The 72,089-nt window shown below is 38.3% G+C and overlaps 1 protein-coding gene across 6 annotated transcripts; it reads right to left on the reverse strand.

Annotated features, from left to right (window-relative positions):
* Positions 1-16,764: 16,764 nt before the first annotated feature.
* On the reverse strand, positions 16,765-54,745 carry POSTN (periostin). Of its 6 annotated transcripts, XM_059827021.1 has the most exons (24): positions 54,318-54,745; positions 52,708-52,806; positions 45,836-45,900; positions 44,390-44,547; positions 43,577-43,741; positions 42,619-42,765; positions 39,898-40,039; positions 38,507-38,719; positions 38,213-38,347; positions 37,631-37,779; positions 36,961-37,097; positions 36,069-36,199; positions 32,718-32,848; positions 32,446-32,548; positions 32,005-32,072; positions 31,380-31,425; positions 29,157-29,204; positions 25,743-25,838; positions 25,052-25,141; positions 23,395-23,472; positions 22,942-23,022; positions 20,670-20,756; positions 18,552-18,593; positions 16,765-18,001 (listed from the first exon to the last, which is right to left on the reverse strand). In XM_059827021.1, exons 1-24 carry the CDS (start codon positions 54,437-54,439, stop codon positions 17,961-17,963), a joined length of 2,574 nt encoding a protein of 857 aa, XP_059683004.1. In that variant the 5' UTR covers positions 54,440-54,745; the 3' UTR covers positions 16,765-17,960. The 6 variants fall into 6 exon arrangements, with proteins under 6 accessions (XP_059683004.1, XP_009812412.2, XP_059683018.1 ...); XM_009814110.2 differs by lacking the exon at positions 29,157-29,204; XM_059827035.1 differs by lacking the exons at positions 20,670-20,756; positions 22,942-23,022.
* Positions 54,746-72,089: the final 17,344 nt, after the last annotated feature.

A 72,089-nucleotide genomic window follows, 5' to 3' on the forward strand; every position in this document is an offset into this window, starting at 1 on the left:
GCTTCCTGACCTCTCTCTCCAGACCAACAGAGAGATTTCTTTTTTTTTTTATTGCTCTTTGCACGTGGCATATACTCTTTTACTCAATAGGAAGACCACATATGTTGGGAATAGTTCAGCATTTCGTTTAAATAAGAAGGCAAGCAGTATCTTTTATAGGTTTCCTTTTTAACAACATAGGATAATACATGAACCAGGCATGGTCATAATTTTTGCACATATAATGTATATATAAAGTAGTTGTATCAGTTGAGGCCATGAGGATTTATTATTGTTATTACACTGAAGATAATACTCTTTACCAGAAACAACAGAAACAATGTGTTTTTATTATTATTAATTATGTGTATAGGATTTGTTGGCTACCTTTCTTCATACAATTTCAAATTATAAACACTCCCTCAAATATTTTTACATTTTTACAGCTAGTTAAAAATTGAGACTGCCTAAATGTTTTGGCAATGAAGTCTAAATACTAAAGATTAATTCTGACACTGGATACCTTAAAAGACTTTAATGAACATAGCCGAATACAGTGCACTCTGTGCATCAGGCTTACATTCATTACAATGTCTCTTCCTTTTTTGGGTGAAGAACACTCACTCAGGCCAAGTGAGACAAAGCAAATTCCCAATTTAGAAACATGAAATATCCCCTGGATAACTCAAGTGCTTTTGTTACTTACTGAAAAGGAGATTGAATTCACTACAGAGAGGTTCACTCTTGCACAGATTTATGCACAGCAGAGAGCCTTATTACCAAAGGTTAGTGTGCCAAAAGGTTTCTTGTGGTCCAGGCTGTCTGTATCAGCAGGCAGAGTACACACAGGCTGGTCACACCAGCAGCTGCACTTCGACTGGCTTGTAGAAATAGAAAGTGTTGGAGAATGCTTACATGAACACATTCATGCTCATCTGCAAATCACTCAAAACTGCCATTTCAGCTAGCACCACGTCAGGTGCATTTTCAGTTGAGACCAACTTGTGCCTTAAGTCTAACATAACTACTAACAAAAAATATCATGATACAAGCAATATAACAATATTGAGATTGAGCTGGATCAGGGGGAACAGAAATCTTTCCCACGTGAAGCTTGGGGAAGGAGATATGACTTTAGCAATGGGGACATACAACACACAATACAACCTGCCATGAGGGATGGGATCAGGGCCATGGTTTCTGCCTCCCTCTCTTTTGCTGCAGTATTAAAAATCTATCCTGGCAAAAAAGCCCAGGGCAAAATATTATCCCAGAGTTTTCTGTCAGTATGTTGGAACTATCCCTGCATCTGAAGATTGTACTGGATGATCTGGGATGTTTGGTCTCTTTACTACATGTCTGGCTGACTATGTTGTGGTGTGCCTGAAAGCATCCCTGTAATCAAGTGAACACCATGTCTTCATCTCCTCTGGTGCAGACTTGTAGGATTCACCTATCCTTAGATTAGGCTCTGGTCACTTAACTTCCTCAGCTGTGTTTCACCCCTAAGACCCTTCCTTTCCTGCTTTTGTGGGTAGAGATGGATTTTAACTGTGTGGGTGGGATCTGTGATCTTCTCAAAGGCTTGGTCCCCTGCTTGTCCACACTGGCTTACCTGATACAGCACATCACATGTTCTTGTGCACATGTACTAGGGTTTCCTTCTATTGCAAAACCTGTGCTTGTGAGATGATGATATATATTCAGGTTTTGTCTCAGTTTCAGTAACAGTGTCACAAATGTGCCCTCACATCTGGAAAGAGAAAGCTTTCCCAGGTTCTCCAGTTCAGGTATGAGTATGGTGTTCTCCAAATCAAAGCATTGCTTAATTTTAACAGCAGAAAGAAGGTCTAGTATAAGAGAAAAGTGTTAAAAAATAGATGGACAAACATCTGTTGTGTTGAAAGCTGTAGTGGATAGCAATGTTTAACCAGGCAGGTCTCCACAGGAAGCTCTGTGTGGTCTTATGTGATTGCCTGAACAGCCTTGTGCTGCTTTCTTAACAAGACTGAGCATCTGTGTTTTCTCAGCCCGTAGGCTTTCTGACAATGCTGTTAGCTAGTAGCTATACACAAGTGAATGAATCTGCTTCAGGGACGCCATGCCGTATGAGGACAGTGGTTCACAGAATCACGGAATCATTAAGGTTGGAAAAGACCTATAAGATCATCAAGTCCAACCATCAACTCAACAGCACCATGCCCACTAAACCATATCCCGCAATGCCACGTCCACTCGTTCCTTGAACACCTCCAGTGATGGTGACTCCACCACCTCCCTGGGCAGCCTGTTCCAATGCTTCACCACTCTCTCAGTAAAGAAATTTTTCCTAATATCCAGCCTGAACCTCCCCTGCTGCAACTTGAGGCCATTTCCTCTTGTCCTATCACTTGACACTTGGGAGAGGAGACCAGCACCCACCTCACTACAACCTTCTTTCACATAGTTGTAGAGAATGATAAGGTCTCCCCTCAGCCTCCTCTTCTCCAGACTGAACAACCCCAGTTCCCTCAGCCTCTCCTCATAAGACTTGTGCTCCAGACCCCTCACCAGCTTCGTTGCCTTTCCCTGGACACACTCCAGCACCTCAATGTCCTTCTTGTAGTGAGGGGCACAAAAGTGACGACAGTATTTGAGGTGTGGCCTCACCAGTGCCGAGTACAAGGGCACGATCACTTCCCTACTCTTGCTGGCCACACTATTTCTGATACAGGCCAGGATGCCATTGACCTTCTTGGCCACCTGGGCACACTGCTGGCTCATATTCAGCCAGCTGTTGATCAACACCCCCAGGTCTTTTTCTGCCAGGCAGCTTTCCAGCCACTGTTTCCCTTGTATCCATGTTGTTCAGAGACAGCTTTCTTTGCTGTAGATTGGCTCATCCACACAGTGCACAAATCCAAGCTTTCTCTCAACCTTGCTATTCTTTGGTCTGTGCCTTTCAGTCTGGAGTGTCAAAAACAGTGTGAAGTCTGTCTTGCAACCCAGCAGAACAATGTGTCATGAAACTGAAGGCAGGTGCTGAATATCGTGGGGTATGGTATGAAATCATGTAAGAGGGACTGAGAATGGAAAGCCCGCTGTACATAGGGCAGAGGGAGCACATCTTGCATGCCAGCTCAGTTGTGCCTGTGGACTGAGGACCCAGAGTGAACTATCAGCTGATGATAGCCATTTTTTGTCTCAGAGGGAGCTCCAAAGAAACTCTAGGAGTAGACTAACACTTCTATGCAATGGACAATAAGGGAACTCAGAGACACCTGATGAGGTAAGTTTTTGATTGCATAGAAATACAAAACAATCAGCCCATAATCTGCTTACCAGTGGCTCTCCGGTTGTCCTGTAATGATCCCAACATGCTTGCTCAAGGATGCTTTATGCTGAAATATTTTTGGCTTGCCTTTTTTTTTTTCAGTAACATCATTCATTCAACTTATATAACCCCACCATAAAAATTCCCATAGTGAGGTTGCATCCAATATTCGTAAATTATTACAGTTCCATTTCTATCTCCTGACTGAAATCTGATATGTTCACCTTAACCTCTTACAAGTATTTTTGAAAATATAGAAGTGACATACTGCCGAGCTGCTAAGGATATCTGATGTGATGAAGAGGATGATTGGGTTAGGAGGAGAAAAAATCCTAAGAGTGAATTTGCTGGCCCTGTTTCAGGGAGCTCTGGAACGCTGTTATCCAAAACAGAGGCTCTTTCTTTGTTAGAACCAACATCAGTAAATCAGATTCCCTAGTTACACTGCTGCTTCATTAAGTCATTCTCTTGGAAAAAAAACCCTGAACATGAATAATTTACATCAAGCTGTATTTTAACTAACCGCATCTTAGACCATAACCCAAATGTTCTATTTTTCACACTGGTATTTGAAGGCCAGTCACTTCTGCAGCTTCGTATAGGTGATGGTTATAATTGCAGATCTTCCTTTTTCCTGGATACTGTAAAGACCAAGAGCCATAATCTGTCTATTTACTGTAGAGCAGATGACAGACTTAGGCATCTACCTCAGTTTCTAAGTCAAAGAGGAGAGTGATACAGATCCAAATCACCCACCCTTCAGGACCTCCCACCCACAGCTCCCTTTGTTGTAGTTAGCAAGTGCTGGGAGCAAGACTACCTGATATATCAACCCACTGACACCATGTGGTTAAAAGTTTTATTCAGATTTAGAGTCATAGCTCCTCCTCTTTAGGTAACATAATAAATTAAGATTGGAGAAACAGTACAAAAAGGAAGGAAAAAGACTATGATGTAATCCTGCCTCCACTAAATTTGGTGACAAAACTCCCACTGGTGTCTGCAGGGGTAGGATGTCTCATCCTGGATAATATCCACCTACTGCCTCTAATTAAACAGCTGATAAAATCTGTCTCAGCCATACTTTTTGCATCTGCCAAATTAAGCTTATGAAGTAAACTATCCTTCTGGTACTGTGTGGGTCCATCAATGAATGCTTCCACTTCAGCCCTGATGAAAGACTTGTGTTACTTGCAGCTATAGCCACTGTTTAAAGAAAAACGTCTTGCTTTCCTGTAGGTTGTTGAAAGTGACAAAGAGAATAAAAAAACAATAATGGTATCATAGCAGGAAACCCAAATAATTAAATTACAGAAGTAAAGGTTTACCACATTGAATAGTGCAGACAAATGAACATAGGGGAATCTCTGCCATGTGCTAGGGAGGAGGTTAGTTAACCTGATCGTGATGTTCTTCTGTGACCTGAGAGTACTTCTAAGGTGTTGGGCTTGTGTATGTCATGCCATCACCCTCATGTTCAGGTAAGCCTGGGTCATACAGGGATTTCCTCCCCACACTGTAGTTTCCCTGAGGGAGTCGTGGTCACCAAGGGGGAGAGCGGAGCCAGGTCAGCTTCTGATAGTGCCTCTTCATAATGAATGAATAAAAGAGCATCCAGGAATAGAAGAACATTTGTTACTCCTTACATGGTAATTTTCCACTGCAAAAATATTTTTAATAGCATTCACACAGAAAACACAAGAAGTTAGATCATAACAATCACAATCTGATTAGATGGCAGTGTGTCAGCAATACAAGAAGGTGAGTCATAAATGTCACCAACTAAGCTCTGTCATGATCCTTGTTGACCTGGAATTTTAGATAGGGAGAAAACCAAAGATCCAAAAGAGCTATTTAGCACCAGGTCTAGGATCTTAGCGCTGAAGGTGTCATAGTGGTCAGTGTAGTGCATTTTAACAATTAAAGCAGAATCTACCATTGAACTATCCTTGAGCAGAAGGAGGACTGACCTTAATGGCTTGGTTGGGCTCTTTAGCATTTCTAAGCCACAGGCACATAGGTAGCATCTGACTCTGGTTGCTTATTTAAAATCTAGAGGTTTTTTTCACATAGCACTTCAGAGTGGCTTGTTGCTGTCCTAAGCTCATTTGAATCATACTATAGAACTGGGCTGCAAATTTTGACATTTGCAGTTGAGTACACAGTTACAAAACGCACAAAACTATCCACATGGTAAATTCACGGTGACTGTGTACATGGTCTGCATGGATACATGAGGCTGACACAATCTAAAGATTCCCAGTGAACAAACTGCAGATGCATATACTTTGCACATATGGCTTATGATCAGCTAATACAGCCTGATTTCCTCTTGTTATTTCAGTCAGCTGTGTTCTTACCCACAGGCAAATCTGGCTGTGAAACCAGAAGCCTAGGGGCTTTCTGGACCTTGAATCTCAGGGTCTAGATGCCAAGAGCCAAATGCCTTGAAATGGTTTTCCGCTGCCTGACTCTTCAGGGCAGCCCTGGTGTCCTGGCTGCCAGGGGGTGAAGACTTCAGACCAGTAAGATTTTCAATGATGAAACTGAAAAGAATGCTGAATTTTATAGTCATCTGCTGCCACACTTCTACTGACATAACTCTACTTGGTTCATGATGTGTGCCAACAATTACATGAAATAGTTTCTCATTGCACTGGTGTTTGAAAAATTTGGTTTCGGGACAAGGAGGGAAATACATAGGGGCATTTCCAGCTCATAAGAAATTTTTCACAAATGCAACTGAATCTTTAAGTATTTTTTAGAACTCTAGTTGACGCTGCTGGAGTAGGGGGTTTGGACCAGATGACCTCCAGAGGTCCCTTCCAACCTTAAACATTCTGTGATTCTGTGATTTCATGAACCACATATCCTAAACTATTATGGAATCATTAAGAAGCCAAAAAAACCAGTGGCAGACCTATGAGGCCATCCACAAATTAAATCAAAGTCAATAGTTTGTTCAACACCAAAACAGATCTCCAATCGTACAGATGTTTGAGGAAAGTATGAGCAAGTTCATTACTGTCACATTAACAGGGATGTTCATCGTTGCTATAGCTAAAACAGCTGTCTTTTCTGCTGAAGGAGTACTTGATGGAATATGTCTGCCTAGTCTGATGGCAGCTAAGCCAGAAAGGGGAGCAAAATATGGGAAAGTGGCTCTGAGGAGGGTGTGAGAGAATGACTGTGGGAAGGTACCAGTCGCCTGGGCTAAGCATTACAGACTGTAACAGTCAGGAACAATCCAGCCTTGGCAAGGAGATCGATAACATGATCTAATAAGAGTTTTTCCATCTGTAATGTCTCTGATCTGCAGCTGGAGAAATAATAAACACACATTTGATGTACAGCTGTTTTGTTCCAGATTTGCTTCTGTTTGGATTGTGGCGTGACATCTCCCTGGCTCATGTTTTCAGAGTCCCTTCTGAGGACTGGAGGTGGAGGAGAGTACACATGCGAGTATTGTCCCAATAGAGTTAGGGCATATTTGGGACACACGTGAAGATCTACTATCTTGGAAATGCTCCTGGGGCTTCTGGAGACTTGTACAGGAGGTGTGTGCCTTGCAGTGGTCACATGCACTTTTGCCAAGGTCTTGGCACTACAGAATAAGCCTTTCCAAAGACAACCTCATCCATACCCAATTTCATATGAAAATGCAAAAGAAAAAAAAAATACAGCAATATACATCTTATTTTAAAAAGCTCTTTGCCAGGATTCCTCTTTAAAAATTGTACTTACTGTATTTCCTGTCTCTGACAAGCTGGAATCCAGAAATGAGTTATCCTTCTGCCCTCCCTGGAAAGAACAGTCTTTTCCAATTAAATCATAGCTGCTTTTTTCTAGAGATGGAACAAGGGGGCTCAGCAGTCTCACTCACCACCCCATCTATATCTTCCACAGCTGTATGGGCACTTTGTAATCAAGGTCTTCATAAAAGACAGAAACAAGCCCTAAGTCCTCCGGACAAATGGACCTAGGTGTCTGTAGACAGATGGATCTGTACTTGCCATTGAGAACTGCAGGGTCTGAATTTGCTATAGATTATGGTGACAGACTGACAGTGACAAGGAGGCACCTGAGCTATGGGGGATTGCAGGGACACTGACGACCTTAAAAGATTTCTTGGACTTCATTTGCAGTACAGTCAACAGCCTGAAGAGCCTGGGGTAAACTTCTGCAAATCATACCTCAAGTCACTCCTGTCTATGCCCCTGAAAATGACCCTGTCTCTTGCCAGTAGTTTTTGCATTGATGTATTTTTCTTAATTAATAAACATGCTGTTTTAATTCTGTTTATCATCACATTCACATCACATGGCTTCACTGAGGCCCTGACTCAGGCCACATGTTCCATTGTGGGAAATACAGCTGTTGAAAAAACTGTTAAATATTTTGCTAGGAAAAAAATTAAAGATAATTTGACTAGCAATTAGAGTGATAAATGTCTGTGATTCAACACAGACATGATTAAAATAACCCTAGAAAGTATCAGCAGGAGTTATAATGAAATGAGTGATTGTAAAGCAGGCATGCAGTAAGCAGCACTCTTCATAGCTTAAACATCCAACACACCATGACCAGCAGCATCTTTCATTTCATAGTGATATACCCCAGGGGTCAGTACTGGGCCCAATATTGTTTAACATCTACTTTAATGACTTGGGCAATGGGACAGAGTGTACCCGCAGCAAGTTTGCAGAGACTACAAAATGAGGAGGAGTGATTGATATACCAGGTGGCTGTTCTGCCATTCAGAAGAGAATTGGCTGACAGGGATCTCATACAGTTCAACAAAGGAAAAAGCCAAGTCGTGCCCCTGGGGAGGAATAATCCCAGGCACCAGTACTGGCTGTGGGTTAAGAGGCTGGAAGGCAGCTCTGCAGAGGAGGACATTGGGTCCTGTTGGACAACGCATCAACCGTGGGTCAGCAGTGGGTCCTCACGGAAAAGCAGGCCAACAGACTCCTGGGCTGCATTAGAAAAAGCACTGTCAGCATGTCAAGGGAGCTGATCCTTCCCCTCTGCTCAGCACTGGTTAGGCCACACCTGGAGTACTGCGTCCTGTTTTGGGCTCCCCAGTACAAGAGAGAAATGGAGTTACTGGAGTGATTACAGCAAATGGTGACTAAGATGATGAAGGGGCTGGAGCATCCGACATATGCGGAGAGGCTGAGAGTGCTGGGACTGTTCAGCCTGGAGAAGAGGAAGCTCAGAGGGATCTCAGCAAAGTTCATAAATACACAAAAGGAAGGTGTAACAAAGACGGAGCCAGGCTCTTCTCAGAAGTTAGCAATGACAGGACAAGAGGCAATGGGCAAAAACTGAAATACAAGAAATGTAATTTAAACAAAAGAAAAAAATTTTATTGTGAAGGTGGTTAATCACTGGCAGAGGTTCTCCAGAGAGATTGTGGAGCCTCCATTCTTCAAGATACTCAACATCTGACTGGACACAGGCCCAAGCAACTTGCTCTAGCTGCACTTGCTTAGGCAGGGGTGTTGAACCAGATGATCTCCAGAGATGCCTCCCAGCTTCAACCATTCTGTGATTCTATGATGTCCAGGGGAAGTGTAAAGTTTATATTTTTTTTTTTACAAATAACCTAAACAATGTGGTTTGTATATAAAAGTGATAACCTCTCACACAGGTAAATCGCACGTATTTGTTACCAGAGAGTTAATTATTGGAAATTAAAAAGAAAGACAACAGGGAAGTTGACAAAAGGATGTCTGAAACTAGTAGTTTTTTCTTTTTTTGTTTTTTTTTTTCCCCCATATATTTGAGCATGCCAGACCTATACAAATATTGCAGCACCTAATTTACACTGGCTCAGATGTAGTTAAACATGAGGTACAGTATATAAAGAGGGAATTCCAACTATCCTAGTCCATAGCTACGTCTATACTATAAATAATATATGGGAACGAGACAAAGTACTGGACACAGTACTCTGCTGATAGAACACTCCATAGCATGGTTTTGGCCCATGCCAGCTTGCACTTTTTGAGCCAATTCCATGCATTAATCTGTGAATAACAGATGCCAGGAAATATTCCAACAGACAGCATAGACAAAGCTGCACAGGTTTTGCTTTCTGTCTTCCTCCAATCCAGCCCCAGCAGGCTTTGCACTCTCAGTTAACTCCTGTACACTTTACCACAGTGCATACAATGCAAAAATTCTGCGTCATGTTAAAACAGACATCCTCAAAAGCACCATGTTTTTCACACATTTTAAAGCAGGGAGGGGAAAAAAAGGCATTCCTCCCCAGACCCTGCCAAGAAAATTAAACCACAGGGGTACCAGCTGGTAAAAGAAGCTGAGGACAAAGTGCTGTGTAGTGTGGATGCAGACTGCATATGCCACTGGATCTAAATACATGAGCAAAGTCTAGTTCTATGTTTATTTAGCAGTATAGATATGGAAATTAAAATCAAAAGTCAAGAAATCTGAGCAGGCAAGAGATGCATCAGATCAGAAAGTGAAGCAAGAATGCAAAACCCAACACATGAGGACGGGTGAACTTTTATGATCTAAAGTGTAAGTGCTGATGCCATTCCTCTGAGTTGCATGTTCCATTGTAGAGGTTACTTCTGTTTAACAAGGAAGAAATCCTTAAAAGAAAGCTTGAGCTCTGTGGTATTGAAAAGATGCCAGTTAAACCAGCAAGAAAAGAAGCATTTTAATCCAGTATGACATTAGGAATAAATTACTATGGCTGTAAAGGAGACTGAAAAGTCTCTGAATAAAAAGTACTGCTACCTTTCAATCGATAATGTGCTGAGCTCCTAATCATATAGTGTCATCCTGATCTTTTACTAAATACTTCCACCATGAGGAATTACTCTCCTCCCCATGTAGAATCTGTAGCTAATATTTCCTCTTCTGTGCTAGCAGTTAAACAAAAAACTCATATACCACTGAATTTTTAATTAGTGCTGGTTAAAAAAAAGGTAAAATACTGATGCGAAAGTTTTTGCATATGTCAAAAATAGGTTATTGCTATACTGAAAAAACAACCCTTAGCAAATGTTGGCAAGCTTTTATACTTTCATACTTGCATTTTCTTGCAGTGCTATAAAAACATACATTTGGAGAAAGGTGACACAAAGGAGAAGGTGAGCTTTTGAAATCTTCATGCTTGTGGTTTATGCAGAAGAGAAGCGGAGGCAAATCCTCCTTTAATAATTGAACATGAAGCCCTGTGCCATCATGAACTTCAAAAAGACTTTCTACATCACACATGGCCCAATTACAAAGAGGAGGCCCTGCACATCTCATGCTATCACCAGTAATTTCTTCAGCTCAACACTCAAAGGAATCAGGTTTTCTTTTATTTGAGCTGTGCCTAGACTTTTGTACCCCTACTCAGACTCTCTGTCTGGGATTGGCATTTAGCAATTCTGAGCTTCAGACAGTAAAAGAATGGATCAGAACACACATTTACGTCTCAGGACTGCCGCTTCCACCAATTATCTTACTAAAATACTTTGTGGACAAAAAGTGGAATTCATTAATTCAGTGATTCTACTCTAGGTCTTTTGACAGATGAATGACATGAAAAGGGATACTAGGTTTACATTGAAGATAGTCACTTGCATTTCCATTTGTCAAAATGGAAATGATAAAAAAAATTCGTCCTGACATTATTTAAGATTTCACACCATTGTCTTTATAAAGGAATCAAACTATCCATTTGATTTTACCTGGTAGCTTTTTATAGCTATTTCTACAAAAGAAAGAATCTTGCATGTAAGAAACTTGATTTGCAGACTTAAAACTCATTGAACATTTTTCATCCAACAGAGACCTGCTACAATGTAGGGGTAGTCCATGTCTGAGCCCGTCACCTTAGCACCCCTTTTTATGCAATGGATGTTCAGATAGTCTAGGTTACAATCCCTCTTCCCTGGAGCAGATGCTTACTTTCGCTCACATAAACCTAAATTGCTAAATTCTATTGACTGTGCTGGGGCTGCCATTGACACTGGAGGGAAATGCCGGCAATTACTTCAGATGTAGAAATATACATTGTAGGCACTCCATGTTAGGTGAGAGGAACCTAATCTCCATTCGTAGTCAACAAAGGTGATGGATTTTATTTGTAAAATATATTACCACTCCTTTGCCAAGAAGCAGAGATGCACCTTGGCCTTCCTGAAACAGCAACTCTGCTCAGCTCCTCCACTTGGCTATGGAGAGCGATGAGCACCTATGGTTGTGGGGAAGGAAGTACAAACAAGATCTTATCCAGTTTCTATCTTTTTTAAGGCTGAAAGGCTATTTCAGTTTCCATATGGGTAAAACACTGAAAACAGGGAATTAAGGAGAGCAATAGAGGCAGAAGGCGGCCAGCTGGCCCAGAATAGGTCCCAAAACTGGTATTATACACACCATTTACACTAGGCAATAAAAAAGATGAAGGTCTATTTCTTGACTGTGGGGGAAAGTGGCAATTTGTGGCTCTCCATGGGGCTCAGTTCCCCACCCTGCTGAAATCAAGATGGCTTAGCCTATGCTTCCTTGGGAACAGTCTTTTCTCTTCACTGTCCCTTGAACTATGTCCAGGCACTGCCTGGTTGTCATAGGCAAAACCCAGTCCAAGGAGCATACTGTCAACTAAATAACATGGATCACCAAATATCAGTGTTCAGCTTGTTTCCCCTCTCTGTTTAGTTTGCTAGTATAGACACAACTGTACATATTAGCCTGGCACTGTCCCCTTCCCATGCAGTAGTATTGCCTATGTTGAGCCTTCTGACGCTACCATAGTATCACCTTGCCTCTCCAGTTTATATATATGAACATATTTCTCACTTTGAGTGACATGTGGAGGCACCTAATATTTATCTGGCATCCATTGGCAAAGAACTTGAGGAAATGTAGGCCTGCCTGATGACAATATGTCCAGTTAAAGGATATAATCTGCTGCCAAGGACACTAGGACAGGCAGTCTGAACATTGTCCATGGAGCACCCACATGGATCAGAGGCAGAAGATCAAGGGGCATGTTACCTCTACCAAGTGTCCTATTATTATAGCTGTTCTCATAAAATCACAAAAAGTACCACCATCAGAGTAACAAGTTGTCAATTTTTTTATGGCATTTTGATTTCAAGTGTTAGCTAGTGATGAGGAAACCAGAGAAGTGTGATCTGGAAAATGGTGAAATGAACTGGAACCCAGAAGAGAGGATTTCGTTTTTTCTGTGACTGTCTCCATCTGTAAAACTGATACAACAAAGCTGACTTTCTTTGTAAGATGCTTGGGGATCTGTTGACTAAAAAAAGTAACTAATTTTCTTGTCTTTTCCAAGCATGAGAACAGCTATTTTAATTTCTATTTAATACTCCTCTTACTAAAAATTAATCTCAAAACACATGTACTAAAATGGAAAGAATGCCTTTGATTTTTTATTATTTTTATTATTTATTATTATTATTTATTAGATCATTAGACAAATGGATTTTTGTATGTTTTAACCAATTTTATTGCTAGTAATAAACAGTGTTTGGCAATTAGTAGCAATGTTAAAGGAATAACTTTTTGTCAGTTTGACCAACACTTGTTAACCACTCTGAGAGAGTCTGCAAGAAGAACGTAACTGTAACTACACAGTTTTGTTATAAGAAATCTTTTATTTTGTCCCTTCTTATAGTTAATGAATAACCTGAAAACATTCTGTGTCACGTTTTCCCAAACTGCTGCATTTTTTTGGTGTGTAGTTAATTTCAAAAAACAAATGGCATTTATGTGAAACACAAAGTCCATAAGATAATGTAAACCATATTTCTTTATAAAATGTCAGTTTAATCTTTCTAAAAGTAACATTTTTGAAAATTGTTCCTGGTAAAAAAAAGAAAAAAACGAAGGCCAACACTGAATGTGCATAGCTGAAATAGGCATTTAAAATGCATTAATGAATAGAGCTACTCAATTTTTCATGTAGAAGAATATCACAGATAGCATTTTTCCTGTTGACTTTAAAAAAAAAATTCAACATCATTGACATTTTTCAATTTTGTAAATTTTTGGATATATTTCTTGGGGCTGATTTAAAGTAATGGAGAGTTTTGTTCTGTTTGGTTTTTTACAAATATCACATGTGCCTTTACTACTGGAGCTCCTACAGTTGTGTCAAGAATCTGTTGTGTGAGTGGTCCATGGTCAGAGGACCGAGGTGCCACCACAAGTAATTCTAAGTATCTTCGAAGAAACAAGAAAAAGGTAAGAAAGCAAGGTAAAACCAAAAGCCTGGTGTCTATAGAGATGACAGAAATATTTACTCTCCTCAGACAGTACCAAGATTAACAGAACATTATTTAAGCTTAAAAATGTGAACCCTGAAAGGAAAAGGTAGTAAAAGCAGCTTAAGGCTGACACCCATGTGATGCAGAAACCAGGCTATACAGTACAGTGCTCTTGTTTGAACTAGAGAGGGAGAAATAGGTCTGGGTGAAACTTTTTGCTGAATTATGTAAAGAAAGAATCAAACATTATTAAGAATATATTTTTCTGCTTTTTTAGGCCTTGTTTCATTGGTCTTGTCATCATGGGTGAGGGTACACTGATGGGAATGTGTATAAGAGTATGGGAAAATTTCTACGTGGATGTCAGTCATCTATTAAATTCTGGACCTCTTAGGAAATTTCAGATCAATTTGGCGAAGGGGTATTGAACACAGAAGACAGAAATCTATATGAAACACCATATGATTTGTGGTGCTGCTTTTAAGGGTATTTTATTTTATACCTTTGATCCATTTACTTTTCACCTTTAAGGGAAAGAATAAACAAAGCTTTGTTTTGAAGAAATATATTTTAGTTATTTTGTCTTGTTCTTCATTACAGGCAAATTTGGGAAGCAGGCTTTATATGTATTAAACTAAGCAGAGTTAACATGACTGCAAAGCTCAGAGGACCAATTTAGGAATGTTTTGACCACATAGATCCATGCCAAAGTAGTGTTCAGGCATCCTTGCTGGTCACTTCACATGGGAGATGAAAGAAAGAAGAAGAGAGGACAGAAGTGACCATTTTATATTCAAAAAAAGCATTTTCAGTGATCTAGAAGAAGGCCTATTTTCTGCCATTGCTAGGTCAGGTATTTGCTCACCTCTCAAGTGTCCTCCAACAGTAATTATGGTCATAAGATGCTTCTTAAGTTTTCAGTCTTCTCCTCTGACATATTTGTTGTATAAGCATTGGTCTGCACCTCAGCTTTAGCTTTACCTGAAAAGCTTTCTTTGTTGAAACCTTCACTCCTCAATCTCAACCCTGGCAACAACTTTTTTACTCCTTCAGGCTTCCTTTCCATTTACCAGTTTTGTGGTTGAATTCTTTCAGAGACACTGAAAAAGAGTTTATTGCTGTGACAATTTCGAGGTCCTTCTCCATCAACCCAGGGGTTGCTACTATGAGGATATCCGTTTTGTGGACTGTCACAATTTGAAGCCACTCTGTTCTAGTGGCCTATGGGTGATCCCTGTATTATCATAGCTTTGGGGTACGGACATTATGATTGCCTTTCTCTCATGGGTATCAATGCAGATATACCTCAATGCCCTCTATTCGTCCTCTCCCGCTCTATTATTGCTTATATGGCATAGGTTAAATGAATGGAGATGAGAGCACAATTTTTATGAGTCTGACAAATACAGACAATGAAGGTCTTGATAATGAAGAACAAAGATGAAGAATTAAGTATATGGTGATATTTAAATGTGAAGTATTGCTAATTCCAGGGCAGTTTTGTCATGCACCTTAATGTCTCTGCTTTGTAGCTTCCACTTTTTTTCATCTTATCAAATATATGAAAAACATTCACCATGGTCTCCTCTGTTCAATACTTGCCAAATTATGAATATTCATGAATATTCACCCTCCTACATCACAAAGAAAAACATGTAGATACAAATCCTAGTTTCCAGAAAATCACAAGGTAACAATTAAATGTGTAATTCTAAAATTTCATTTTAAAGCAAGCATGAATATTTAGTGATCTTATAGATCACTTATGTGCACCTACTGCTGGCAAAACTGACAGATATGAGAGCACTGTCAGTTACAAATTCTTTGGTATCAGTTTTTCATACAGGATACCAAAGTAAGCAGAGAAAACACTTTGAGGATTCCATCACCAACTCAACTGGGCATTCCTGCTTATAAATCCCCAAGAGATTATAAGGAAACACCAAAGAAAAGAATGAGTTCTCTATTATTAGTAAGCATTCTGACTTGGTAGTGTGCTAATCCCTTGTTTAACTACATTACGTTACATTAGTTTAAATTACTATAAGGTGAGGGGAAATAGATAAACAGGGTGGGAGGAGTCGTAATCACAAAAGTTCTCCAATCTGCTCTTTTGGTAAAAGACTGCCCATTCTGAATGACTAACTATATGAAAAGCAATTAAAAAGAACAGGTTGATTTTCTTTCTACATTGGGTTGTGCAAGTATTCTTCTTCAGATAAATTGAAAAAAACACTCCATCAAAAGAGATGTCAGTGTACAGTACAGCTGGGCGGATACCTTCTGTGGTCAAGGAAGGACTCAGAAGGACAGAATGTATCAGGGGAAAACGTGTTCATGGAGGAGTGCCCTTTATTTATTGCTGTATTTCACACGGATTATGTTAATGAATGGTGAAGTACAGAAAGGTATTTTAGTGACTACCAGAGGCTTTAGAATGTTATCAAAGCAGAAAATATACCAAAATAGTATGTTACAAATTTATTCCCACTTGAAAAGTTAAAAATGTTAAAAAAGTTAAAAAACGTTAAAAAAGTAAAAACCACAGGATAGGTTTTAATCAGTTTTCTTGCCTCCTTCTGCTTCCTCCCCAGTTCCTGTACATACTTTATCTGCCGGTTGCATTCCGTTTTCTTCCCCATCTCCTACTCTTTTTTGGGAGAGGAAAGCACGGACACATTCCTCCCTTAACATAATTATTGTCCTTTAAAATCTTACTTGACTGACAGCTCATGGTGACACAGCAGTGAAGATAGCAGATTAAAGTTAATGATTTACTGACAGTCAAAGACCCCAGGGAAAGATGGCAGCTTCAGTTCACCCTCTAGGCAGTCCTAAGAGCTCTCATTCTCACCTAAAAGCTGTCTAGCTCTTACCAGGGTTAAAAGCTGTCCTTCCACCGAAGCACTATGATAGTGGATACTGAGGTCACTTTATTGAGAGTCTGACAGCCCAGTAAGGGGCTGATCCATGCTCAGATCGCTTTACCATCTGGGAGTGGTGATGGTGGTACATGATTATGGAATTAGGGAGGGTTTTTAATTGTGTTTAAGGAGAGTGGTGCAGTTTAAGTGCATTACCATGTGCTAAGTGAAAAAGGGAAGCATCAGCTTGCTTCTATGAAGGCATATTTTTTGACTAAAAACTACACTAAAAGCTTAAGAACATTTAGAATTTGCTTTACTATTCAAAAAAATATTTACAAATGAAAGCAAGCACAGTTCAGCCAAATTCTTTATTGAGTATTTGTTTCAAAACAGAAGTATAAAAGCACATTAGATAACTCCTCTGAAACTTTGGTCTGCGGAATTAAGGCACTTCGAACACGCTTTTTCTACTCCATGAGTAATTGTTTTCCAACTTTTCTTAATAAAGGCAATCAACTTTTATGAGTCCAAAACTAGAGTTATAAAACTGACATAATTTACAGACAACTCCACATTAGTACCAGACATTAGCAAAGCATGTTTTAATATTAAAGCTTTCAGACCTAGCTTCATTTTTGTAAAACCTTTTTCCATGCTGAGTTAACTGTTTGCATGCATTTTATTTATCCCTTTTATAGTCCACTTTAATAATCGGAAGACATATTTAGGGAAAAGTGGGAAAACACTTAAGAATCTCACTATATGTATTGGTACAGGATTCCTTTAATGGCAATGATTTTTCTTATAAACAAAGAAGTCAACATGATCTCAAATACATTTCAAGAAGCTCATAATGTTTGCTTTTTTTTCAAGAGCTTCCATTAACCATGTTCCTAGAAGGCATTTGGATATGCAATGTAGAACAAAAACAAGGATACATTTAATATAAGGCATATTTGTTTGTTTAGAAAAGGTAACATTACTGGTGTCATTATGACATTAAACACATGATCAGTTTTGACTTATAAAAAGTATACAATACTACTGAACCAAAAGTGCTACATTAAAATCTCGTATTTCCTTAGATTACTCTAAAAGTCACCTGAAGTGATTTTTTTCTAGAAATTATCTAATTTCATTTATATTTCTTATTTAGTGGAAATAATAATAATAAAAAAATACACTCTGTATTGTTCCCTGCTCTTTTTGAATCCAATCCTGCAAACACTTACTAGCCAGCATAAGAAGGAATCCTGGTTCTACAGAAGTTGATGGTCTTCAGCAGTTCCAGGATCCCACCCTGCGTAGTGCTCACTATCAAGAGCAGTTAGAGCACCTCCAATGGACTACTCCTCCTAGTGAGCACTGTGCTAGCAGTGAGTATCTGCAGCTTCACATCTTTTTGTGGATTCATGGTTCAGTTTACATTAAATTATCGAAACAATGTTGTTTTGTAATGTTCTCACTTTTTTAAAAACAGTTTCTTTTCCTCTCAAAGACCATGCTGTTTATTTGCAATTCTGTGGATTCTATCTTGGAAAGCTTTTAGGGAAAAGCTAGTCTTGTCCTCCTTCTTGCTGTTCCCCCTGGGAAAAATGGAAAAAGAGCAATAATTATTACCTGTAATTATATCTATTTACACTATATATTTTATTTACTTGTGAAACAGACAAGTGAAGAGGAAAGATGAAGCCTGATGCTGAATCTTTGACTCCTGTGCTGGCAGCTAGGAAATTACGATGATCTCTGAGCTTCTTAATTGATCAAAATAATGTAGAAACAGTGAGTTACAAATCCCATGTTGGGGAATCCCACAGTGCCATTTTCACAGTGTTAGACTCCAGAGTCAGATCTCACTTTGACGGCTTTATTCTAATCTGAAACACTGTTTGACCAAAGCACATACTCTAAGCTGTTTTCAGATAGAAGTATATATATAAGAAATAAAAAATCTAGAAACCCAGTAATTAACAATACCAAACTTTGTTAAAATTTCTTTTTTTAAGAGCATAAATGCAAGCTTTTCCTTTCAAACTCTGTTTTCTTAAGGGTATTTTTTTCACTCCTGACTTTTAATGTAACTGAGAATAATATTTGATGCATGTTAAAATGTTTAAATATATGTTTTGCATTTACCTTGTGTCCTCCTGGTTGGTTGTACTTTCCGTACAGGTGCTTCTAGAAAACAGAAATGTTGCAGTCAGAAGTTATTTATAAGAGCCTTTGAATTAAAACTCATTAGATATGTTGGAAACCCATTGCTGACTTGCGAAGTTTGTTCTGTAAGGTTTTCAGCAAATTAAGAATTTTGTCCCATTAGCATGTTGACTTGGTCACCTGGAACATGAATGCTTATAATACAATTCACACATTTCTATCATGTGCAGTCATTCATCAAATCTTACCAACATTTCAAAATTATTTTAACATTTAACATTTTTACATTTTAACAGTATGAATGAATCCATTATTCATACTGATCTCCTACAGATGGTTAGATGATGTATGTAGGTGCCAGGACATTTTGCCCATCCTCTTCATTCAGCAAACACCATCCGACACTGTCAGTGATGTACAAGCTCAGGTTAATGTACAGTCCAGGGTTCAGTCTCAGCTTTTGGCAGAGGACGTCCAGGTCTGCTGTATTGACATTACTTCAGGAATTATTTATAAGTTATATGCTTGAAACTCAACCATCACAAGATGTTGGCCGTATTTCCAGCTGTGGTTGGGGCTTGATGTGTAACTGCATTGTAAGTCCACAGTATAATTCCACATTTAGAGTTCAGTTAATTTTTTCAGAGACTTTTGTTTTAAAGAGTAGAGTAAAGCAAGGGATATTGAATAGGTATCACCCTCATTAGCAGATACATCTGCTTTCCAAAATACTGGCTCAGTGAAACTATGAACACATTTTCCTCTTTCTCATCAAACCTTCAGACATTTTTTAAATCAGATGTGTCCTCACTGGGAGGAAAAACATTTCACAAGCAGAAGAGATAATTCTTCTGTTACTGTCACAGAAATGTTACTGTGGTACTTTTCCTTCTTTATGACCATGAAGTACTTGCATTGTCGCTTAACCAGCTGCAGTCAGTTGCCTTTTCATCCTGAAGTACAGAGTATATAAATGCATAGCCCTGAGATACAGGCTTCACCTCATTACAGCTGAGACTAAACACTGGGGATCTGCACCAACTTGATAGAAAATTTCAAGCTCTGCACTGCCCTGACAAGGATAGAACATGGTCCATCCAAAGTATGCTTTCCATACCTACATGCTGTCCATACAATTATGCTTTCAGGTAAACCTCATGGTCGAAGGTCACACCTGTCTGTCATTTTCAGGCAACAGTTGACTTACCTGCATACTACCCAATATTGAGTTATACAAACACTACAGTATACCTTCAGTATTTAGCATAGACTTCAAAATTTAAAAAGTAGAAACATATTTATTGAACTTCATTCTCCACTATCCTACAAATTTAGTTCAAAGGCTGACAGAATAACTTATTCTGCATTATTAGAATTAGAATTGGAAAAGGACATACATACAAAACCAAAAGAAACTCTAAACAAGCTACTTCTTAACTTTGAATGAAGATCATTAAAAAATGACTGTTAACCTTGAAGAACAAATTCCTGGTACAAAGCCAGGCTGAATTGTATTTGGCTCCTTTAAGAGATCCATTTTGGACCTCAACACCATTCAGCTTTTTCCAACCCAAAAGCTTCCCTCATTTAACAACAGGATAAGGGTAAAGAAATTCCAAGACCCTGTGAGATATTTATTCAACACCAGAAGTTATATTCCCTCCACCCTACCCACTGCCCCTTCACCAAGTTGAGAACCCCTCACATCAGCAGATCACATTAACACTGAGAGGAAATAACTCAAGTTAAAAACAACTCACGTGGTCTTCTTCTGGATGTGCTGCTTAGAGAAAAGGCAATTCTTATGGTGCGTGTCCCTTCAAGTGTTTTACCTAAGCTTTGTGGTTAGACATTTCCTCTTGTCTGCTATGCTTGCCAAATCTTTTAGTTACTTTTAGCCACAAGATAAGCCTCAATATTTTTCTCTGCAATATCAGTGAAAGAATTCTTTTCCAAAACAATTATAAAACTCTTCTTGCTAAAATACTGGCTTCAAACCGAAGTAATATTTGTGAATATATACTACAAAACCCCACCTGGAATGATCACTTCAGACAAAGCAGGTCTTAGTGATACTGGATTTTTAGACAAACTAACCTTCCAGATGGACTTTCTTGATTTCTCTCTCGATAATCTGTGGCTCTCCCTCAATTACCTTAGTAACCTTGGTGTACTCAGTTCCAGCTACGATAAGTATCAAAAACAAATGAGTTAAATACATCATAGCATTTTTCCATATGCAAGGAGCCTTCAGTGGAAACAATATCATTTTGGGGGTGTAGGTATATGCAGGCCACCATGTTATTCATGCCATAAGGTCCTGCTGATTTCCTTGGCCCTGCCACAGGTGATTCCTTCTCTAGGGCTAAGAGTCATTCATTGCAATCTTGGCTTGAAATTTTGTTTCAGCAAAGACTGCCAACTGTAATAAGCAGTGCTGGATATTGTATGAGTAGAATTACAGCTCATATGAAATCATTCTTTTGCTTTAGACAGTAATGCATTCATTTGTGACTGGACTCAGATTTAAATGCTTAGGAAATTTTCAGTAGAACAGAAGTAATTTGATGTAGACCAGAGGGCCATAAAGTATTATCACCATTATCAACAACAGGCGTAAAGCAGCATGTATATCCACTTTTATTGGCTAAACATATGGTAAGGTATTATCATGGCAGACACGGGTAGCTGACTGGATAAATCATGGAAAAGATAGAGAAAAACCAAATTAAAACAAGAGACAAATCTGCCTATTTGGTCCATTCTGTAAAGCAGGATGCTTATGCAAACTAACATATAATAGCAAGGAAAAATAGCAAGAATTCAAGAGACAATATTGTCTTTTCCAAATTTACTACAAACTATGTATCTTCTTTCCAAACACCTATAGGATCACTGTAAGATTTATCTCTACAGGTTATGTCTATTTAATTGTATACCTCTGTAAGTGAAGATGATTACAATTACAATTGTAATTGTTATATTCTGGCATCAGACCTGTCACCAGAATTTTGAACAGTTCTACAGATAGAGTTTGATCCCGCTCTTTATTGAATGGTTGACACCAATAGAACATAATCCAGTCTATGGAGGGATTTTATTGCTATAATTTCTTTCATTTTCAACTTTTTTTTTAAATATTTAACACTGAAATGGGCATCTCCAGAGAGCAACTCTTTTCACATAGCTGAGGCACTTAAGATAGATTAAGATGAAAAACCCTTTGGAAGTTTCTATTTCTCTCCAATGATTATAGGCAAATCCTGGCTTAGATCTGTAAAATCAAGGTGTAGAGGATTGAAACAGAAGAAGGAAATATGGTCAACAGTATTCATAGCCATACCCTGGATTTTCTCTAAGACTAGCTGTATTATCAATTAGCATGGTTTTGTTTGGTGGAAAGCTGTTCAGCTGTTCAGCCATCACTAAATTTTTTACTTAACTGAAGTTTAAGTCACATCCACAGACTAGTGCTTTTGAAGGACTACAGCTAGCTGTAAGCTACTTCACTGGTATTAAAGTTTGTAACTTACTAAAAAGGGGACATAAAATGAAGTGGATGCAGTTAATTTATGCCAAGAGAAACAGCCATACATATTTTTGAGCTTCTGACTTGGGTTTACACTAATATTTACCTTAAAAACAACACTTGAATTCTCTTTTTTTATTCCCCATTGCTATTATAGATAGTTTTTCTAATCTACATTAAGCAGACAACATTCCAAATTCATAGATAAAGATTAATTTCATAAGCACAAGTTCTTTTACCAGTTTTCTACAGCTACTGGTTATATATTGCCAAAACTGTTAGAATTAAGAGAGCAAGAAGGAAAGAAAACCATTCCTTGGAATGCTATATTTGAAGAGAATTAAAGTTAATGCCTTGATATCCATCACCTGTAAGCATTGAAAGAAGGATGCTAAACATGCCTTTAATTATTAACTTGAGGGCAATGAATATTCATTTCTGAAGAACTGATAAGTAAGATGAATTTGGCCTATTACAATACTTTCCACTTCATAAGTGTTTTTCACAGATTTAAATTTGCTGAAAAAGAGTACAGAGATAGTGGAATAAATCTTCATTGCTCCCCTGAGTTTTGATTAGATAACTTTTTAAAGACTGAAAAAAGCCAAAGAATTCTTTTTTTTCATGATCAATACAATAAAAAAATTAATTAATAAAACTTTGGTACTTATTTCCATTTCACAGACATCTGGCACTTCATATATGGCATTCTATTTTTTCTCCCATTAAAATTACACTTCTGTTAGGTCAGTCTTTAAAATGTTGAGATCAGCTTATCTGAGAGGGGTTTCAGTTATCATAACCTGTTGCAAAAATGTTAGTTGCAATACACCGAATTACCTCCCTGCAGAAGTCTTTTGATTTCTTCATCTTCAAGTAAATGACCATCACCTTCAATAAATTTGGTCACCTTGGTAACCTCTGATAGGATACAGGTTATGGCAAAATATTGATTTACAGAAAACATTTGACAATCCTATAACAGCATATTACTGAATTCTGTTATGATATTAAATTCCATGTAAACACTGAAAATACCATATTTTATGACAAACATAGCATAATATCTATTAGACCCAGGCAGTCTGAACTCTGGAGCTGACTGAAATATAAAGATCAGAGAGTCAAACCAGAACGTTAGATTTGGACATTTGTCAGGTTCTGAGGTTTAATCTCTGGGTATGCCTTTGCAGTATGAGCACCTTTGTTGAAAACATGGAATAATTACTCCAGTAATATAATTTTTAATTATTTTTTTTTTTTAAAGGAAGGAAAGAAAACAAAGATACTAACCTTCTTCAAGAAATTTCTTTAACTTTTCTTCATTGTCTGAACCACCTGCAGTAATTCTGGTATATTTTATTTCAGGACCTGGAAAAAAGATGTTTAAGACAGTGACTTTAATCAGATGTAACAAGACTGCCTTTTAAGTTATTTTTTCCTATTTAACACTTAGGATGGTTCCATAGTTATCATGCTTTAATCTGCTTTTATGATCATTTATCTTTCACTGTGTCCCAAATTAAACTGAAAGAGGGTTACAAATAGTATTTCGAGCTATTCAGGAAAGTACTTAGACAAATTTAACACACTTATAACAAATATCTGCTCATGTTCTTAAAGGCACAGTTTTAAACACTTTGTTGTATTAGGTCATAGATCAGATACTTCCTAAGAGCAAAAAGTGTCTGGATCCACTGTTGTAAATAGATGTTGCTTTTATTACTGCTATGAATCATTTGAGAGCTTAACGTTTGAGATTCTTTATCAGTTTCTACTGCAGGGCGAAGAGAAGGAAATATCAGGCCTGAAACTTTGGCATTTTACATTATATTGACCATTTTATATGGGATTTTAGTGAAACTTGAAATTGAGAAAGGAGAAAATGGTATTTTATTTTCTCCCCCAGAAATTTTGTGTTGAAAAATAGTCCCAGGTTTATTCAGAAACCACCAAGGTTTTTCATTCAGTTATTTTCAATGCAGTAGATAGTTGTATGAGAATAACTTAAGTCTGGTTCTTTATTTCTCTCTTGCTTGAATGAATTCAAATTCAAAAATTGAATTTTAAGATTTTCTAAATAAACTGAACATTAAGACTTTCTGCTAAGTCAATATCTTCCTATAACACTGCCTTTCCCTTACCCCTGCTGTGGCAGACAGAATTTTAATGGCAGCATTCAAACTGATATTTAACCAAGGGGATCAAAATGTGTTAGCAGAGAACTTGTGACTGCTTAAATATACCTCATTCCACTTTTCAATTTCTGTGAAGTTTCTAGGGTTTTTAAAGAAATACCTCTGTAGTAGGCCAAATATAATTGAAATTGGCTGAAGAGTTTGAAAGTTACTGTGGAAGAAGATCAAGGGACACAGATGCACATTAATTTTATCTTATATTGGCTGAATACAAATGTCTAACTTGTGGATGTCAGATCAATCAAGGCCCCTCCTTACAGAGAAACAGGGAAGTTCTTTTTCTGAAATGATTGTCAAGGGAGCCTGGGATGACAGGCAAAAGTAGATATCTACACACTGAAGGTCTACCTTTGGTCAAACGAAACCTACTGGGAGATATACAACTCAAAAGTTCACACAAAAATAAAAAGTCTTTCTAAAGCAAGCCAGACTAAAAAAAAAAAAGCAATAAAAGCAGTCTTGTCCTAAAATGGTAGCAAGAAGTTTGCAAAAGCAGACACTTTGCAAATACATAAAAAAAAAAAGACAAGTTTTCATTGTTTTGCATGCTATTAAAATATTGATGCCATTTCTGTATATGTGTATGTAGCACACACAGCCAGAATTTGAGCCATACATAGACAGTGGGAAGCATTAGGGAAAATTCATCTCTCCAGGAAATGCAGTTTAGGCATTAGGACAGAACTTAAGATGTGTTACTTTTGTATGTAATGGTGAACTTTACTACGTATGAATAGCTCAGCATAATTTACCTTGAATAATTCTTTCTTCTGTTACTTTTTTCTCTGTCACTTCCACAGGTCGCCCATCAATGATTTTGGTGTATGTTTTAATAATCGGTTCTACAGGGATTTTTAAATTGAAGACATTAATCAAGTGATGAACAGTGTTACAAGTGCTGATTTTGAGACGCTGAAACTTACTGAAGCATACAAGGAAATAACATAGCATATTTTATAAAAAATAAAATTGTTCTGAGGAGACAAGGAACTAAGTTTCCTCCAATTTGGGATGGCTCTTTTTCCTTTAAAAGAACCCCATATGTGAACTCCTCAATGTCCCTACCAAAGCAGAAGGCAAAGTTTACCTCTCTGTCTGATAAAATTGCCTTTCTATCACAGAATCATGTACTGCATTTTTGATTGCAGGACAACAACGAGCAAATAATACTCAGCTGAGACAGATGTTCTATCAGCATGCAGAGCATTTCTAACACTGTAGCTATGGGACACAGCTAGGCAAAAATCCCAATTTTTTGAAATGCCTGAGAAGTGAGAATGAAATGAAGCAATAAAACTGTAATACTTCCAGAAGGTCTTGTTAAAAACAGAACAGTTGTCTAACATATCACATGAATCACCTACATAAAGTAGAAACTGACTGGGAATAGCGAATGTTTCAATTTTTAGCTAATACAAATTGAGTTGCTGAAAGCATACCAACCTCCATGAATCACTTTAGTTATTGTCTCCCCTTCCCTGACTATTTTGAACTCAGGTTCCCCTTCAATTAATTTAGTGAGCTCTGTGATAGATGGGTCTGTGACATAGGAAAAAAACAACATGTTACAAATAGTCATAACAATATTTATGGTATTCCACGGGGCTGAGATGAAGCTAGCATTATCCCTCCTACCCTAAATAAAACAGATGACTGTAATGGAGGATTTTTTTAAATCTGAGAAGCCATTTGCAGCAATGCTGTACAATCTTGTACTTCCTCCCATGCTATCTTAAATTTAGATCTTATTGCACACTTAATATTTACAATTTTTTTTTTTTACTTTTGTGTGTCTGATATTTTTAACATCTGTTAACAAGTCTCAGGCAAAAAACAGATCCTCAGCAGCTGAAAGAAAGTACTTCTCTGTATATATTGGTAAGAAGCCTTCTCCGCAGCATTGCTGGAATGTTATAGCTATTGCTCTGCTAGTGATCAGCATGCAAACTATTGTGTGAAAGCTTAGAAAAGAACTAGAGAGAGAAGTGTTTGTCATGTTATTTCCTACTAACTGTATAGATATCCAAGAGAAAACTAGGTCTTTTAGAATTCCTGTATGTTGTTTTGGGGTTTTTTATTTGTTGTTTTGGGGGTATTTTATTTGTTGTTTTGGTTTTTTTGAATTTGGCTTTTTGTTTTAAGCTACCAAAACTTGGCCAGTGGTCACCCAGCTTAAAGAAAAAAAATAAATACACTTCAGAGATCAACTGGAAGAGCTGTAAGAATATTTGCCAGTGTTAATGGCTATCATTCTTTGATTTGCATGGGAGAGGTCATCTTGATTTCAATGGCCAAAACAAATCTCTTAATCTTGTGCAATCCCTATAGACCACACTGATCGAAATGTATCTCTGTCTGACAGGCTGGAGCAGCAGATACTAAATAAATTAAGAACATACCATTGATGTAGTCAATTAACAGGAATAACATGGTTCTTCTGTAACAAGTGTTACGGCAGTATCTTCTACTTGAGAAGCTGCTGTAACACACACTTCCCTTATTCCCTATTCAGAGTTAGAAACATAACACAGTTCTTCTCTCTCACTTTCCTTAAAAAAATCCCTTAAAAATCTTTCTTTATACAAATTTATGTAGAAGTCAATACTGCATAGATTTTTTTTTTTTTTTAAATTACTGATCAGGATTTAACAATAGCTTTTTAATATGTGTGCCTGGTGTTAATTGTTGAAAACAGTACAATTCAGGCTAACTAGTGTCCTTCAGCAGTAACAAATCCAAGCATATGTTTTTGTTTGCTTTTGCAGCAGAAGGTGATTGTATAAGTTAGACTTTAGAGCTAAATAATTCATTTATTTGCTGCAGATGATATATAATGATGACTAGTTATTATAGAGCTCTATTAACCTACTCTTTTAAATAGCTGAACAACACATTGCTTATTCTTTTATTTTCTAACAAGACTGGTTGAAAAGCATTCATAAATATTTTAAAGAAGCAATCTTACAAGATTCATTCACTTGCTTCTGTTTTAAATGTAGAGACATTTTTTCTTGTTGAGAATCCATTAACTACCAGTATACATCGATACAAGTGATGAATATTAATGAAAACATATTAAAGGTACATTTATGAATGTTTGTAAATCCTTTTCTTTTTAGATTTCTAAATTACTGTTGCTTCCTGTGGATTGATACAGCAGATGTTCACAAAACAAAAGGTAAAGCCATAGTTTGCTATACTGCCTAGTATAGGATCAATACTTCGAACATTTAATCCATTAAGATTTGGGTTTCAATCAGATTTAACTCTTTAGATCCCTTTAACTTACCTATGTATGGACAATGGACGCACAACTCAAGTAGAAAACATTGAGACAGGAAAGAGCAGACATCACCCTCTAAAGCTTGGGGGTGGTGGTGGTTTTTCTTTTTTTTACTGAAATATCCTTTCCATCACGATCTGCTAGAACTTCCTGGCATATGTTGCAAAAATTAACATGCAACTTTGCCAGCTTTTTTCTACAGAAAGTTGTGGGCTTAAGTGATTTTGACGGGAGCTGCTGCTCACTGCTGTTACTACTAGCAAGTTCAAAAGGGCCAGAATTGGCTTTATTTGGTCTATTTCTGAATCATCAGCTGAAAGGCTGTATTAGCCAGAGATCATTCTCTGGAGTGTGTCCCAAAGCAGAAACACTGTCCTGGCAATGGAAAGGAGTAACTCTTCAATACTCACTAGCTTATAAAGCTATTTTGTCTCTCTCTGGTGAATAACACTTAGTTGTACATTTGGCTATAGAAGTGCTCAGACATTTCATTTTTCCTCTAAAAGAGGGGTTTGTTTCAGTTAACGTTCAGCTTCTAAACTGTGTAAATCACCTAAACTATACGCCCTGTGTCTGGATTTAACATAGAAGAACAGGTACCTTCAGAGAGTGATTCACCTTCGTCATAGGAAGATTTCTAAAATATCTTAGATGAATTACTATATGGAATCATCTATCAATTTATATTGCTCTGTGGATCTGATTTAATGATGGAGACTAGGCAACAAAGATCAGCATATATGTTAGATGGTGTCTAATCCTAAGTGGGATGAAGCACAGGCAGGCTGCTGAAAAAGCAAGCTCATGTCACTTCTTGCTGGGAGGAAGTCCTCCCAGAAACAATGATTAAACAGGCTGGATAAAATTTTTGCAAGACATTTTTGACTGCCTTTCTCCTCAGTTGAGCTCAACCAGATTCTCTTTGACCATTTTTATTTCAATGGGAAAATGGAGCCCATCAGCAGTGTACCTGGTCTAGTGAAACCAATGTGTGTTTTAATTAAGTTATGAATCACAAGTGATTTTGACAGTCCCAACCCTGTTTTGTGTTCTCTTCAGTCCCACCACTAATCTTTAAGTCATGCTTTTACCTTGACAAATTGAAAAAGAAAGTTTGGCTAACTGTCCTTTCCAGGCGTCTGACAGATATTGGTATTTAGAACTGATTGAAAACTACAGAAAAATGAACTGATTTTTTTTTCTTCAAAGTACAAGAAACAAATCTACTTCATTTTTTAAAATAACTGTTTTAATTTTAAAAAAAAGGAAATGTTTTTATTGAAAATACCCTCATATTTGGGGGTCTTAAAAATGGTTTGAAAAAAGGTTATTTTAAAAATGCCCATAGAAAAAGGAAAAAATCCATTTGGGGAGAACAACTGTGGGAATTCTTTTTATACAAAATATTTCAGCCAGTTCTAATTGCAATATTTGTATCTTTGCTTTTCCAGCAAAGTGCTGAACATCCTGGAGTTATCTACAAAATGCATCCTGTTAAAGAAATATATACAATATATATTCTGTATATGTATATGAACGTATACAGAAATATATATACTATGGGCCTCATTTACCTTCCTTCCTGATGATGGGCTGGACATTGCTTTCAATTATGTTAATTTCTGAAAGTATAGAAAATGGAATATAAAACACATTCCATTCTTACAGTTTCTTTACGGTAATGATCAGTTAGATTTGGTCTGGTCATAAAGATGTGGATAAAATCACAGATATTAATGGATGGAAAAGTAACTCAAAAGGATGTAGAGTGTGGATCTCGGTTCTAGTTACTAAATGGTGGTGTATACAAGTCACCTGCAGACGGAGTCGTCTGGCAGCTATTTGCCTTTGTTTGTGCCTTATGAAACCCACTGGTCATGAAACCCATGATAACATAAGGTACATAATAATAATGGCTCATACAATTCCCTGCATTGTGCAAGATTTGCACAATTCCCTGATGTATCTTAAATATGAATCTTGCCCTTTTCATTAGGAAGCTGACCTCATAAACAGAGAAAACCCTCTGACATTCAGAACTATTTTTACACTTGATAGAATGTCATGGAGACCATGACTGTGGTGCCCTTGGGAGATGAAATTGTCCCTCTACACCTAACACAGACTCAAGTATTCATTGAACATCTCTGACAGATTGTTATTTGACTTGTATCCATTCAGTGCTAGAGAAGCCTTCACTGGTAGACGTCCCAGCCTTCCCATTCCCCCATTCAACTAAATCAACAGTTACAACTTTCTTGATGTCTGACGTTGACCTCCCTTGCTTCAGCTGACAGGCATTGCTTCTCGTGTTACTCTCACTGGTTGTGGCAGATAGCATCATAGAATATGTGGAGTTGGAAGAGACTCATAAGGATCATTGAGTCCAACTCCCTGCTCCTCACAGGACTACCTAAAACTAAACCATATGACTAAAAGCGTTGAACTCTGACAGGCTTGGTGCCGTGACCACTTCCCTGGGGAGCCTGTTCCAGTGACCGACCACCCTCTCAGTGAAGAACCTTTTCCTAATGTCCAGTCTGAACTTCCCCTGATGCAGCTTCATTCCATTTCCTCGTGTCCTATCGCTGGTCACCAGAGAGGAGGAGATCAGCACCTCCCCCTCTGCTGCCTCCCTTGAAGAAGTTGTAGACTGCGATGAGGTCACCCCTCAGCCTTCTCTTCTCTGAGCTGAACAAACCAAGTGACCTTTGCCGCTCCTCGTAAGTCTTGTCTTTGAGGCCTTTCACCACCTTGGTTGCCCTCCTCCAGACACTCTAATAGTTTGATGTCCTTACATTGAGGCACCCAAACCTGCACACAGTACTTGAGGTGGGGCTGCACCAGTGCAGTGCAGAGTGGGACAATCACCTGACTCGACCGGCTAGCTATGCTGTGCTTGATGCACCCCAGGACATGGTTGGCCCTTTTGGCTCCCAGGGCACACTGTTGACTTATATTCAACTTGCCATCAAGATAGATTATTTCAGTTTTTGTTCCAAGCGTCTTTCAACTTCAGCGTGTCTGTTCTCAGTTTTCAGAAGTCTCATGTGATGGTCTCCATTTCTACTGAGAAATGTGGGTAGACTCCTATAGAAATGTAATCATCTGCTTAAATTCATATTCCATCACAAGCCAAACCTTCAGCAGGATCTTTGTCTTCTAACAGTTTGCTTCAACAGGTTCTACTTTATATGCAGAAACTAAATGCAAACCCTGAGAAAGGCTGCAAGACAGCAAAAAAGGTTCCTTTTTTGCATTTACTCTCTAAGGAGAAAATGGTCAGAAAAACTGCCTCCCATACAAGCCTCATATTTGCAGGTATGGGAAACAGGTGGAATAGGTACACTCTGTCTGTCTGGAAGCATTTATGAAAAGAAAGCATCTCAGTGCAGAGATTGGTCAATCTACATCTTGGAGAGTTAGTACAGTACAATGCTACATCTTGGAGAGGGAGGCAGTACAACTCTGTGATGCACCAAGTACTGAACCTTGGCTAAAAACTGAAAAACAATCTTTTCCATATGTATCTTGCCTACCCCAAAGAGTTTGAACAGCTTACTTCAGGGTGACTTTCCTGTCACACATCTGGAAAGGGAAAAAAATACATACAGTAGCACAACAGCCAAACACATTCTACTTTGAGTCTTTCTGTTCCAGTGCTTCATTGGCACATCTTACTTTCCCAGAAATTGCTTTCGTTTTGATTGAAAAAAAGATCTACAATTCAAGATTGGAATTGGCAACATTTAAAAAGCAGTCTCAAACCCATCTGGAAGTATTTAAAATGAACTTACTGTAAAACGTCAGTGGAATCTCTTTGAAGGTACTGTCACGAACAAACTATAAATACAGAAAAGTAATTTTAATATTTAAAAGAATGAGCACGTGTCTTCTAGTTTCCTAATGAGTGTGGGTAGGATTCACTGCTTCATTGATCTAAAAGTTAGGCTATGCTGTTTGCCTAAGTACTGTCATTCATTGTTGAGGGAGAATGTAATCTCAAGAGGATAGCTGAGATAGGTAAGGATGCCTATTTTTCTCCACAGGCTATTGAGGCTGGTGGGTTTAATGACACAGCAATTTAGCCACTCAATACTTCTTTCAAATAAGGATTGCCTCAAAGACTTAGAAGTAATTTATTTTGCTGGAGTGACAGTGTTTCTGAACCAAAGAACAGATTTGGGCCAGTTTACATTGGAGTTATCCAAATGCAAATATTCTACAATTATTTGGTGCAAAACCCATAAATGCTAACTATTGAGTGCAGTGTATCATTCATGACTTTATTTGGGTAACTGGGAGCTATTGAATGTGTTGTCTGCTGAAGAAAGAGAGACCAGGGAATCACTTATGAATTATAATGTACATGGTTTCACAGATCCTGCCAAAAAGACGAAGGGATCATTATTTAAAGAGTACCTTAATTTGAATGTACTTAATCAACTTCTTCAGGATTGTGAGCAGCTGATCATTTCCAACAGGCAGATCTGACAAAAGAAATAGGCATGTAAGAGGAAATATATATCTGTGTTCGTTTTACTTTCATTTCAAATGATCAGGAGATTTAATCACTCTCAAACACTCACACAAGCATGTACTTGTACATATACATTCTTCCATATTAGTGGAAAAGATAGCCTACGGCATCTTGTCTTCCATATGCTTGAGTTTCACAGAATTTCAGAGAGTTGCCATGGTTTCAAGCAAGGTTATTCCAAAAAATGAGTAGTGAGGTAAAGTTTCTGTTTCTTATTCTACATAGGAATTGTCTCTTTAAAGGAATTAACTTTTTTAAGTTATTGAACCTACATAACATGTAAACAGATTCAGAAGTGTGTGTATAAATTCCCTAATACTCACCTGCTGGATATAGGAGTTTGTCAATAACATGAATGACACCATTGGTTGCCATGAGATCAGATTCTCTGGATTTCAGTTCATTAACCAAAAGAGTATCATTCACCTGGTAAAGGATGAAAAGAGAACACAAGTTATCAGGGCCATTAAAAACCAACCCCAAACCCTAATATAACGTTCAGAGAAATGCATCCCATTCTGTAATGTGGACAGACATGGAATGTCAATTCCCTGTTGCAAGGCTGTATCAGAGAGACTTCTTTTTCAAACTTAACTGTTTTCAAGTAGAGTTTCCCTCCTTGGATGGTTTTAAGAATGTTTGTCACACCAGGCTCAAAGCCACTTCCAATGAAAACTCCTTGTATCAAGTGGTAAAGAAGAATATTCCTGAGAGCATTTTTGTCTCCTATTTAAAAAGAAAAGAAAAGCAGGAGTAAAAATTAAATGGTAATAGATGAGATTCACACAGGCTTGAGCCAGAATTAAGCATACTATGAATGAAACTACCATGAACAGATGCGATCTGAATCTGTTAAAATTATGATAAAGGGTAAAAAACAACCATATGACAAAAAGGCACTCAGAACATAATCATAAAGGTGCTATGAGAACTCCTATACAAAAGAACAGAGAAGTGGCCTATTTTTCTGTATTATTTTCTCTTATTTCCTTGCACCTCTAATCAGAATTTTTTGCCCTGTTCTTAAATATGCTCCACAGATCATTGGCAAACACAGTAACTTCAGGACCACTAAGCAGTTGGCAATATCAAATTTCACCAAGCTACTAGATAAACTCCAGCCTTGCAATTAAAGGGAACTATAGCTAACAATTAATATAATTACTCTCTTGTGGCAACACCCTTCTGAGATGACTGGGGATAACTCACAACTCTATATACACACATCTTTTCCCATCTGGGGCAGGCGAAAGTTGCTATTTACTTTAGGCAGAAAAGAAGGAGTCATTTGGAGTGCTGGTTTTGTCTGTTCTTCCAGAAAACAGACACAGCTTGGAGAAGTTGGTAAAGGAGAAAAAAATCCTATTAGAATCACAGAATTGTTCAGGTTGGAAAAGACCTTTAAGATCATCAAGTCCAAGCGTAAACATAACACTGCTAAGTCCACCACTAACCCATGTACCTAAGCACCTCATCCACACGTCTTTTAAATACCTCCAGGGATGGTGACTCAACCATGTCCCTGGGCAGCCTGTTCCAATGTCTGGCAACCCTTTCAGTAGAGAAATTATTCCTAATATCCAATCTAAACCTCCCCTGACACTACTTACTTGTTCTATCACTTGTCACTTGGGAGACCAGCACCCACCTCTCTACAACCTCCTTTCAGGTAGCTGTAGAGAGTGATAAGGTCTCCCCTGAGCCACCTCTTCTCCAGGCTAAACAACCCCAGTTCCCTCAGCCGCTCCTCATAAGACTTGTGCTCCATTCTAGGGATGATTTCCATATTTCGAAGTTTGACATTCTTATTTAGGAAGAAAAGCAAAAAAGCCAACATTTTCAAGATTGTCTTAAAATGGAAACAGATTCTGGAGCCCAAGTTAGTGTCCTGACAGGGCTCTCTGATGCTCTGGGTCCCCGGAGGTTCAGAGTCATAGGATGGGCTGTAGGAATACCCATAACCTCCCCAGGAGACAGGTTACCAAGCAGAGCATTTTTAAAACACATCTGCTTGCCATTACATGGAATATTGACCATTCTATTACAAGTTTCATATTAGTGTTACACGCTGATATTGATTGTTTTTAGGAGTTTTAGCCTTGATGAAACTGCAATGGAAATACTGTCTGGTTATAATTTTTTCTTGGTGTCTCCTTCAGTGAACATTTTCCCTTTTCTGCTTTTTGCTTTGATCACTGATATTACTGCAATTCACTTTGCTACTGAAATGTAATTAAATGCTCTTTTTCTTTCTACTAAAATTAGCACTAAGATTTTGTGACTAGACCATTCATAGATAATGTCAAGTTACATACATTACATACAAAGCCTAAACATGGTGATTCAAAAGCTGTTTTCACAAACCTTTGTTCTATTACCTTTGTTCTATACTACAGTATTTATTGTTTAAAATAATATTTGTTTTGTGTTTTTCTTACAGATAAACAAAGTATTTCTTTATATTCCTTAAAACAACTACGTGTTTTAATGTTTAATTTTTATGTAGAAAGCAACATAATGTATTTAAAGAAAGCCAAGACAGAATTCCAGAAAGTAATCTGACACAAAAAAAGGATATTCTGCTGTAAAAAACCGATGAGGATGAATTAAAATCTCATCTACCAAGGAAAGTAAGTAGAAACTGAGTCACAATGATAGGAAAAGATTGTACATAAAGCCCTTTGAAAATCAGAATGGCAAATATAATTGAATTCTTAATTATAGAAATAATCCAAAATTGCATGAGCCTTGGGTACTATGTAAAGTTGTGGATTGAAGACAAAAATAATAGACCTGATAAACTCAATCTTAGTTAATAAAATAACTATATAGTCCAATAAAAACAGAACAATGGCATTTATCCAGTTACTCCAGTTCACAGCCTTGAGACAAACTTCATTTCATTTTATAGGTATCTAACCTTAGTGATTTAGGCTATCTGTTAATTTACTGTTAGTCACTAAAGACAGCACTAGAAGGTAATTTAGACCACTATCATAATGTTAAATGGCTGAAGAGATAATTCAAATTCACAGTGCTTCATTAGTGAGTTAAAGGCCATACAGAGCTGGGGTTGCTGCTTATCAGTGCTCTGAGCTGGAGTCTTTGAAGTCATTAAGGATTCATGGGGTTTGGCTTCATGTCTTCGAACTTTAATATGAAAAGTACAGGAATGGAAAATGTGACGGGCCTTCTGGACGTGGGATTCAAGGCAACCACACCTTCTGTACTTGTGCACAGGCCAGATTGACATTACTCTCAAATAAACTAAAAATATTTATAGTGCTGTGGACACAGTCTACCCCTCTAGTGGGAAATTCTGCAGGAGATTTGAAATATTCACCGTGCATTTCAACTCTTCTAGAAATAAAGCATGACATTAAAGAAACTTCTTTCAAACCTCATGAAAAATATATATAATTCCAGAGTTTAAAAGTATAAGATTAAAAGAAATTACCTAAGTTGGCATTTAGCAATATATATTCATTATTTAACTAGTAGAGCACAGGTGATATCAGGGATCATTGGGTGGAGGCAGAGAAAGGAAAGATAGGAAAGTCAATACTACATATCTTTTAATACAGTGGTCACAACTAGAAAAGAAACATGAGAGAAGAGACTTTTCAGTTTAAAAAATCTATAGCAAGGTTGAATGATGAAAAGTTGAAAATAATTAAATGAATACAGATTTTAACTTGGAAGGTAATTACACCTTGGAATAATATATCAAGAATAGAAATTTAAATTTAAATTCAGGTCGGATGCTTTTTTCCAAACAGATATTTTTTCTATCCCCCAAGAAGGAATTAATTTAGGGAAGTCCTATGACCTGTTCTGTACAAAAAGTAAACTGTTTTATCGAACATCTTTTGTATAAGAAAAAGCTATCCACCTTTCCCATCGATTTTACCATTGCTTATATTTCTAGTGTTCTTATGTTACTTACTTATCAATACATCCTTATCGTCATCAGTCAAACCTTTAAAGGCATCATTAGTTGGAACAAACAGAGTCCATCCTCCAGGCTGTGACAGAACATCATCTAAATCCGCAGCTTTCACCAGACTGAGGAAAATGCTGTTCACAACAAACAGACAAAACACAAATACATTCTGTTGAAGTGTAGTAACTATACTTGGGTCAAGGCACTTAGTTCCCTCATTTCTTCTGATAGTACATCAATCTTCAAACACTCTCACTATTTCCCAGAAATAAAGAAAGTGGAGGAGGAAAATGAGAAAAAAAATTAGTCTTAAGATTAGCAGACTGAGGAAAAATGATTTAAGGAAAAAAAAAAAATATGGGCAGCCTGGATCAGAGCAGAATTCATTGAATAAAACCCCACAGATCAAAGCAATAAAGGGAGGATGCCAAGCTTAGTTGCTCTCTCTAGGACTATTCAGATACTTGCAGGAAGGGCACAGAAATAGGTACTGGTAGGGTATGCAATCATGCTGCACCCATATAGAATTGTACTACTTGTTAATTAAACCTCCAGACTCTGCTGCATTTAAATGTCTGGATGTATCATCCAATCCCTTTTGTCCTCTTATTCCTCTTATTCCAGTGTCTTTCTCCCTCCTATGTGCCATAAACAACCATTCTAGCATAAAGTCTGGGAGCCCTTTCAGCATACAGCTGGAGGAGAACACCTTATTTTTTTCTTCCCCACCCTCCCTTTTTTTTTTTTTTTTGAGTAGTTAATAACCCCTTCCCTGCCCTCCCTGCCCCCCAAAATCCAACAATCCACAGTCCACAACTATTTCTCATGCCAGCTGTGCTGTATATACAGTTACCCTCTGCAGGAAAATCTCAGTGCTGTCAAAACTGCTGCTTACCTAAAACGCTTATCATTTCTCAGCATTTCATGCAATGTCTTTTCTGCTGGATTGATGATCTGTCTGAAGATGTGAATAAAACCATTCCTTCCTTCTTTACTTCCTCTGACCATGCATGAATTTTCAATACATACAGCCTGATTAAAAGATAAACAAGTGTAGCTATTCACACAACGATACACATTTAAATATATTTGATAAAATGAGATGGATGCATATTTCCCAACAGGATCCTAAATTTAAATATAATATTCATATGTATTTCCTACAGTCACATTGTGTGTTCTTGCCAGGAAATCTGGTATTGCTTGAGAAAGTAGCAAAGTCTGGAGTAAGTTAATATGGTGCAAATATTTCCAAACTTGATTTTTTTTGTTTCCCTTGAGAATGTTCTTAATTAGTTCTAAAAACTAGCTTTAAAAGTTTGTAATTAATGGAGTGTCAAATCTGGAATCCTGTTTCGTTTTCCCAAAGAGTCTTCCATGCAAACAAAGTTCCCGTCAATAAAGATGTGGTTTTCATTTTTTCCTAGCTTAAAAGCTTAAAGATTTTTGCTAGATAGCCATAATGGTAAATGTTGGAGGTTTCATTCAGCTTTGTCTTTTATTCTTTCATGACTCTTCATTTTCATAGTTGGGATACATATTGTTAGAAAACCCCATTCACTTACTGTGCGATACACAAAGACTCTAAGGAGTTTTCCTCCAATTGTCTCCAGCTCTTGTCCATTGTACAGTTCATTGAGCCCAACTTTCACTTTTATAATGTGATTCTGCAGGATCGTTTTAAGAAGGCGTTGATCCATCCTTAAGGTATCATCTACAAAACCATTTAGATGTTAACATATAGTGATTTATAGAGTGAATTTTAATTCAAATAAGGTTAACTGTATATTAAAAGACCATGGGAACATTGAATTTTTCTTTGAAATGCTTGAGTTAAGGCTTGTACAGATCTGTGTACACAGAAAATTAATTGTTAAGTAATTTCTGCAAATTGTCATTCCTTAAATTCTGACATGAACTTTTGACATAGCTCTGATTAGTTACTACAAATAGTATGGCAGCTGATTTATATGTGGGCCTGCTCCATCTTCTGAATTACTGCTGAAGTTCTTATTACAACTTTTCCTTTCTGTATGTGCACCTTAAAACCTTTCCAAATTTGCTTTTGTGGTGGTGAGTTAACACTTGAATTCTTGGGGGAAGGGCAGGATGCCCATGTGACATTCTATCTGTAAAAGGCTACTAACCTGAGAAAGCACCATTCAGAGGTGCCAGGAGAGTGTATTGGCCCTCTGGTCTTAGAGAAGATGCCAGTCCTAGCTGTGCCACCAGGTCTGTAAAAGTAGTCTGCTGGGCACCCCCAAGCTCAATGACTTGCTTGGCTGCAAATAAAGGAATAAGAAAAGGTATGTTAACACCAATTTATTCCTTTTCCTGATTTGGATTCTCCATGCTTATGCATAACTATATATCGGAAGGAATCTGGGTAAGATTGTAAAATAAATCTTCAGTGTAAGAAGTTTTTCATACACATCACTGACCAGAATCAGGAATTAGCACTTCATCAATGAGGTGGATAACACCATTGCTTGTCACAATATCTTTGCGTTTCACCATCTTCACTCCATTCACAGTCAGACTTTCACCATCACAACCAACTTCAACTGTATTTCCTTCCAAGGTTTCATAGACAGCTCCACCTGTGATGGCTTCAGAGCACTGGAGAGTATTTAAAATATGGAACTTCACGAGAGCTGTGGAGGAAAGAGCAGAAAGTTCATATATAGGTGTTTGGACACATGTATTAAAATATATATATAAAATTCACATATAGGTGTGGGATAAGTTATTACAACTACACTACTTTTAATAGTTTATTAGCTTATGTAACATTGTGGCTTATTTGCACTCACAGATTCTTTATTGAAATTTATTTATATAAGCATTGATACTATAGGCCTCTAAAAAACTTCTATGGTCAAAAGTCTTTGGCATCCCTTATATTATGAAAACTATCCTGGTTACGCTGCAATCTGCATGTAACAGAGTATATAACTCGGTGACTGCAGATGATATGCTCCAAATGGACCTCTGAGTACAAAACTCTATAGGTCAGCCCCAGGTTATGCCTTACTATATAAGTGAGATTCGGTGTACCATCCTCTGTCGGTACCAAAAGAATTAGCCAAAAATTCCTGAAAGCAAACTGAAAAAAATAGTAAAAAAGCCACAACAAAAATGCTGTGTTATTTCAGGATTCCATTTTTAGTTATTGTCTTACATTAAAATTAGCCCAGATCCCTCTTTTCACCATTCTCCACTGAAATACTGCATAGTGACTTAATCAGGCCATAATGAAATGATGGAGAACTTGTTTAGTGCACTGGAGCTCATAAATGAGAACAGAAATGTAGCCTTCCGTTTCTTAGTGGTCCATTACATTACTGTTCATGTAACAGACTGATTCAGTTATTATTTAGTTTTATTGTAGCTTGCAGAAGAATAACTGTGCTGTTATAGTTTGTCAGAATATATAGTAAAAATTCGGTTCAACTTGCAGAGCAGAACTTGCCTTTTACAAGAACATGTTCTTTTTGTATGCAAAAACTGTTCATGAAAAAGCTATGGGAGAATCCCACATTCAGGTAGCCCTGCATTTCTAGAGGTAGGAATCTCTATTGGAACTATGCAGCTGTACTATTAGAAATATCAACGCACCTATATTTTCACTGTTTCCTTTAAACTGTTTTGGAAACTAAGTTTTCAGTGAATTTTAATCCTTAAGTAACTGGAAAAATCTGAGACAGAAGAAATAACTCCTCCTATGTGTATGAAAGTACAGGTGCTTAACTTCAGAGATACCAGGATAAGGTAGTTTTTACCTTCTTATCTGCTCACCTGTTTTTCTGATTTGGAAAAAAAAATTACATACCTTCGGAAGCCACCTTGTCACCCATGATCCTTTCTAAGACTCCCCTTGGAAGTCTCTCAAAAGCTTCATTAGTAGGAGCAAAGAGTGTGTAATGACCAGGCCTTCCAAGAATGTCCAAGACATCTGATGTGATGGCAGCAGCCTGGAAAATAAATTTGGTTTTTAATGATGATTATTTAAAATATTACTAAAATAGATTAACTGTCTAGTTTCTCCTACTGCCCACAAGTACTTTAATGCTAGACTGAGATCAGTGTTATAGAAACATGGAAAAAATGAATTTACAAAAGGGAATAGAAAATTAATTTTGTGGGAAAAATGTGTCTTGATATATCGAGTTACCTCCCTAATTTAGCACACAGTAATCAATAAATTCTGACAGAGGTGACAACAGGGCAGAATTTTTTATTATGGTGTGAATTTTTAAATGAAAAATGTGAACCTATAGGTTTTGACAAATTAGATCAAACCAATAGTCTATCAAAGCTAGTAATTTGCCCCTGAAATAATAAAAAATGTATTAGAGGTGTATGACTAATTTGATGAAATACAAAAAGGAGGTTTTGAATTATAACAGGAGGTTGAGGGGTGACCTCATTGCTCTCTACAGCATCCTGTGGAGGGGAACTTGAGAGGGAGGTGCTGATCTCTTCTCCCTGGTATCCAAGGACAGCATGCGTGGGAATGGTTCAAAGCTGTGCCAGAGCAGGTTCAGACTTGACATTAGGAAACATTTCTTTAACAAGAGGCTGGTCAAACACTGGAACAGGCTTCCTAGAGAGGTGGTCGATGCCCCAAGCTTGTCAGTGTTTAAGAGGCATTTGGGCAATGCCCTTAGTACCATGCTTTAACTTTTGGTCAGCCCTGAATTGGTCAGGCAATTGGACTAGATAATCATTGTAGATCCTTTCCAATTCAAATGTTCTGTTCTATTCTGTTCTGTTCTATTCTATTCTACTTCAGGCTTTGAGGCCAGGGAAAAATACCTCCAGATTTTTAATCCCTAAAATGTTACTCATTCCTGGACATTAAAAACGTAAAGTTAAACACAACTGATGAAAAATTCTCTACTTTCAAGTAAGGAAGAAGAGGTAAGCAGCATGAACTAAATAAAACCCAATTCAATATTTTCAAAAAAATGTAATTTTCCTTTTATTCCGTGAATAAATCATCTTAACTTGCTTCTAAATCTCCTCTGCACAACCTCACAATTTGGGTGTTTCCATTATTGGATTAATCCTAAAAGAGAATACTATAAAAATATGTATTTCTTTGGTGGCTGCAACTTGTCCTCATTAAAATCAAAGACTGAAGAAGAAGAAAAATGCAGGAAAAGCAATCAAAGATATTGAGACAATATATGATGGATTAAAATGGTAATATGATAGAGTATGCCAACATAAATTATAAGCAGATTTTCTAGAAAAGGAACATATGTAAAATTGAACACATCTGGACTTGAGTAAAGAATTTGCTCAGTTAAATATGAAATACTATTAGCTTAACCTAAGACAGAAAGATAAAATGCGTAAGAAACTGGTGAACTGGAAGATGAGAATAACCATCCTAAAAGAAATGTCGTATTAGAGTCTCAGGGTTGGTTTTGTTTAATGGTTTCATCAGCACATTTGCTTTTGGAGCCAAAGTCATTAAAGCAGTATGAAGTGCAGAGGCATGCACAAAGGAATTAGCAGGTGTATGTGCTATAAACAGGGACTTCACCCTTTGAAAAGTCAGAAAAGCATAGTGCAATGTGATGCAACTGAAAGAAAAACAATCATGATGCTAGCATGTATCCTGGAAACTAGTAAGTTTTTTTCAAGCAGAGTTAGGGAGATACGCAAGTTAATACAAAAGGAATAAGTAAGACCTTATCTAGGATTAGGTGAAAATGTCTGCTTAGAGTTCACAAAAGTTAAACCCAAATAGAAGAGATACAAGAAAGAATGCACAGGAAAAAATGAAATAAAGAGGGCTTTTTTTCAACTGGAGACTAGAAAGGGTTGGCTTTTATATTCAGTTTTTTAAAGAGATTAAATGATGTGGTTGCCTATAATTGTCATGGACTAGATTTGAGGGATTCAGAGGGTCTTTTCCACCTTTACGTCTCTGCATTTGAATTGGTTTTTTGTATTTCTTGAGGAGATACTATTTGCAAAAACATGTCATATTTTTTTAAACATGTGCAACATGAAAACCCATTACACTAAGTAGACACATCTTCTAGAAGAAGGAGAAATTAGAAACTTGGAAAGAAAAAACCTGCTTCCTCTCTGCAAGAAAAATCCTTCCTACACGTATCTACTGGTGTTCTGAAACTTGCTATGAGTCAGGTTCTGGAATTTATTTGTGTTTTTTTACCATTTTACATCGTCCATTTTGAAATTATTCTTATTTCTCTAGCACCAGACACTGTAACTTATGTTCACACGTTTCATTATCTCAGTGCTTGAAAAGAAGACACACTTTTTTATGTACAGAGACATGTTCTGTCCTATCGATGTGGTCTTATGTGATGCACAAAACAGCAGAAGCAGACTCCTTATGTAAAATATACTTTGCCTTTTTATATAGCCAGATTTGCAATATTAGCAGGAGTTGTTAATTTAATTTATTTCTGTCTCTTACTGAACTAATCTTTCTTACTTTTAGGTATCACAAACAGAAAAGACAGAAGAAAAAAATAAGAGACAGAAAAGCAGGGTTTTTTTCTCCACTTACTCTAAGAGATGAAAGATCATCCTCGACTTCAATAAAATCTTGAATGGTATTTCCAACAGCAGTTAGGACACGATCAATGACATGAACAACACCATTGGTAGCAATCTGGTTGCCATGGATGACCCTGGCACAGTTAACAGTAACAACCTATATTTGAAGAACCAAGCAGTAGAAGATTAAGCGTTAATTTGATCATATAATTGGAACCTGATTCTTACAGATTGGCAATATATGTACTGTGCATTATGTATTCACTGTTGTTCTTTCAGATTTTATTCTAAATATTAAGTAAAGCCTTGTAAGATTTGAAAGGCTGACCAAGCTTCTGGAAAGCTAGCAGCAGATTTGTTCAGGCTACATTGATTTCATATTCATGTTTTATTTCTTACCGCAATTATTCAGATTTGTTTTCCATACATGGTTAATATGGTGACTGTATTGGTTTTTACTGATGTAAACTGTAGTCTAACATAAACATTTCAAAACATTTAAGGGAGCAAAGATGAATGACTTGACTGGGAGATTTCTAGCATTTATAAAAATGATTTTTTTCCCCCTCACATAATGGATTGTGTCCCCTATGAACTTAAAGGCTTCTACCGTGCATTCCAATTAAAATAAAATATCTGATTTAATATTATTTAGTAAACACATGAAGGTTAATAGTAGATTTTGCTTTCAGATTTATTGTGGCCACAAATATATATTTTTAGGAAGAAAGTTAATGCTCGTTCGAACTTTGATTTCTGAACAGGAAACAGCACATGTTTGTTAATTCTTTCTACACAGCAGACAAAATTTCTCCAAGAGAAAATTTATTTATTTTTGTCAGTGGCAACTGACTTGCTGGATGCTAAACTTTCTATAACCTATTCTTAGCTATGGAAGGAAATAAAGGAAAGAGTAATGGCTATAACCGAATAATTATATTAGGAAAAAAAAATGAGAATAGACTTACCCCATTAGGATAATGGTTAATAAGCAATTTCTGGTCATTATACATAGACACCAGAGTCATGCCATTCTTAAGATCTTTTGTCAACATGCGCTTGTTTACCATATGGTGGTGGAGAGCGTTATACAGTTCAATATTTACATTGTCAACCAAATTCCTGTGAATTTCCTGAGGAAGAAAGGAATTTAATTAATTAGAAGCTTCAAAACATTCTTCCAGTCAGAAAGATGTACATATATGGCTTTACCTTAATATATGCTTTCAATATATTCAACCATGGATATTTCCTGTTAGGGGACACAACTTTGATACCTATCAATCTGGCTCTACTTAAATGATGCTTTAGTCTGATTTGTTCACAAATGGAAGAGAAAAGGTGTCGCCGCAGGCCTCCTCATTGGAGAAGCTTTGATTCAATATTTATTTAACTAAAAACATTACTTAAAGAAGGACACCTGAATCACTGACAAAGTACAATTATATTCTACATCATGCAATTACTGGAGTTCCTGTCAGTTCCCCCAAAACTATGTTAATAACACTAACAATATTAATATTTGTCATGCAAGTGCTTAAATGAGACACACTTACAGTTGCTTACTACTCCTGAAAATAAACTCAGACTCTCTAGCTTCAGCAATGCATGTTAAACATGCAAATTATTTTATTATAACTTGTCTAACATCCTCTTATATTTAAAATATCAATATTGTTTCTAGTCTACCTTATCATAGACCAGCTGTTGCAGCTCTAACCACATTAGCTGAAAGAGAAACGCACTTCAACACATGAATGCGCGCGCATACACACACTTACTGAATTTAATTGCTCCCAGGCTTCATTGCTTGGCGCAAAGAAAGTGAATGATCCTCGTCCCTCAATCTCTTCTCTCAGCTTTGATATGTCAGAATACTGCTGTGTGGAGGTAGCTCCCACAATACCAAGTGTACCATATACATGATCAATAGGAGCAACTAAAATAAATAAATATGAGACAAGAGTACTGTAAATTCTTCAGTCATCCAATTTCTCACAATCAAATCTACTTTGTTTCTTTTGGTTAGACAATAATATTGCCTTTCTGAAACTGTTTAAATTAATATTATGACAATTTGCTTGGATTGAAATTCCATTGTCAACATACTCAAAACCCATCCAAACACATCTGATTTTTATTTATATTTTTGGTTTGCTTAATGAAAAATGAGATTAAACAAAACCAAATATTGTAATGTTTTCTTTAGAAGAGTTGTCTTGTTTTGTGCCAACCAAGCCTGAAATGGGAGGCTATCCATTGGGGGCAGGAGTAAATTCCATCTATAATCATAAAAAATTCAATGGAGTGGGTTTCATTTGGTAATGGTGGACCAGAATTCTTCTTGCGAAGTCTCTTACTCTTCTTCCAGTGTGTGGTTTGTGCATATATTGATTCATCCAGAGAGTAAGAATGGCCATAGTCTCACAGTTAAAACACTGTTACATGAGAACAAGGTTCATCTCTCCTAATTACGGGCATCTAGAATTGAGGCATCTGCATGCGAGCTAGTTGTTCTTGGGTCTTTTTATGGTCATGGAGAGGAACAGGCAATTCTAGAGTGTGACTGACCTCATCCTAATGTAAACATCTAAAGTGAGATTAATTCATCTAAACAAACTGAACTCTGCTTTAGATATGCTTAACTCCATTATTGAATGTAAAAGGATTAATTCTGATATAGGGATCTAAAGCTATGAAATATATTCCTTCTCAGATTACTCTTCCCTGCTGCAATTAATTTTATTAATGCAAAACGGAATAGCACAAGTAGGAGAAATCAAGAATTCCTGTTTTCATTTTCACTCCTTCTTAGTTTATTTAAAGCCTATAATACTCTTTTAGTAAATAAGATTCAAGTCTTCTCAGGAAAAGGAATAAACAGAATTTAGATATGCCACGTGTCATGTCCTGGGTTTCTGACCTCACTGGTATGCTGGGAATAGGAATAAAAGTTCTTCCTTGGTAGCTTTTGGAACTGAAGACACTATTGTTCCTGTCCAATCCAGCAGCTGGAAGGATCTGCAAAATTCAGCTTAAACTGCATGATCAAATTCAGTGCTGGCTGATTTTTAACTGTGTTGGCTTGTGTGCAAATGAAGCTGTGTATTCTCAGGCAGTAATTCTTAAAAAGAGGCAAACATTTCTGAAGATGGCCACCTTTGAAAGTCTCCTGTCTTGTAATGCTTCTCATGTACTGACTCATCCATATGAAAATAAGCTTGTACCTGCAGGACATCCCCTCATACCATCCATCTTCATATAGCCAGGACAGCACTCATATAAGACAGTTCTGTGGGATATAGACAAAGGCACAATTAAATAATATACGGACATGTGTATACTGTTTTTAGCTGAGTCTAATTTTTAATTTTTTTATTATTAATTTTTCCTTGCTAAGTACACACTCTCCAGAGCTTCATCCCTTTTTTATCATTCAATCTTTTCTGTATAGACTACAAATTGGTTATATTTACTAAATGCAAGGGTTTTGAATTTACAGAATGACTGCCATCATTAAGTTTAAGTGCTAGGAAGGAACATGAGACGGGATGTGGAACTCATGTAGAGTTATTAAAAGATGATGTGACTAGAACAGCAGCTGAAGAAAATTAATTCAGCTGGTCTATTTTGAAAAGATTAGATGGGATTGAAGAAAGGGAAAAATAAAGTGAGGACATTGAGAGAAACTGGTGGCAGCAGGGTTGTATAAGAAAAAGAAAAAATTCAAATGAACTGAACAGAAACTAAAGTGACAAAAACTACATGAGGTCACTTACATACTGGATATAGGAACTAAACAGGTATTTAGGAGAAGGTCCTGTGGATTGTACGGTGATAGAAAATGGGATGGCAGAGCCTCAGTTTTTCAAGGGAGACTTCGAAGAAGCTCAGGAATGAGGGAGAGTATAATTAAGAGCAGACATAAAGCAGTTTAGAGAGAAGGAAGTCACTACGGACTGGATGGATGGACACAAGGGAAAGTTCACTGGTAAATGCAGTGAGGGTGAAAACCAGACTACAAGAAATCAAAAGCAGAGTTAGAAGAGTATATCATCACAGCATACATAGAATTTAGCAATACCAGGGACCAGGAACTGTTATATAACGGTATCAAAATATTCTCATTCTTGAATATGTGTAAGCTATACATAACAGCAAACCAGGGCTAACTGATAACTCTCTATTGTAACACTCAATTTAACATTGATGGTCTTATAAGATAGAATGTCTTCTTAATTAATATGACACAAACAAAAGCACCACCATAGATCTGCTTGACAAATTCTCCTCTCTTACACAAAAGTGCAAATTCACTAAAGTTGTCAGAGAGTTGATTTTGGCTCCTCAGGAGAGGGAATGCCAACAAATTATACAATCTTACCAACATCTAAAACATAAACTTTAAGACATTAGACTTCAGATATTTCTTTTCAAATTATGGTACACTGTGAATGACAAGGAAAAATTGCCATCATGGTTTTACATAATAGATTTATTTTTGTAAGTGTGGCTGATGTTGGCAGTGATAGAGTTCTGAACGTTAATTCCTTGAAGGATTTTGCTGATTCTTTACCACTACATTCTAGCTTTTAATTTGTAGACTCTTTGGTGGCAGCTGAGTACACTTCTCTCATTTTTCATAAACTAAAGCTGACAAAACATTAACCACAAACACATTAAAATGAACAGCTTATTCAAATGAAAAGTTGGATTTAAGACCTTCAATATCCAAACTACTTGAAAAGATTTAAAAATAAAAGTAGACTGGAAGAACGTTAGCATTACAAATCATGATTTTAAAAGTGAGGATTATAATTCCGTAATTGACAACAATCTGATAGAGCTGGTGAAGATTAAAGATTTTTTTAAAAACACAGTCTTTCATTTCCCTGTGCTATGAAAATATTTTGCCTCTATTCCCTTGTATATATATACACACATGACATATTCACCCTTTTGCCATGTGCATCTTTTCAACTGAGAAGCCATATATTGAAAGTATTGTATAGTTCTTTTTAATACATCCCTTTCTTTAAAGCAATTCACTGAATGGTTATTTCTTGGGAATGCAAGAATAGCATACAGTTTAGGCTACAGATTTTCTAACTAATAAGGAAATTAACCTTATACTCTTCCTCCTTGTTTCATCCCTGCCAAAAGCTAATTAAAAAAAAAAAAATCTGATTAAAGAAAACTGTGTAGCAGAATACGAGTCAGAATGTTCTCCCAACTGTGTGAACTGCTTTGTCATGAGAAAATATTTTTTCCTTCCATGGAATAGAAAATATCTCCCCCTCACCCCATGAGCAGCTATGAAAGATTGCAGCCTTAATTAGCTTTTAGAAAAAGGAAAGAGGAAGCTGAGTTGTAAGCATAGAATAAGACATGGCAAGTTTAGCCTTCTTACCATATCCAACAATGACACAATTAATGAAAGGCAGAAAGTTGGCTGAAGAACATAGTTAAGAAAGAAAATGCTTCTTCAGCCAAGCATTACAAGATCAGTGCCTTTTTTACCATGTAACTTGTTCTGTACAGCCCAGGCTTTTTTTCAGTCAAGGGTTACTGTAAGTTCCTACTTACAGTATTTGTGTTCCCTTACAGTTGATTGTAATTAGAAGGTCCATGGATCAGCTGTGTTCAAAATGTAGTGAGAAAGATGGAATGGGAGAAAAGGGGCCTGTATGGAGCATCCCACGATAAGGTTAGAACCAGATAAGACTCAGTGCAAGATGCAATTCCTCAGCACCACTAGTGTATAGACACAGTACACAGGGGAAGTACCATCTCACACGGTAAGTTATCCTCTTCTGTATCTCCCCAGTAGTTCAATATAAGATGATGACCAAGAAAAGAATGAAACTACTCAGATAACAAGCAGTGCTGCATTCCAGATTTTTTTTAGTTTTTGGTGGGTTTTTTTTTTGTTTTGGGGTGGGGTTTTTTTTGTGTGTTTGTTGAAGTTTTTTTAGCACAAAATTGTTCTGACCTCATCCAAAGGAGTATATACCAAAGGAAAAAGGGGCAGAGCAAGACTACCTTATGTCCTTGTTACTCTTGACTAACAGGGACAGTTTTCAGTTAATTCAGATCAGCTCTGTGACACATCTGTTTCTACCCCTTGCTGGCATGGAGATAAAATACTGCAAAGAAACAGTGGAAGGACTTCTCGTCCAATAGACTTTGATTTTAGCAAATCTTTAAGTTGCATCCCAATTGGAAATTTACAGCAGTGGATAGGAAGTGTAAATAATAAAAGCATTCTTAAATTAACATTTTATAGATCATATATAAAAGTCAGGGAGAACTTGTTAACATGGAGATATTAACATGAGAAGAGCCATTGTCCTTTGGATTAGCATTCTTATTACAGTAACCTCTTTAGTCATGTCTGCATTTCTGTTTTGAGTACACAGAATATAAAACTCCCATTAACAGCTAAGACCAAGTTATAACAGATACTCTATTACAGCCACAACAAAAACCTCAGGAGTTCTATAGCTTAACTTACGGTCATACACACTATTTTCCCCCTCTAGCCTTGCTCTGTGAGTGCTTGTACAATGGTAAGAGTGTTAAAAGAGGAGGGAGAAGGTAGGTGATAGTTTTGTGTAGACTCTCATGCCCAAATACACCCAGCCCCACAGCTCAATATATTCCTCTGGTTGGCTGTAGCATGCTTCTTGCTTAGGGTCTTACACAGGCTCTGTAAAATGTTTTACAGCTTACATTCCTCTAAATTCTAGTCAGTGAAGAGGACAAAGTCATGACCTGACTTCAGTTCAATGAGTCCAAACTGCCTATTGCTTCAAACTATTTTTCCTGACACATGGAAGTGCCTATCACTGCATAACTAATTTTACTTCTGGAGCTCAGCAAAATAATGAACTCCCTGTCATATTTGTGCTGAGAGCAGACTTTATCTCATGGGAAGACATGACATCTGTCTAGGAATAAAACCACAGGAGTAGGTTGTTTTCCAAAACTGACTTTGAGAATATCCAAGTTTCAGTCTAAGTCATTTTCAGGAAATTCCCTTCTTCCCAATGTGTCTGCAGTGGAATAAAATGTAGTGCCAAAGAAGTCAGTGGTATGGCAGACTTTAGTCAAAAGGTGAAGTATTTTGGATGACTTGCAGCATGTCCACTGAAGGAAAAGGGAATTCAGTATTACAATGCCACCTGGAGGAGAAGGAAAGATTCTGATAAAAACTATAAACCTATGGGTCCTGAAAAAATTGAAGGTAGAGGTGAGGCAAATGACCACACACAGTCTAGTTTGACTGGAAATTGATCATTATTACCATCATCAAAAGCATACAAATTTGCAATTTGTGTAAAAAATGAGTTCTAACCTATCTGGATTTGCTTATAAAAACAAAGCCAAAGTCAAAATAGGAGAGACTGGTTAGGATTCCAGACAGTCCATTATGTTCCAAAGAAACTTCTGAAGATTTGGAATAACCAGATTGCTTGTCTGGATAAGATGTTCATTATGATTTGTGCTATGCCCACTCTAACTTACTGCTGTTACTTTCTTCCATCTCCTTAAGTAAGTAATTAGTAACCAATAAAGTTTACAATAGCAGAAAGCTTAGGGTGACAGCTTGGCACATGAAAATCAGGTCTTTTCCTTGGCTCTGGTGGGGCCATGGTATCATTCTTCATGTCTAGACTGACTTTAGAGTTGAGACTTCAAAGCCATGGCACTGCTTGAAAGGCAAGACTGTGTGTTGGAATCAGTGTCTCACTGTATCGGAAGTGTAACTCAGCTCCCTTAATTTATGGTATGCTGTCAAAGCACTGAAAACATTTTCTCAGAAAGAAAATGGAAGAAAACTTCCTCCTACTACATCTTCCCTCAGTCTTTTTCCTAAGGATCCTTTCCAACACTGTGTTATGGCATGTAGCATCTTTCAGGAACCTCAAAAAATGCAAAGCCTCTGACACCCAACAGGAGCAACAGAAACCACAATCCAAGCCCATTTCAGGTCCTTGCCTAACTACTACCTGATTTACATGTTTGATTTTAACAGTGCAAAAATCGTTACTGGAGACATTTTTCTCACATAAGTAATAATTTGGGAGTCTTAATCAGGTTTACATTAGTAAGCATAGGGATCATGCTCAAGAACTATGAATATAATTGTTTGTCAACCAAGACAGCTGAACCAGCTGAAAAATGAAACAAAATGTAAAGCTGGCTTTGAAGAAAAATTTAAAAAATTAAAAAAAGTGTCCTTTTCCTGTTTATGATGAACGTGTCATATATGTAGATGCACTGGAGAGAACATGAGAGATTGCAGCCACATTAGCACTGCTAGTGATGCATGCACACTCTGCACAGTTTTTTGTGCCCAACCATTCCGCAGCACAAACCCAGATTGTGTCTGCATCTAACTCTTTGTCAACATAGAATTCTTTGACTTTCTGTAAAGAACTGTTCAATGAATTTCATATAAGTTTACAAAGTCTTATAGTTGCAGTTTTAAGTAAAAGTATTGTTTGTAAAAGCTCACTTGGATTCAATGTGAGCTATGTGTAAAGTCTGTCTAAAGTCAAATATATATTTTTTTTTTTCCCCCTAGAATTTATCATTGTTTCTATATTTAGAAACACTTTTTTAAACTTGAAGAATGGACTGGAAAATACAGATCCTATTTACTCATGTCTTTGACAATCAGAAGACTAAAAATATGACTGACTAACTATCTGCAAATTATCAGTCATTCCTTGTTCGAGCTCTCCTTTCTAGTTTATTTAGTGAATTATTGTTGATCAGAAAAACATTTTCAATAGAATTTAAGAGGTTGTTTACAAAAGGAGTCATCTTTGACTGGCTTATGTTGCTAACAGTGTGGATATTTTTTTTCCATATTAACCTCTGTTAAGGAAGCCTTTGGCACAGAAACAAAAAATCTCTATTCCACATTACATTAACATCTAAAACAGTGGTTGATATTCATTATGAAAATGTTAAATACAAATCTTACTTAAATGGAGTTAAGTTCCTCATACATATCATTTGTACCATGTATCAATATAACTTAACATCTTTATGTCTTAGAGCATACAATCTCTCAGTGACTATTCAAATTGTGTACTTAAATATTACTTGAGCACTTGGAAGAGTTTTATAGGCTTTCACTAAAGGACTCCTAATACCCTAAGACAGAGTTGCAACTGAAGCCTGGACTCCCTGTTCATTCAAGCCTTTATGAAAATGTCACCCCAGCCCCATTTGAACCCTGTAGGAGAATAATGGGAAAATAAAAATAATGTTTTCCTATGACAACTGCTGAGAAATTTATCCAAGTAATTGCATAACAGCAAGAGAAAATGTGGTACACGAGAAAAACATTAGTTTATTGTATTGGGTAAACAATGTCAGTCTCTGTTAAATTACTTAATTCTAAGTGAGACAAGTGGGGCAGACCAAGGTCAGGACTGGGTGTTTTTTATGTGTTCACACTCTGAAGCTGCTCTATGGCTGATGAAGCAGTAGTGACTTCGAAATTTTGTCACAGAGGAGGCAATGACTTGCAGTCTGAGAAGAAGTGACAATTGAAATATGCACACAGATTCCAAAAGAATACTAAACTCACACAGATTTAATCTGTATCCACAACCATATTTTGATTTTTTTTCTCTGTGTGAAGAGGTGTGGTCTGAGCACACAGCTCTGCTGGGTAGTGCTGAGTTCTTTTCATTACTGGCCTATTAGGTCCCTCTGTGTTTTTGGGTAGATCGCTTAACCTCATACCTCTTTGTGTTTGAAATAGATCTATGAATACTTAAGCTGAAACTAATACTTTGAAGCCTCTTAAACTTAAAAAAAGACTATATACTATGCTGTCATTTTCAGACTTTCCACTCCTTTTGTGATTATTTTTGGCAATAATTATTGGATCAGTTATCCAGGTGGTTTTAGAAGCAGCTAAGAGAAGCTGTAACCCTGTAAAATTACGAATGGAATTCCTCCTGTGTCTGCATTTGAAATAAACAGTTAGCTTGTCTCTGAGAAAAGGAGAGTTTTCTAATTGCACATTATATTATCTCAGTGAATGGGGAATAGTTGTGAAACAGAGCATACTTACGCTTTCTTTCCACAGATGGCTCCCTGGTACCAGTTTCTGCAGGTGCTGAAGTATTTCTTTTTTGTTCCCATAACTTGCTGAAGGGCACAGACATTTGGGCTATGGGTGGGAGTGAGAAACATTTTAAAAAGAATTTTCTGTACATCTTTGGAAAAAGTTTTATATAAAATAGTGGCAAATACCGTTTCTGTTGAGCAAGAGTAAGAAATTAACATCTGGCTTCAGTTCCTAGGGCAGGTGTGTTTTCAAGCAACCACAGTGCAAGCTCCTGGGACTGCCCAGCTGGGTTCCTTGGCAAACCCACCCTCCTAGCAAGGACAGAAGATTCCCCTCTGTTCCTGTTTGACCCTCTCTCTCTGATGGGTAGTGACCGCCAGCTGTGCCTACTCAAGTCTCAATATGCCTTACATTTCTCTCTTTCCCAGCAAAGTGAATTAATTACCAGCCACAAGGGACTGAACTGTGAATACCATCAGGGTCTTTTCATTAAGGTTTTTGTCTTGTACACATCTGCGCAGCTGAAGGTCATGGAGAGATGGGGAAGAAAAATGCCTTGTTCTTTATGTAGAAGGAAACCCTGTCTTCTGTAAATCAATCAGCTATTTTGATTACCAACGGTTTGGAGTACCACAGGCACCTAAGTAAACATTCTGGGAATTACTGGGGACCAAAGGGTAAATTGGCATGTAAATAAAAGGAGTCGCAGATTTCAAACAAGGAATACTTTTTCCTTAGCATGGTAGGGTACAGAAGAGGAATTTCTTAAAGGCAAAGTCCATGGAGCAAAGGCATTTTGTCACTAATTTTTATACTTCTACAATTAAAAAAATTAATCAGTTCAAAAGTTAGAACACATATTATACATCAGGGGGAAGCCAGTGAACTTTTTTATTTGAAAAGCTCAGTGTGTGTGTGTATGTACAGCAGGCAGAGGGAATTCAATAAAGGAAGATAGGATGGTAAACAGTTCTTATTCACAGAATGTTTTCTACTTAAGAAGACTGAAGGAAAATATGTTTAGACACATGTGTCTCCCTGACACCAGCTGTTCAAATTATTTCCATGTCTCTGAGCAGCCTGGATTGTAACCATTGTCTTTTGGGTACCCTGCCGAGCAGCTTGCTGCATTGCTCTAGTGGGAACAAAAGTTTTATAAAGGGCTCCCAGTATATATTCCCATGTTAGAAAATTTAAATAGAGTTCGTAATTTTCATTAAGATGGAATAAAGAGAGCAGATACTGTGGGATAGGTGTCACCTCTATTCAAACATTTGAAACATATATTAAACTTATCTGATGCCCCATTACATTAATTGTGAACTGCAATTAACTTCAGTGATTCTAAAATGCGTGTCTTTTATTCATTAAGAAGTGGTGATTTTAGATTTTTCCACATTTCATGAAGTTTAACAGTATTCTGTTTCCTTTTGAAACTACCCAGAAAGCTTTTTATTTAGGAATAATTCTTGTAAAATTAAATAAGAAAGTTCTACTTGAATGATAGTAAGAATTCATAGTGAAAAATCACATTTAATATAATGCAAGAAGAAAGGGGAGAATAAAAATTAACAAGCTCCCTTTCAAAATAGAAATAAAACCCAGTTACTTACCCTTGGTCGCGTGCCCTTATTCGACTATGAGTTAAAATCTTGTCATAGTGAGCAGAAGCAGCTGCTTGTTCAAAAGCAGACAACAAAAACGCGGAAAAGGTGAATAAGAAAAAGATCTTCATCTTTAGTCCTCTGTTGCTTCTGGCAAGACTAGAAGAGAAAACTGGCAAAGAGTCTGGAGAGCTGACAATTTATATACATGTTGGAAGGTGGTGGGAGGGAACCACAGACTCAACCTGAAACTTTGTACCACCCTCCTTAGAACAGCAGCTTTTGCTGCCAGCTTCAGTAATGTAAATTAGTACCATACATTAACCATATAAACCATTTTTTTTTAATCCCCGATTGACTAATTTCTTCCTTATTACAGAAGGCTTAGCATTTTATTCTGCTGACACAACAGCAGAGAAAGTTTGAGAAGTTTAGACTTTGACTTATGATTTGGTATTTATAGCACTGAAGCATCCAGAGGTCGTGATCATTGCGTGTAGTTTTGTTCAAACCCAGAGGAAGATGTTTTCTGTTCCCATAAGAACTGCACTCGTTTCCTTTGTTTTCCATGTCCTCACAGTTATCAGCTACGAACTGTTTAACTAGTTAAGTTGATGAAAAGTTCCAACAATACTGTTGTCAATGACCTGGAATAGCATTTTTGTCTTGAGAAAAAAAGCTGTATTAAGACACATTCTGATTATGAATTAGTTACACAATCAAATGCAGTATTAGCTTAAATATTCATTTTAATTCTAATAATAACAGTTGCTATTACATAATGCTTTTATTCAGAGCTTTACATAATCATATAAAAATCACTGAGTATCTGAAAATTTGAATATATACCTTTCTATATTTATTAGTCAGTCCTTGGGAGCCTCTTGTGAAGTAAATGGAAAATGTAATTCTGAGCTGTAAATGAGGGAACTGAGGCAGAAGGGTGAAGTGACAGTTGGTGTTTGGACTGCAACCCAGGAGTCTGCAATTTTCGTGTCAAGGAAAACATTCTGCCATTTATATAGAAGTGTTTGCATATGAATACTATTTCAAGGTATAGTCTATAGATCATTTCAGATCTTTATGAAAGTAAGGTGAGTTCTAATGGCAGTACTTTGCTGTAGTTTCTTCCTCCAAACCAGAGTGAGTAGTGAAGTGAATAACTGGAAATGGATGCAGTATCGGACTGACACAGTCCGAGGGACCAACCTCTCATTATAGAACAGACACAAATAGGGCAAAGAGCAGTTGGCAGAGACAATGACTATTTCCTATATATCACCATAGGTAAAGGTTATAACTAGGCATAGGTATATAGACATTTTATGATTAAGGTCATGTCTTACATAACCATAGCACTTTGTGGTTTCTAAGATTAAGAGCAGGGACATTTGGTTAAATGGTAGGTGGACTTCTTTTGTACCGTGACCTGTGCTCATCCTACCTGCAAATGACTCGAGATAGCTCATGGAAGTATCATCATCTCTAGACTCACTGTGTGTGGACTCAGTAAAACTCCATGCCTGAAATGATCACTGTCAGATCAGCTGATGGAGGTGACGGGTCAACTCTGTGATATAACATTACAAGTTTTAGGAGAATGTCACTGCTGTGCTCCTTCTATTCCTCTCAGAGCTTTTTATCTCTTTCTGGTCTTTGCAGCAACAAATACATTGAGAAATATCACCTCTTAGTTGTCCAGCTATGACATTTCAAGCTGCTAATTGGCTTCAGTTGATTACCCTTTGCAGTTCTCATTCTACACATGAAAAAATTAGAAGATACTCTGTTAAAGTAACTTGACAAACTTCAGAAAGTCCCAGAGCTGTCCCAGTAACCTGTCTTCTCAGGAGTGCCTCCCTCCTGAGTCTCTCAACTCTCAGCATAGTTCATGTTCTTCTCTTCCACACTTACCATGTAGCATCAAAAAATGAGTAGAAACTAAAGCTGTTGCATGCACTGAGCTCCTGTTGTTTACAGAGCTATCCACTAGAGTTAAAAAAGGAGCAATCTGGATAGGGCAAGTATTTTTATTTCCAGATATTTCCAGCTTTCTGATTAGTGACCCAGTCAAACTGCAGAGAACCCCATTTGTTAATGTGAGTGCCCAAGTAGAGTAAGCTATAGTTCTTAAACTGGTAGTTCTTATTAATAATACCTTACTCTTCTCCATTTCCACTTGTCTTTGATTCTGATAGGTGCTGGGCATAATGGGAACAAACAGGGATTCTAAGACCTTTCATCTTCCCAATTCGATACATTAATATTATAAAACTCCCTTTCCACTTCAGAGGTACAGATTACAAGGTCTGAAATATTGTTATATGTCAAACATATAATAGAAGCACAGAAAACGGTGATGAAGAAATATGCAAATATGAAGTCATATTAATTAACCAGTTGAAGGATAATCAACATTAAACCTTATAGCAACCTTGGTGACATCATTGTGTATAATGAGGCAAATGTTAGTAAAAAATGAGTCAATGCAGACATAAAGTTCACTGAAATAAAATAGCATGAGGAAAAAAATAATGACCATAAGCTTGACTTTCTGAGAAATCTCTGAACCACTGAATGAGTTGCTCTGGTGAGTGGTGAAAAAATGCACAGATCCTAAAATGGATAAAGCTCATCTTTAACTGGAAATGACAATTTTGAAAATCATCAACCCAATGGAAATTGCAAAAAATTACAATATAAAAACTTCCAATACAAAAAAGCCAACAGAAAGCATCAAGAGGAAAAACCTATTCTGGTTAACCAACATTTTATTCACTTGTGATCATTACTACTTTATTTATTTTAATTTGCTTTTTTATTTAGCAAGGTGGCTACCCCATCACGTAGCAACCTTAGTTTTTTTCTTCTTTGGCTAAATACTTTGTGCAATATTATACTTTCTAAGGGAAGCGATGCTGAAATTCTAGTTATAAATGTTGCAAATCTAATGATAAAACACATTAAACCAGCTCATGGATGTATATTATTATTGTAGTAACAGGACTTTTTATTATCCACATCAGAAGAAGCATATCCAAAAGAATTCCTGGAACAAGTATAGAACAAGTGCTGATTTTCATCTTCCACAAAATGTAAATAGTGTCAAGAAGAAAAGTCTAAGGTATCTGCTATTCTGAATTGTTTCTTGTATTTCTCTAGAGACCTCTAGTGGAGAGAACTCTGTAAAACTAATTTTCTCAAAGCTGCATTAAGTGTTTACACTAAGAATTTATCATATGATAAAGCAATTAATTTTATTATTCCTAAAGAGGATTAGTTTCATTATATCATGCAAGAATCCTTGCACTGAAATATTTAGGTGTTTGAATAAGTACCTTTACATCAGATTGACGTTACAGAAGCATCTATCTATTAATCACTTGTGGCTGATTCTACTGATGTTGTGCAGAAATTTAGCAAATAAAAATGGAAGGAAATGAAAGATTTTCCAAATATTCTCTTTCCAGTTAAAACCTGCAGATATTTCACATCATTTACAAAGCGTGTCACGTGTTACATATATTCTGCTTCTTTATTTTGCAGCTACTTTATGAGTTTACTTTTTGTTTTGTGAGTGTGTGTGTGCTCAGTGGAAAGACCAAATGGGCAAAAAAGTTTTAAGATGGAAAGAGAGGTTCCCTCTATCTTGCAGTTGTTGCTTAAATACTTAGGTTTGCTTGGAAACTTTAATTCAGCAAATTCGGGATTTTTGTTATTAACCTCACTTAGATCCGCAATTTGCATCTGGACTAACATTCGGTGTCTCTTCTTAAAAACTAGTTTGTTTTTAAGAATGCCATTGATATATACTAGAAGAACCCAAGCAACCCATTGTCCTTTTGAACAAACTAAGAGGCTGACTGTAACAGATATAAGAAATTCCATGTTGGTAAGTGCAAGGTGATACACCTGAAAAGCAAAGGGTTTAGCTGTAAGAGAGTTCTGAGCTAGTCACAATGGGGTAGGTGGCTTCTCTGCATATCTGCCTACAGGAGTGTTGTAAGGGAGCTGCAGTCAGGGAAAAAAATACTTAACACCTGGTTGTTTACTGCAGCACCACTTAGGAACCCCATCAAAGTGCATCTATTCCAATGCACGCAGCATGGGCAGCAAACAGGAGGAGCTGGAAGCCATTGCACAGCGGGACAACTATGACATGGTCGCCATCACAGAAACATGGTGGGATGACTCGCATGGCTGGAGTGCTGCGATGGATGGCTATAAGCTCTTCAGGAGGGATAGGCAAGGAAGGAGAGGCAGTGGGGTGGCTCTGTACGTCAAGGAGTGCTTTGATTGTCTAGAGCTCGATGATTGTCATGAAGGGGTTGAATGCTTATGGGTAAGGATGAGGGGGAAGGCAAACAAGGCGGATATCCTGCTGGGGGTCTGTTATAGACCACCCAACCAGGGCGTAGAAGCTGATGAAGCATTCTACAAGCGACTGGCAGAAGTCTCACAGTCACAAGCCCTTGTTCTTGTGGGGGACTTCAACTTACCGGATGTCTGCTGGAAGGATAACACAGCCGAGAGAAAACAGTCCCGGAGGTTCCTCGAGTGTGTGGAAGATAACTTCCTGACCCAGCTGGTAAGGGAGCCTACCAGGGAAGGTGCCCTGCTTGACCTGCTGTTTACAAACAGTGAGGGTCTGGTGGGAGAAGTGAAGGTCGGAGGCCGTCTTGGGCTTAACGACCATGAAATGATAGAGTTCTCAATTTTTAGCCAAGTAAGCAGGGAGGTCAGCAAAACTGCTACCATGGACTTCCAGAGGGCAGACTTTGGCCTGTTCAGGACACTGGTTGAGAGGGTCCCTTGGGAGACGGTCCTGAAAGGCAAAGGGGCCCAGGAAGTCTGGACCTTCTTCAAGAAGGAAATCTTGAAGGCGCAGGAGCAGGCAGTCCCCATGTGCCGTAAGAAGAGCCGGCGGGGAAGACGACCGGCCTGGCTGAACAAGGAGCTTTTGCTGGGACTCGGGGAAAAAAAGAGAATTTACCACCTCTGGAAGAAGGGGCAGGCAAGCGAAGAAGAATACAAGGACCTCGTTAGGTCACGCAGAGAGGGAATTAGGAAGGCAAAAGCCCAGCTAGAGCTCAATCTGGCCACGGTTGTAAGGGATAACAAAAAATGCTTCTATAAATACATTAACAACAAAAAAAGAGTCAAGGAGAATCCCCATCCTTTACTGGATGTGGCGGGGAACATTGTCACAAAGGATGAGGAAAAAGCTGAGGTACTTAATGACTTCTTTGCCTCAGTCTTTAATAGCCACACCGGGTATCCTCAGGGAATCCATCTCCCTGAACTGGAAGATAAGGATGGAGAGCAAAATAGGCTCCCCATGATCCCGGAGGAAGCAGTTAACGACCTGCTATGCCACCTGGACACTCACAAGTCTATGGGGCCTGATGCGATCCACCCAAGGGTGCTGAGGGAGCTGGCGGAGGAGCTTGCCAAGCCACTCTCCATCATTTATCAACAGTCCTGGTCAACGGGGGAGGTCCCGGATGACTGGAGGCTTGCCAACGTGAAGCCCATCTACAAGAAGGGCTGGAAGGAGGATCTGGGGAACTACAGGCCTGTCAGCCTGACCTTGGTGCAGGGGAAGATTATGGAGAGGCTCATCTTGAGGGCGCTCACGGGACACGTGCAGGACAACCAAGGGATCAGGCCCAGCCAGCACGGGTTCATGAAAGGCAGGTCCTGCTTGACCAAACTGATCTCTTTCTATGACCAGGTGACCCGCCTAGTGGTTGAGGGAAAGGCTGTGGATGTTGTCTACCTGGACTTTAGCAAAGCCTTTGACACTGTTCCCCACAGTATTCTCCTGGAGAAGCTGGCGGCCTGTGGTTTAGACAGGTACACTCTTCGCTGGGTAAGAAACTGGCTGGACGGCCGAGCCCAGAGACTTGTGGTGAATGGGGTGAAATCCAGTTGGCGGCCGGTCACAAGCGGAGTCCCCCAGGGCTCAGTTTTGGGGCTGGTCTTGTTTAATATCTTTATCAATGATCTGGATGAGGGTATAGAGTGCACCCTCAGCAAGTTTGCAGATGACACCAAGTTGGGAGGGAGTGTTGATCTGCTGGAGGATCGGAAGGCTCTGCAGAGGGATCTGGACAGGCTGGATCGATGGGCCAAGGCCAATTGTATGAGGTTCAATAAGGCCAAGTGCCGGGTTCTACACTTTGGCCACAACAACCCCAGACAACGCTACAGGCTTGGGGACGAGTGGCTGGAAAGCTCCCCTGCAGAAAAGGACCTGGGGGTGTTGACTGACAGCCGGCTGAATATGAGCCAGCAGTGTGCCCAGGTGGCCAAGAAGGCCAACGGCATCCTGGCATGTATCAGAAATAGTGTGGCCAGCAGGAGCAGGGAGGTGATCGTGCCCCTGTACTCGGCTCTGGTGAGGCCACTCCTCGAATCCTGTGTTCAGTATTGGGCCCCTCACTACAAGAAGGACATTGAGGTGCTGGAGCGTGTCCAGAGAAGGGCGACGAAGCCGGTGAGGGGTCTGGAGCACAAGTCTTATGAGGAGCGGCTGAGGGAGCTGGGGTTGTTCAGTCTGGAGAAGAGGAGGCTGAGGGGAGACCTCATCGCTCTCTACAACTACCTGAAAGGGGGTTGCAGAGAGGTGGGTGTTGGTCTCTTCTCCCAAGTGACTAGTGACAGGACAGGAGGAAATGACCTCAAGTTGCGCCAGGGGAGGTTCAGGCTGGATATTAGGAAAAAGTTCTTTACTGAGAGAGTAGTGAAACATTGGAACAGGCTGCCCAGGGAGGTGGTGGAGTCACCCTCCCTGGAGGTATTCAATGAGCCTGTGGATGTGGCATTGTGGGATGTGGCTTGATGGGCATGGTGCTGTGTGGCGTGGGTGGGTTGTTTTGGTGTGGGTTGTGGTGTGTTTTGTGGTTTGTGGGTGGTTTTGGTTTTTTTTTTTGTGGGGGTGTGTGTGGTTGGTTTTTTTTGGTTTTTTTTTGGGGTTTTTTTTTTTTTTTTTTCCTGGTTGGACTTGATGATCTTACAGGTCTTTTCCAACCGTAGTGATTCTGTGATTCTGATTCTGTGATTCTGAAATAAAGCATGAAAAAGCCATGTAAGTCTTCCATTTCCTTGAGAGTATCTAGCAGAGAATAGAGGATAGAGATGTAAAGCATAGTCAGTTTAATTCAGTAAGAATTTCTACCTTCTGGAGATTTAGATCAGACATGTTAAAAAAACCCCCAAAACTGTGAGGCAGGGTAAGCCTGGCTACCAACACAGACTACTACCTCTGCAACAGGTGCCAACAATATCATAGAATCACAGAATCACAGAATCACTATGGTTGGAAAAGACCTGTAAGATCATCAAGTCCAACCATCAGCTAACACCACCATGCCCATTAAACCATGTCCCACAATGCCTCGTCCACACGTTCCTTAAACACCTCCAGTGATGGTGACTCCACCACTTCCCTGGGCAGCTTATTCCAGTGTTTTACCACTCTCTCAGTAAAGAAATTTTTCCTAATATCCAGCCTGAACATCCCCTGGTGCAACTTGAGGCCATTTCCTCTTGTCCTTGTTGTTCACTGCAGTATTTCTGACATAAGTGCCTGGCAAAGGTTTGCTGCTGTCAGCTATCTGTTTCCTTTCCATATCTATTTCAGTGAAGATGAATCTATGTACAACTATCACCACAAATGAAAAAATAGAAATAAAACTCAAGGAAGTAACTAGGAAAGACTTGATGGTGGGTCCTATAAAGAGGATGATCATGAGTGCACAGGTTGATAGCCATAGTGAGGCTTTTTGGGAAATTACAATAAAATAATCCAAGAAGGCTTCTAATTTTTTCCTCCTCCTATCACCAGTATTTAGATGCTAATAGACCTTCTTAAGTTACCTGCTTATTTTCTGTCACATAAGGGGTTTACTTTAAGGTTTCCTAACTCACTTCTGAAACATCATGACTCTGCTCAACTGATGATTTTTGATGTGACCACTTTTCAAACTAGGGTTCATATCACCTGAATTTAGCCATCTCAAAGTTAAAGCTGGTCATGTCAGCTTCCCTTTTATCCCAAATGGAGAGAGGGCAATTCAGATTTTAAGTGTGGATGATTTGTCTTCTGTAAGTGCCTATCTCCATTAACAGCAGAGCAGATAAGGGTGGCTACTTTGGACTAGAATCCTAACATTTAGACAGCCCAATATCACATGAGAATAATCCCACCCTTTGCATCCTCTCTTGGGTGGTTCGTTTTTCAGAGAATAGACATTTGGAAATATACGATGTTGAATAAGATTACTTTACAGTACCATATGTTTTCTGGTGATCAGCTGGGTTATTACCTTTTTCTTCTGCTATTTCCCAACCTAATGACTAACCCCACAGGGCTTCTTGCTGGTATTCTGCCTAAATTTTCACTTTTATTAAAGTCATCCTATTAAGCATAGCTACACTACACCTGCAGGTGCTAATTAATTTTCCTCCTAGTGTTAGGTTTATTTATGCAAATACTTTTAGACTCTTCTCATAAATCTCACTAGGTTTCTCATTGCCAAGCTATACGATTTGAATCTTCTAATGTTTCCTCATTACCCAGTTCTTCCAATCATTGTATTGCTCTTCTCTGAACATAGCCTCCCTTGTCAAGTATCTTTCAGCCAACAAGATATACAAAAGTGAAAACAAATCTCATCATGATTGCACTATGGTTCAAAAGAAGCCGGTACTAATTCTGGACTCATTTCTCTCTGGTCATTTACTGCAGGACTTAGACAAAGGACTCTGCTCCTAAATACAAATTACTTTTGTTTTTAAGTTTAAATTTCATCTGCTACACCTCTGCAAATGTTTTTTCTCCTCATATTTCCACTGTTTTTCACTAACTAAGCTTATTCTATACATTACTTTGTTTCACAAGCTTAGTAAACATATTAAGATGCTTAGAAAAGTAATTTTGTATTGTTCTTCCTCATAACATGCCCCAATGACTGCATGATATAGCATGTGCATGTATATGGGAACTAAAATCACAGAAAGCATTGCTTGACAGAGAAACACAAAGACAGCTCTAAGCCATCTGAATTTGGGAGAGAAGTGAAGGAGAAAGGAAGACTCAAAGTTGTCATTATTGAGACTCAGAGTTGGAGATACCAATCAATACTTTGGCTCCCGCCGTATATGAGGAAACACACATCCTTAGATATCCTCGGAAGCTATGGATGTCTAGTTTTTCGGCAAGTCAACAGAAGTTGTAAAATCAATCTGATCTCTTCAAAAGTGTTATTTTATAGTCATATTTTGATGGAAGAAGAGATATTACTGAATTTTAAAACATCATGGTATAGAATACAGGTTTTGTTTATTATGAAATTGTTCTATAATGTTTATGCATAACGATTAACTTTAAAATGTAATGTTCCTAGACGTGATTCTAAACTAAGACTTATAGTATGTAATAAGCCATTTTTTTTTTTTTTCCCTTAGGAAACCATCTTTAATGCTGATTTACAAACCTAGGGAAGGATTATTTCTAATAAATGCCTCACAAGACTTTGTAATATGGACTGAGCTTTCTTGCATATTTTGGAAAAATCTACAGTCCTAAACATGAACATATTGTGCATTCTCTGTGTCAAAGTGACACTAGAGATTCTAACATAAGGATTGTTATTTACTGACAAAGTTATGTGCATATGACAAACTTTTATAAAACATGACAGTTCAGCATGAGTTATATGGTCTTCTTCCTCAATCCTGATCTGCATATTCAGCTCAGTTACCCAGAAAAATAAAATAAGCATTAGGCAAACTGCTCAGGAAATGGGAATGTTGATTCCTCATCCAACAGCAGGTGATGCTCTTGCCATAGGCAAACAGTTTTCCTCTTCCTCAGAGAATGAGCACATCATCTGATAATGCATCTTGAGATAAAATCCAAATTATTCCAAAATTCTTGTGCTTGCTTATACAGCACATGATAAGCGTCAGTGCAACACTGAGATAAGAGCTGAGTGAACCAATCAATAGGATTAATTATTAGTTAAATAGAGCAATTCAGGCAACAGCAGAATGTAGCACATGGCTCTGAGGAAGCAGGAAAAGCCTACATCACAGGTGCTTGTGTTCTCTCCCACTAATATTTTAAGGTTGCCCTGGTATTAGACAGTATGATAGTAAGCAACACTGTGTGCACACAAGCTCTATTCTTTACTGCTTAAAGGAAAAAGACAGACAGACAAACAAACAAAAATCCTACGAGTCAGCCAGTACCATCCAGTTTTAGTTACCATGTCTCCTTGCAAATAATTTCTTTTGGTCGAGGTTGAAATGACAGCAAATTGTCAGTAATGTGCATTCTAAATGGCCTAATTAAACGCTTATTTACTCTGCTGGAAAGCTCTTACAGATTGCAAAGGTCATTTAATCCACTCCAGTGCAGGTAAAAGTTACCATACTTCTAGTTAACCAAAAGGCCATTTGTTGTAGTGTCTGCATTGTCAGGAACACTAAGGAGGGGTCCCCAGGGTATATACTACAAAAACATTAGCTGTTTCATCTGATTTGAATTTTATGATGGTTACTGTTAACTTAAGGTAAAATTCGAAACTCCTTGCTACTTATAGACTATGCACTCCTGACTGCCATGAGTCCTTCCTGTTAGATCCTGACATAGTGACCTAGAATATACAACATCTGGGGCATGAATCAAAACCATAAGAAAGATACTAGAATTTATGTGGGGGGATGGGGTGTAGTCACTGAGAAAGCTTTGCGTAAGAAACCAAGAAAAAAATCGGAATAATCAACATTTAATCTGAAATAGATCTTTCAAGTTAGGCCTTTGATCACGTCAATAAGTCTATAATAATAAAAGAACTGGTATTGCTTTGCACAGTGTATAATGTAGAGAGACTTAGGAGTGACTCCCAATGAAACAAATACTTTTAGCTTTTATAAGGTGGTGATGTTAAACACAGAGAAAAGTGGTGTTCTAGAAAATGTGAAAATAAGGATTGCAAAAATTGAGGTGGAGTGAAACTTTGAAGCTTAACTTGCTCAAATTGAGCTGCTGGTGGTGAAATGTATGGAAGGGGAATGGATTTGACATTAAAATGCAGGTTCATTAATGATATTTTTTTTCTCAAGTTTCAAGTGCACATGTCATAGCAAAATAAATTTAGTGTTATTTCTAAGTCAAGAATGTAGTGGTGTCAGCTTAATGTGGGGAAAAAAAAAAGTGGCCTAGGCATCTAGATGCATGTTTTTGAGAATTATCTGTCAGATTCTCAAAGATTTCAGGAAATAGAGCCATTAATATTGGTAACAAGTTCTAAAAGTACTTCCAGTTCAGATTTTTTTTTTTTGGACTGGACAAAATGTGTCTTGGTTTCAGAAGTCATTGCATTAGCTGAACACAAGATTGATAACACAGTGATAAATACTAGAATAGATTAAAATATTTTTCAGTGAAGAATGTATCTCAAAAAATTAGTGAAAATCAATATAATGCTAATTACAAAGTTGATTATAAAATTTTGAATTTCAGGAGTTACTGGATATCCACAGCTTTCACTGAAGCTGATCAGGGAGGGATTGGACCCTGGATTCCCACATGGTGTGAAATATCAGACATCTCTATTTGTCTGACATTCAAGTTTGTGTTCACTGCCCAGAGCTGAAATTAAATTCAGGGAACCAATTTCAGACATAACAACATGCATTGCCTTCCTTCTTCCCATTTACATTCCTCTCTAGCCTGTTGGGGTTCTATAATTTCTGGAGACATGGCAATTGTCTGGTCTCCCTTCCCTAAAACCAGCTATAGTACATGGCACAAATTGTAGGGATTTCTCAGTGTGTGGTTAGGCTAGTGTATTGTAAGTGTAGAGTAAAAAACTAGTATTGGTTCTGAATCAGAGTTTATTCTTATAGACATTCATTCCAAAAAGTAGATAGTTTGTCTGAGCCTTGGAGAAGCTTTTCTAGGAAACAAACTACCTCTTCCAGGACTGGAAGTATTTAGGTTTTTAATTTTTTAAAATTATGGGTTCACCCAATAAGCCCAATAAATAGTCCTGCTAATAAGAACTCAGTGCAGAGGCGTTGTCTCATACCAGTGACACCCTTCACTGGGTTTACATTTGTGCACAAAACAAAACACAGTGAAAAAGACATCAAAAATCTATTTCCAGTCTCCCTCTGGCCCAACTGTAGTTCTCCTATACAATGTGATAAGGTGGGTCAAAACAGAAATACTTTTTTGACAAAAATCATGAGACTGTCTTCACCATGAATATCTTAAAATACATAAGTTGTTTTCTGAGGAGCTAAGATGGTACAAAAATATCAGTAATGACACCTTTCTAAAGCAGATCATATAAACCAGCTTGAAGGAAATCAAACTTCTGCCTTTAACTTGATTCCATACAGATTCAGTAAAACACATTTGCAGAAAAAGAGTGTTGCTCTGGTAGATGAATGTGAGTTTCAGATTTAGATTTCAATTCAGCAAGTCATATGAGCACATTTATTGCATTTTAGACTTTTCCAAATATGCAGTCAGACTTGGTCTATACTATATGCGTCCGGATGCAGTTCAACATTTGCACATCAGTTTTATTTTCGGTCCTTTCTAGAATACATGACTTTTCATAGGAGTTGGCATCTACTGTAGCTATTATTATTTAACTGAAACTTTGTTCAGTTTAAAGATCATGACTTCTAAGGCAATATTACACAAACAAAATAATGCAGAATATAATCTACCTTGACAAATCAGTAGATTTAATGCTGCAAGGTTAGAGAAAACTGATTTTCTCCCTGACATGGGGAAAGTGTCGAGGAAAAGATTAAGTATATCAGTACTGTATTTTGGAGGGAAAATGAAATCTCTATGTATAATGTCAGGCACATAATTATTATTTCAGTGGTTCAGTGGGTTACCATAGCAATACAACCCAGTGGCTTTTGAAAGACTTTATTTAGCTTAATCACTGGGGGGAGGGGTTACTGTATTCAGAATCAAGCTTAATCAAAATGACAGAATAATTTCTTCGCCATAACTACAGTGAACAGCCCATAGCTTCAGAAAATATACTTATTGCTTACTTACAGATCCATCTTTTGAAATCATCCTCACTTGTACTACTTAATGTATGAATATATTGCGAAGGACCAAGAGTAAATCACTGGAGTGGTCACTTTTCATGTTATAAGGACCTTATCCGTGGTTTTGTGTGATTCCTACCTGTTTTGTGGTGATTGTAGAACACTTAATGTTATAGTTACATGACACAACTCATTCTTGTGTGTTGGCATTGACACTGGTTTCAAACAGCATCCTTGTGAGAGGCAGGTGCAATGGGTAAAGTCAGAGCCTGCCTGATGCATCTTTAAGTGACACAGCTTACTTATTTAGCAGGTAGTATTCATTGCAAGCAAGCATTTCAGTATCAGATAGTCTTTTGCTGCAGAAAAGCTGAATTAATAGGAATTGGACTGTAATATTGGCTTTTAGGAGTAAAAGCCACGGAACAAAACAAGCATCCACATCCATAGAAGATCAGATGATCAGATGTGTGGCGAACTGAAAATAAGATTCTTGAAAGTTCATGGAAAGATCTATGTATAAAATTACTGGATTGTTATGCTGATGAACAGAATTGCTGTTTGATTATTCTGGCTCTGAAAAAGAAAGTTTTTTAATTTCTCATATCACCTAAAACAGTAAAATATAAGCCCAAACACTGTACTATATATCTTGGATGCCAGAAATATCTTCCTTGGAGATAACTATCGCAAAGGGAGAGGCATCTTTTGTGTGAGGGTAGCTTTTCCTTTTCAATCATGCATAAAAGTTTATACCAGATTGTTTGAGTGATTGGGTAAATTTATACATTTTGCAGTACAGATGATACCATTATAGTGCTAAAGAATGTACTACAGATGGCACAAACCTGGCCGATCATTAAATAAATTTTAACTCCACTGAATGTGCTGCATTTTAATGAAATTGTAGCTAATAAACTATTAGACACATGGAAACCACCTCTTTAAATAATCAGACTGTGACTTTCTCACATCAGTGCTGCTGAGTGCTGTGGAGTGTCAATATCAGAAAATTTATATATTTATATATCACTGAACCTGAGGCTATCCAAGCAAATAACCAGTACCTACAGTTCATATAAAACTCAGACTTTGGATTGACTAGTGTTAACAATGTGCAAAGGGATAGCTTCTTAGATGCTACCAATACAAATAGAAGTAAGTTTATGAATCTAGTTGCGATCATGCCCCTGTACTCGGCACTGGTGAGGCCGCACCTCAAATCCTGTGTTCAGTTTTGGGCCCCTCACTACAAGAAGGACATTGAGGTGCTGGAGCGTGTCCAGAGAAGGGCGACGAAGCTGGTGAGGGGTCTGGAGCACAAGTCTTATGAGGAGCGGCTGAGGGACCTGGGGTTGTTTAGCCTGGAGGAGAGGAGGCTGAGGGGAGACCTTATCGCTCTCTACAACTACCTGAAAGGGGGTTGCAGAGAGGTGGGTGTTGGTCTCTTCTCCCAAGTGACTAGCGACAGGACAAGAGGAAATGTCCTCAAGTTGCACCAGGGGAGGTTTAGACTGGATATTAGGAAAAATTTCTTTACTGAGAGAGTGGTGAGACACTGAAATATCTTCCACGGGGATTCCAGTCCCCAGCAGGGTGATTCTCTTCTGCCCTTCCACTGTCCCCATAAGACATAAGAAAGGCACAGGATGAGTGCCAGACCAGTCCCTGGGTGAGAGGCTCTGACCTTGTGCTCTTGAAAACCTGATAGGAAAAGGTGGCTCAACTCTTCTCCAGAAGGGTTTTTATTCACATCTGTGGATATTGTACATATCTTTGGAAGTCATGTACAATCTATTGCATAAAACCAATTTGACTGTAAATAAATTACATTTTCAGGTTGTCACGACCTAGAGAAATGGATGCTTATCAGAAGTAAGGGAGGTAGGAGGAATAATATGTAGGGACTAAAAGGGACTTAGCAATCATGATGCATCATTTTACCTGCTGAAAAAATCAACTGGCTTTAGCTAGGCAGAAAGGTCACCTTACTTAACCCAGAAAAAGAATATGTAAATTACGTTTTCAGTAACTAGCCAAATGCCTTGTCATCTGATTAGTGATGCGCATGAATGGATGAACGAGATTCCCACTGTCCCTACCTACTATCCAGTGAAACCACAGCCAAGGGAACAGGCTTGGTGGAATCAGCAGGGAAAAACGACCCTGTTGAGTGTGACCCTAGTTTGGCACTGTGAACAGACATAAGAGGTGTAGAATAAATGGAAGGCCCTGCAGTTTCCCCTGTGGCTCCCTCCCTAAGCTCTGTCTCCATCAAAAGGGGACGCCAGAAGGAGAAGATGATAGAGGCCACCATGCAGGCGTGCTCCAGGCCTCAGGAACTCAGCTGGCTGAGCAAGAAGTGGGAGTTACCAGCTCCCAGGGCTTGGCCAGTCACTTTTCTCTCAGCTGGGCCAGCCGGCCCCAGAACCACCAGCCAGGCAGCATCATCCCACAGCTCCCCATTGACTCATTTTCACAAGAGCTCACTAGGTGGGAGTTTCAAACACTCCAGAAGATTCCTCATGGCAGGGGAATACTGGCCTCTGCTTTGCATGTATCAGGGGCTGCACAGGAACTCTTGGTGGCCTCTTAGGATAGACTGGTGGCCCTCTGGCATGGTCCAACTTATTTATGCCCCATCCCCCCCAGCCCAGTTTAGAATGTCCCTTCCCAGCCTTGTGAACTTCCCCACCCCAGAGATGTGAGGGCTTGTTAAGGAACCTTATAAAGCTGCGGGCTCCAAACCAGCCATTTACTTTTGTTTAATTACTTTCTATTCACATTTAAACTCCAATTATTCATTTTATTTCTTTTTATTAAAGAATGTTTCCTACATTTTATACCAATATTTTTATGGTTATATATCCTTCCCTTGACAGGCTGAAGGCAGTAGCTTAAAGGAAAGGCGTGAATGGAGGTAAGTTCACGCTCAGGGCAGCAGGCGAGCCCACTGTTGCCTACCTCACCTTCCCAGGTGCCTCTGTACAACAGGTATGAGGCTCTGGATGTGGAACGCCAGTCAATGGATGATGTGGATGATGGTGCATCTACACCAGAGGTGTTGCCAGAAAGACCTACCCGCCGTATCATGACCACTTCCACAAGGAAGAAAAGAGGGATTATAGTTGTAGGTAACTCCCTTCTGAGGGGAACAGAGGGTCCAATATGCTGGACAGACCCTCCTCTTAGGGAAGTCTGCTGCCCCCCTGGGGCCCGAGTTAAGGACATCACTAGGAAACTTCTTAGCCTGGTATGGCCCTCAGACTATTACCCATTATTGCTTTTCCTTGTGGATGGCAATGAAGCCACGACGCATAGTCCAAGGGCGATCAAAAGAGACTTCGGGGCCTTGGGATGGTTGGTAAGGGAATCTGGAACACAGGTTAATTTTTCCTCTATCCTTCCAGTTGCAGGCAGTGATATTGCAAGAAGCAGACGGACCCAGCTTATTATTATTACATGGCTCCGTGGCTGGTGTCACTGCCAGAATTTGGGGGTTTTCAATAATGGGATGGCCTACATGGCACCAGGCCTGCTGGCACTGGATGGGATTCATCTTTCTCAAAGAGGGAAGAGGGTCTTTGCTCATGACCTAGTGGGGCTCATTGACAGAGTGTTAAACTAGACTTGAAGGAGGAGGGGGATAATATCAGGCCTGCCTCTGACAAGTCGTAGGATGACACACCAAGGTTAGAGGGACGGGGTGCTAGTGAGGGCCCTCAGCCTCTTGCTCTGCCACTTGCTGGGTACACTTGAGCACCCCTGAAGTCGTACAGAGAGGAGCCAGGAGCTCCTGAGGTAATAGGAGCCAACAGGGAAACACCAGTGAAATACCGCAAAGGAATTAAGGTGTGTTCCTCTAAGAAGGTGACGTGGCCGACAGCCCAGCTGAAGTGCCTCTACACCAATGCACGCAGCATGGGCAACAAACAGGAGAAGTTGTGCTGCTAGAAAACTATAACCTAGTTGCCATTGCTGAAACTTGGTGGGATGAATCCCATGACTGGAGAGCAGCTATTGATGGCTACAGGCTGTTCAGAAAGGACAGGTGAGGAAGGAGGGGTAGAGGAGTTGCCCTCTACATCAAGGAATGGATAGAGTGTGAAGAGCTGTCTCTGAAGAATACCGCTACACAGTTGAAAGCTTCTGGGTAAGAATTAGAGACCGAGGCAACAAAGGGAACCTTGTGGTTGGTGTTTACTACTGGCTGCCTGATCAATGGGAGTCTATTGATGAAACCTTCTTACTCCAGCTACAGAAGGCATCGTGCTCACAGGCTCTCATCCTGCTGGGGGACTTCAACCACCCCGACACCTGCTGGAAAAGTAACACGGCGAGATGGAGGCAATCCAGGAGACTCCTGGAATGCATTGAGGATAACTTCTTAAGCCAGGTAATAGACAGCCCTACCAAAGGACAACCAATGCGAGTGAGCTAATCAGTGATATCAAGATTGGAGGCAGCCTGGGATGCAGTGACCATGCACTGGTGGAGTTCGCAGTCCTGAGAGATATGGGTCAGGCAAAAAGTAAAGTCAGGACCCTGAATTTTAGGAAAGCAAAATTCCAGCTGTTCAAGGAGTTAGTCAATGGGACCCCTGGGAAACTGCCCTCAGGGACAAGGGAGCAGAACAGAACTGGCAGATCTTTAAGGATGCTTTCCATAGAGTGCAAGAGCTCTTGA

The sequence above is a fragment of the Gavia stellata genome, chromosome 1 (assembly GCF_030936135.1).
Source record: "Gavia stellata isolate bGavSte3 chromosome 1, bGavSte3.hap2, whole genome shotgun sequence".
NCBI lineage: Eukaryota > Metazoa > Chordata > Aves > Gaviiformes > Gaviidae > Gavia > Gavia stellata.

Coding starts and splice junctions, on each gene's coding strand:
- POSTN (XM_059827021.1), bottom strand. CDS start 54,439: ATGAAGATCTTTTTCTTATTCACCTTTTCCGCGTTTTTGTTGTCTGCT. Junction 52,807..54,317: donor ATAAGGGCACGCGACCAAGG/GTAAGTAACTGG, acceptor TCCCACCCATAG/CCCAAATGTCTGTGCCCTTC. Junction 23,023..23,394: donor AAAGAAATTTCTTGAAGAAG/GTTAGTATCTTT, acceptor GTATCCTATCAG/AGGTTACCAAGGTGACCAAA.